Raw genomic sequence first — 72,089 nt, forward strand, 5'->3', positions numbered from 1 at the left:
TAACATTATGCAGGACAAATAAACACAACTAAATGATACCTTAGGGGCAAAAAAAAAGAAAATAAAATATCCTAACTAGCTCAGAGAAGCACCTTGGCAAACTGTTGATGCAGTTATGACTTTCCTTGGCAGCATGTGGTTAGTCTGGGCAGCCAGAGGTCCCTTCTCTGCCCATGTTGCCAGTGCCAGGCAGGGCATTGCTGCTGGTACCAGGACATAGTAAACGGGTGTGCGGGAAAGCCACCTGATGTTTGGGGAGTGTGGAGGTGATTCAGGTGTGAGTCAGTTCTTCCTTCTTTCTCAGACCTTTTGCATGAATAAAGCAAGTTTCTGTCTCAGCATCCTCACAAGTGGAAGGGCTGGGGAGGGGACAGGGTAAAGAAAAGGGAGCAGAAAAGCCAGGTTTGGGATGGGGCTGAGGAGAGGAGGGCAATCCTCCTTCCTGCTTAAGTCCTCTTCAGGAAGTTCCCCATAATGTCCAAAGGTCCCTGCCACAGCTGCTGTACTGTTTTCTGCTGACTTGGCAGTCTCTTCTGTACTTTTGTGAGGCCACATTTGGAGAGCAGGGATCTGCATCCTGATCCAGCAGGATGCTGCATTTTACGATCAGGGAGGTGAAACACTGGCATAGGTTGTCCAGAGAGGTGGTAGATGCCCCATCCCTGGAGACATTCAAGTATTCTTTCTTTAAGAAGCCCTGCAAAACAGAGAGGAAGAAGGAGCTGGAGTGCTGCCTGGCTGATGTGCTGTTGGGAGCTTGAGCTGCTGCTGGAGGGTCTTGAAGTAGCTCTAGGACACATCAGAGTCCTATCATGATGTGAGTTAATATCAGAGGGGAAAAACAATTGCTTGAGCAAAGATGACCAGACTTAAAAAGTAGAAAAAACTAAGGGTTTGATCCCAGGACCACAAGAAAGAAAACATGGATGTGGGGATCACAGGAGAAATCATTATCTGGAAATGGATAATATGGCATCAAATAGTCCCATGAAATCCCAGTCCCAACCTCCCCAGTCTTGAGGTTGGTTTAATAATTCATATGATTCTATGAATAATCATAGCTTAGCTGTAAGCTAGGAGGAGGGCTCTTTCTTTGCACAATGGGTTGTTCCAAAGGACTTTAGAAATCAGTTACAATATATTTTCAGGCTTATCTGGTCTATAAAGAGTTTAAAAATGTTTGAAAATTGTCACATAGGAAGGATTTGAGAAGAGCACTTGTCTTGCCTTAAGGATGAAGTTCAGTGTAGTTAAAACCGTGGAAGCTAAGAAGTTCATCCACTTTCAAACTTCTCCTTGCTAAAAATAGCATCCTTGTTATGCAAACTTGGGCCACAACAGGAGAAGTAGATCCCAAACTTGCAAGTGGTTTTAGGTTTTTTTCTCTCTTTTTTTTTTTTCTCTCTTTTTAGAGTTTTTTAGTTGTGCTGGTGAATTCTGACATACGGGTATAACTTTACTATGATGTGCTAAATACATTCAATATCACATGTAATAAACCAGTATGTAAAAGATACTGTCCTGATATTCTGTTTTTTTGGGGGGTGCTCTTTGATGTTCTGGTGGATTTGGGGTATATCTATGTCTCCTTTCAGCAACTTTACTTTGTTTTACCTTTCTTAATACATAGATAGGAGATTTCTGTTTCAGTTGAAACAAAGATCCTTTCACAGGACCAAGTTATTCTGCTGTTTGTGACAATGCAGACTAGAAAACTCTTTCTTATAATATTTTTCATAAAAACATGTGTTTGTTTCTTTTTTTAAAGAAGAATGCTTTACAATTCTGTAAAATCCCAAGGATGAGAGTTAAAGCAAACATACTTAAAAGCAAAGAGGAAAAATAAGCGAAGAGATCAAAGGAAGGCTGAAATGTGCATAAACACCATCTCCAGGAGTGGTGCTTTAGCTGGCATACCACGTACCGCAGAGCTTTCAATAAAAGCCTGAGATCTGGCTGTGTGGCTGCTAACAGATTAAGAAATGCAAAAACGTGTTTTCAAACATGGATAATTTGACCTTTAGTTGAAATTCAGCAAAAGAGGAAAACTGTGAACCTGGCCCTGCAGTTCATGGGCTGGAAATAGGATAATCGTCCTGCTTGACGAATTTCCCACTGCTAGGGGTCTATTTGCTTTTCTCCTCGTGACAGAGGGACACCTCCTCAGGTGTCCCAAACCCTCTGCATGTGGCTGTACAACTGCAGGGGGTTGTTACCTCCTTGCTGGAGTTCTACACGTCACAGGAAGGAAGCATTTAAACCTCTACCCACTGTAGGGGCAGCTTTTTGAATGGTTAACAGTATAGGTGCTGGGTTGCCAGTGTTACATGAGGGAGGGCTGGGACTCACAGGGAACTTCACAGGAGTTTCCCAGGAAGGCTGTGTGTGCTACCGACATGTTCTTGAGTTTTATTCATTAGCTGCATTTTTGATCAACCTGGGTTTAACCAGATTAACAGTGACTTCAAATCCAGCGAGAAACAAGTGGAGAAAGAACAGCAACAAAAAGGAAACAATGCCCTTTATTACATATTGATAACAGACAAAGCTTTGCCACTCACCTAAAAGTAAGTGAAGCTGATGTGTTGTTAGCAGTGGTGTTACAAACGGTGAAGTGCTTCAGGCCTGGGACAAAGCCTATTGCGGAAGCTGGCAACGTAATGAAGCACAGCAGTGTGACAGCCAACTTCCCTGCTCCCACAGTACCTTCTGGCAAGTAAAGGCCAGGGTGGGTTACGTGCCCTGGATGAGAGGGCTGGAGCTCAGAACAAGTGGCTTTTATTCCCGCTTCTCTGTTTAATGTGCTTTTTATTCCTGGACCATGTCAACAAACTTCTTTCTTCACTTTCCAATCAACAGGCTTTACTGCATGGAGTGTTGCGATACTTAAAGTAGCCTGACAAAGTGGCTGAAATATGTTACCTATGTGTAAAGTGCTAATTTTTTTCAAGCATAATAAAAGTGGCTGGGGAAACTGGGTACCTGAAGCATTGGGAAATGATGACAAAGTTAATGATGACCATATGGAGAGCCAAATAGAAGCAAACCCCTCTTTATTACCATTGGGAGTGCAGATATGATGATTCTGGGAGCAGGGCTATGGGTGTTTCCAGAGATTCTCATTAGAAGTAAATGCTTTTATGGTGAAGCAAAATTTCAGGCCAAAGCAAAGAAAAGCCCCCAAAGTAAATTTCCATGCCTCTGCTGAATACAAAGAAGGCTGAAGTGTGCCCATGTGCAGAAGAAGCAAAAACCTGAGTAATATTTAGGTCAGGCTTTATGTCCACTGAAGCCAGAGGTTATTCCCAGGGATTACAGAGCTAACAGCACAGATCCTGATGTAAAATTGAACTTTAGCTTTTACTCATTTTTTTGGCACCTGTTCTAGGTACTGGCCATTTCCTAACATCATAATTATACACAATAGTATTTTGCCTTGGAATAGAATAGAATAGAAATCTGGAGATCATTTCCACTAAATATCATTTTCCACTAAATATTTATCCTGAGAATTTTCAGTTATTAATGTGCATTTAATCCCCTTCCAATGTCATTGAACATGAAAATGTAAATGCCTAAATAACTAATTATATCCTTGGAATCTGGTTCTTGTTTCCCCCTTGTTTTCCCATTATTTTAGGGACATTTTCCCCAAAGCAGAATTCTGTTATTTTGGCATTCCCTGCCAGCCCTATCAACCCTTCCAGATGTATCTGCAAGCGAAGGAGTTCTGGCCCTTGGATGTGCACTGACCAACAGCCTATCTCCAAAACATATTTCTCCTGCGAATGAGTCACTGGATAGCGAGTTCAGCTGTGTTTATTTTCCTGCCCTGCATGATAAGGGATGACGCGTACTGCAGATCTTGAAGCTTCTAATGTAATTTAAACCTGCTTGTAACAAAGAACAGAGAATAATATCAAACTTCATTTCAGTGCACTAAAGGGAGAAGGTGCCATCTGTTCTTTATATTGCTGTTAATGAATATGCGGAGAAGACGGACCCACTCGCCACCCAAGCGGTGGGGCAGCTGGTGAAGCAGGAGCAGCAGGAAGAGACATCCCCAAAGGGACTTCCTTTCAGCGTGGCAACTACCAGTGCATCAGGTACAGACACACCCCCAGGAAGGGGACCCTGAGCTAGGATCTGCGAGCGCCTCAAGCTCAGGAACAGCTTTAAACTGGGAAGGTGTATGGGGATCCCATTTATGTAGCCAGAGTCTCCCATCAGGAACCAAAATGCCACAAGCATGGAGAGCATCTGGAGCAGCCTCAGCTCCTCCAAGCACTATGCACAAGCACTATGCACAAGCAATTGGTGCCAGAAAAATTGCTCCTTGCATTCTTAGTCATTTGTATTTAACTCAGATTAGCTGTGAAAATGCATGGCAGAAGCTTCGTCATGGTGTGTGTTATGTCAACAGGAAACAAAGGAGGTGTACCTATGACTTGTTGCATGTGGAGGCAAGGGAGGAAAGGCTGGCAAGTCATCTCAAGCTGCAGGAATACCTTTATGGTTTTAGGAGTAAAGTCTGTGGTAAGATCATGTTATAAGGAGGGTTTGGATCGAGGCCTTCTGGGAGAGATTAAAGGTAGGCACAGAATTAATGCATGGCAAAGAATGAAAGCTTGTCAAGAAAGAGAGGTAAATTATGGAAGGAGGAGGACAGTGTCTTGACAGAAGGAACAAAGTGAAAAATCAAGATACTGCAGGTGAAGGCTTTACCCAAGTGGTCATGCGAAGTTCAAAGTCAGACTCTAGCAAAAAATGGCCTGTAAAGAGGCATGACCTGTGACAGCCAGCATAAACTAACCCCCAGGAGGTAAGTGTGCAAAATACCATAACTGCATTGCTGTGCAGCAGAATTTGCAAGAATCAGTGAACTATGCATAGCCTGGACAGAGAGGAAGATGCTTCTACCTCAAGTAAATCCTGCAGAGAAACAAAGCCAGTGCAGGCTGTCAGGACTGAGCCAGCCACCTGAAGGAAGAGGAGCATCCGTGGATCCCCACGGGTAGTGGGTAAAAGATCCAATTTCTAGCAAGTGCAGATGGAAATGCTGTTTGAGTTACTGTCATGCCTCTGGTCCCACCAAAAGGATGCATCTGTGCTGAGCCAGAGCAATGAAGGAGGGGTCAGAGGGATGTCCTCCAGGAGACATAGATCTTCTGAATCCAAGGAAGAGGTCGAACAACTCATACAGTGGGGCTTTGCAGGGCCTCTTGGTACACAGTGCTGACCATCAGGGGTTCAGAACATGAAGCACAGTCCTTGGTTCTGGATGTTTTCTGAACCATAGAGTATAACCATTTTCCCTCTGCGTATCAAACCTTGGGCTCTGGCTTCAGGAAGATCATCCCACAGGATGACTGTGCAGTGTGTTCATTCTGTAATTGTACCTCCGAATGAAATGGAAGAGGGCCAATGGTCTCTGAGCAGACCACTGTTGTTCCTCATAGACCTGTACTTTCACAGGGTGTCTTCATGGCAGCAGCCTCTGCCTCCCAGGCAGCTACATTGTTCTCACTGGTCTGGTGCAAGCAGTTTCCAATGATCAGAACATAAGGACAGTTTTCTCCTCAATACCGGCTTTTTTCTTTTCCAGACTGTTTACTAAAAAGCTTGCTTTAAATATATGTGTCCCTCCTTAATTTATTGATCCATGGGAGAAAACTGCGTTGTGTCTGAAACAGTAAGGCAATCTAAGGTGGGGGATGATCAAATAAATTATAACGAGAGTGTCAGAGGCATTCCAGATCCCGCACCCTCTTCAGATGTCAGTACACCACAAGAACCAAGCAGAAGCAGGAAGTGAGTGTTGAAAGCCCATGTGATGCTCTTGAAGGAGGAATCAGAGGGATTTCCTCCAGGGAACAAAGATCATCTGAATCCAAGGAAGCACCTGCAGCAGCTCTTCCCTGTCCTGCTGGACACAGGTAGGACTTCTAATCACAACAGTGCTCCCAGCCTTCCTGGTGACTAACACCAGTGGACTCAGTGGCACATGTTGGGTATTTAATAGGCTTTTCCCAGCTACCCTTGGTCATCACTGCATGTTGGTTGACAATGAAAAGCTGATGGTCTCTGGACAGTGGAGGACCAATGCAGCAAGGAACCAGGTCATCATTGGTAAGGTAGGCCTGGATTTGAGTATGCAAACTGGGGGAGCACAGGTGAGAATTCAGGTGAGGGTCCCATACCTCTGTGCAGCACATGCTTCACCTTGAGGTATATCTGCATGCAAAAGGGAAGGGATTTCCACTGGTACTTTGGTACACATGGAAAACCGCAGCTTTCTTCCCAGCTCCCCTGTTGCCAAGGGCATGGTCTTCATGTGTTGTCAGGGCCACATCCCTCATTTTCTTGAAGCTTTGCCCATAGACTGCTCTGTAGCACATTACAGACCTCCAAGCTGCACTATTTGATGTTGAGCACTACAAATCTCAAAAACTAGCTCCAGAAAGAATGCATACATCCATAGCTGGGCATCCTTGTGTCCTGAGAGAGAGAAGCACACTGCTCAGAGCTTTGACTTTGTGCCCAGGGGAGTACAGGGGTTGCTCCCAGAGGGAAGACCCTCTGGCTAAGGTTCGATGGAGGCCCCTCACAAAGACCCTAGAGCTACTCTTGGGGGAGGAAAAGTGCTAACAGGAGGCTGGCAGGCTGGGGACAAGGCTTTGTTAAGGATTTCCCATAGAGCTGTTCACAGAGGCTGTGCTGGGACCCTGCTGGTACATTGCAGGTAGAGAAGAGGATCTTTCCACCCTGGCTTGCTCCAGTAGCGTGGCCCCATACATCCCAGCTCTGCATGTGCCCATGCAGGCCCAAGGGCTCCCAGGCACCAGCTGCCTCAACTTCCACAGAGGATCGGGATACCTTCCTGGTGTTCAGCCCTTCTGAGCCCTCTGGGTGGAAATGTCTGCAGTGAAGTCCCTCCATAAATCTCCATCTCTCTGCCTTTGCCTTGCATTGACAATCCAGCAGTTACTCAATATTTATAATCCACTGAGGCCTAGAAGTGTTACACAGTCTATCAAAATATGTGTATTATTTTATATCAAATCTAATGCTGAATCCACTCATATGCTGTAAGTAATGTCAGCTCTTTCACCTTCATCTTCCTGGCATTGTGTGCTGATGGTGAGGAAAAACGCTGGGGTTTAGTTTATATGGTTAAAACCTTTGTGGCATAGGGCTGATTTGCAGGATGCCTCACGGGATGCTTTTTAAAACAAGAATTAGTCCTTCTCAAGTTTTCCTGTTGTTGATCAGGATCGAAAACGTATGTGGGAACAGCATGTACAGAGCCCACAGCACTGGCGGTGACTGGAACCCATCTCAATCACTCACTTCTGACGATCCATACCTAAGGTACCATGTTTTTCCAAACACAGAGGAAGACGTGGTCTCTGCTTTCTGCTCCTCAGGCACCCCGAAGCATCACATTGTGATTAGGACACTCAGAATCACAGGATGGGAGCTAAATGCTAAGATTGTCTATGGAATTGCTAATGAGGACCTGAAGATGACATGGTGAATGATAGCAGATCAGTAATTGCTTTTCCCCTATAGTGGCTGAGCAATTAGAAATGGAAGAAGAAAATCAGGGTGAAATCTGAGACCTGTGCTGTTTAGAGTACCTGCTTCTGTTTATTTTTAACCCTTTCTTTTATCCTGCTAATCCCTTCTGTGATGTTTTCTCTCCCTCAGTCTGTGCAGTGCTGCATTATGTTTGCAATGCCCTGTCATTCACATCATGTCTGCAAGCTGCCTTCTTCAGACATGAGCCTATTTAGACAAGTTGTCAGGCTGAATGGGAAAAATCTTAAATCAATGTATTTCAGCATGCAATCATAGATAAGCTAATTTACCTGCTGCCCGGTTCAGCCTGACAGTTTAAATTGAGGTCTTTCAGGCATGGTGACTCTGAAAGCCTCCTGATTAACAGAGCCATTTTTATTAGTAGGGTGACAATGCGATTGTTTTATGGTAATTGTTATCATTTGGACCTGTGTATATGCAAATGAGGGAGATTAAAGTAAAGAAAATATAAAGATGATGAATATGCAGCACACAGGCAAGGTGGCAGAGGGATAGAAATGTCTGCCATATTGAAGTTCCCTGATGTGGCCAGGGAAGAGCTGGCTGCCTCTCCAGGAGCAGGAGATCCCCAGTCCATGGTGGCAGCCAGCAAGAAAACCACCTGCAGGTATGAAACTGCACCTGCTCTCGGTCCCATGTTCCTGCTTTCCTGTGCCCTGCCAGCGATCAAGGTGGCTGCCTCTCTGACAAAGGGCTTTGGGGATGGAAAGCACATAAACGGGCAAAAAGGCTGAAACAGTAGCACAGTCACATCAGCACAAGTGAGACTTCTAGAGATGGACCCACTAATCCTAAAGGTACAACCTTTTTGGGGTGGATTTAAATGTATTTCAGCTGTTCTTTTGCTGGCTTTCCTGCTCATTACTTCCTGTCACATTTATTTTTCTTGCTTTGGTGTTTGATTTGTTTTATAAAGTGAAGTTTGGATTGAATACATTGCCTATCCAGGCATGGAGCTTTCTAGTCCTCATTGACAGGAAACCACACAGCAAGAGTACCCCACTGGTAAATCTAAACCCTCACCTTTGAAGCACTACTTCTATAAATAAAAGATACTCCAGTCTCTATCCCTTCAGCTCTGCTGCCCCTGAAATCAAAAGCAGAACCCCAGTGGCAAGGTCTGGGCCCTCAGTGTCACGGCTTTCTCACTGAAACCACCAGGAGGTCAGGAGTGCACAGATGCTCACTGAGCCTGGATCTGCCCACTAGGAGCTGGACTGAGATCAGCAACTCACTTTAGATAAAGCACCAAGCATGAGATCATACCCCTTTCTTTCCTTTTTTACATTACATTACAGAGGCTTACAGGAAGGGGAGCAGGACAGCAAATTTTGTCTCTATTATAAACATGTCAGGCTTTTTCTGCTCTGTAATATATTTTAGTGTCCGCCTGGGAGAGCAGGTCTGGCAGCTCCCTGCAGCTACAGCTGCACAGCCCAAGCCACTGCAGCCTCTCTTTTGCACCACCTGCTATAAATGAGGAGGCCAGTGTAGCCCCTCCGTTCTTCTTAACGTGCCATGATCCTCAGCTATTTATGCGTGCCTTGCAAGCCTCAGCTACTCATTCTCACTGCATCCCTGAGCTGCCAGTAGCTGCTGTTTGCCTGCTCCATCTCTTTCAGAAGAGCTGCTGGAGTCCAGACTGACTGCCTTGCCCAAGACCCTGAAGAATGGTGATGGCAGCAAGAAATGGGGCATAGTAAGGGTCATGCCTGAAATTGTTATGCACCTGCAGATGGGATTGCATTGTTTTTGCAAGGAATCACAAGTGATATCACAAATTTGCTGGCATTTGTGCCTAAGCAGGTGGGCCATGCAGTGATGTATCAAAGATGCTATCCTCCACCAAGTATTGAACGTCTGCTCAGGAATCTGGTCCTGTCCTGGAGGTCAGGAGGGATCACAGGGAGCGTGCACTGTGCTGGTCTTGGCTGGGGTAGAGTTAATTCTCTTCACAGAAGCTGCTATGAGGCCATGTTTTGGATTTGTGCTGGAAACAGCATTGATAACACAGGGATGCTTTCATTATTGTTGAGCAGTGCTTACACAGAGCCAAATCCTTTTCTGCTCCTCACACCACCCCACCAGCGAGCAGGCTGAGGGTACACAAGGAGTTGGGAGGGGGCACAGCTGGGACAGCTGACCCCAACTGACCAAGAGATACCCCATACCATATGGCATCATGCTCAGCATATAAAGGGTGAGAAGAAAAAAGGAAGGGGGCGAGTTTAAAGTGATGACATCTGTCTTCGCAAGTAGCTGTTACACATGATAGAGCCCTGCTTCCCTGGAGATGGCTGAACACCTACCTGCCTGCCCATGGGAAGTAGTGAATGAATTCCTGTTTTTCTTGTGTGTGGCTTTTGCTTTACCTGTTCAAGTGGCTTTATCTCAACCCATGAGTTTTCTCACTTTTACTCTTCCAACTGTTTTCCCATCCCCACTCTGGGGGAGTGAATAAGCAGCTCCATGGGACTGAGTGGCCCACCGTTAAACCATGATGTGCACACATTCCTTAGAAGTTTAATTACTTCAGGTGCCAAAGATAGGAGACAGTACTTACATAGCAGAGGTTTGTCATGAGTGGGAAAAGCTGAACAGACTGAAGACACATTTCTCTCTCCTTTTCTGTCCTGTTTCTTTCTTCTTTTCCTCTGTTTCCAAAGTATATTTACATTTCTTTTTCCTTATGAGCCTCTGTTGTTCTGTGCTACTGCCATTTCATTCACCATAACAGAGCACTTGTTTGGTTTGGCATTTTGTTCAGCTACTGTGCGCATCATAGACTCAACTATGGATCCAATCAAGGTCTCTTACCACTCCCCTCCCTCACACTCCAGCTGGCAGTACAGAGATTGAAAAACTCAAAGGGTCTCCACCAAGCAGAAAGGATGATAAAAGTGGTTTGTCATTGGGGCTTACCTCTGGTTCTCTTACATTTACCATGATATAGAACCTTCCTTGCAGTCTCCTACCCCATGTCAGCTGAAATGTAGTGACTTGCTGCAGTCCCAGTGAAGCAGTGACTCCCTTGCTGCACCATGCACTGAAGGATTGCTTCACTGCCTCCTACCACCTCAGGCAATTTGCTCCTGTGTGCTAGGCAGTACCATCTGTGGGAAAAACCTATCCCAAACCTCTCACTGCTCACACAGTTGTTCCATTTGATGTCTCTCCTCTAAATTCATCTGCCAAATCGCATCTTCATTCTGCAGTTTCACCACTTCTACTGCTTTCAGCAGTGTTTCCCTGAGAACCTGACACGATAAAGCCACAGACATATTCCAAAGTGCTCTTCTCTTTGAGGAGCATTGGCCAAGCATCTTGCATAAGGTACTTTCATTCATGAAGTGTGTATACCTGAAGACATGTTTCCAAGGTGTCCCTTCCCCACATCAGTGGCAAGCATCAGTGATGGCAGTCCTGTTCAACTCCATCCCAGCAAGGGGCTGACAGCAGCTCACAGTCCAGAAAGACTGAGCTTTTAAAAGCTGAAAGGCACATTGCTGGAACGAAGTCCTACCATTTCAGCTGGAAAATCTGTTCAGCTGGAGCTGGGTTGCAGAAAAGGCTGGCTATTTCATTTTACATGAGACACCAGCAAGTAATCTGATGATTTTCTATGACTAATACAATAGGTCATATTTGACTGGTTGGTGGAGAGATGAAAGGTTTCATATTCTATTACCAAACCCCTGAGCCATCCGGTTCCTGATGACTTCTTTCAAAACAAAGGGAATAAAACTTCTCAATTGTGCAATGCATTCTGACATCCTCTCTTAGATAGAAGATGCCCATTGCTTCATATCAGCAAATGAGATCAATGCCTGCACCAATTACAACTTCCATGCACCCCTTTCAGGTATTTCTGATCATGCACTTAATGGCAAATATATCCTCCTTCTTGCTCAATCTGGTATTGCCCATCACCGAGAGCCAGAGGGTGGCAAAATAGAGGTCAGTGTCTATTGCCACATTGAGTGTTTGTTTCCAGCAGGACAGTGGGGCAGGATGGCATGAACAGCGCAGAGCAAACCTGGCTGGAGTGTGGAGCTTGGGAAGGTGCTGGGGTCTGTACCACCCATCTCAGCTGCGGTGACATCAGTAGGCTGTGCTGGAGTGAGCACTCACTGAGGGACATGTCCATGTCCTCCTCCCTGTCCCCTGGGTGGCAGCTGCTAGCCAGGCTCTGCTGAGGAGCCGGGCACTTCTGAGTGACCCATGTGAGCTGGAGACTTGGGTGAGGAATGAGAGCCTTTCCTATTTCACATCCTTTTTCTCTGCTTATGCTTTAACACCAGGAGCATGCGTGGTGTCTCCTTTGCTCACAGGCTGGGCCTGACACAGCTTGGCACATTTTGGGGAGAATTCCTCAGAACTGCTCGAATGCCCACAGATGCTCACCTGCTCAAGGAGGGGTGACATATTATAGCCTGAATCCTAATCTGGGTGAAATGCAAAGTGCAGACAGAAACCCCCAAGGAAACTAGGTGTTTTAAAGGGGAAGCTGCTGCCTTTGTTTCCCAAGCCAAAGCCCTTAGAACAGTCCTGAGATGCCACCACAACCTGGATATATCAGCCATGCTGCTGCCTTTTGTATCACTGAACCTGAGCACAGCTTCTACAGCCATAGAGGCTCTCAGCAGCCCAGGCAAAAGCCTGTGGTCACTGACGCTCATGCCACTCTCACCAAGCAGGTGAAATTATCTGAGCTGGTTTGCTTAAGTGACAGCTCAGTGTCAGTGATGTTTATTGGTTGTGGTTGCAGTGCAAACCTGCCCCAGGGACAGAATTTTATCCTTCAGCACTTCCACCACTGTGATGTGGGGTTTGCGTGTTGTCTAACAAAGGCCCTGAGCCCCCTCCACATGCTGCAGCCTCTGTTCCAGCTGGTCCTGGGCCACAGAAAGATGTGTGCAGAGGTGCCAATGTGTTTTGACTTTGGCCTGCTTGTCTTTATAATTTGAGTTCAAGTCATACACAGACCAAAGGACATAAAATGGACATGTTTATTATACCCTATTTACACTTAACCTAGTTTAACCAAGCATATCATAACATTGTGAGGTGCTATCTGGGTTTACTGGGATGCTACCTGGGATTATTATGTGCACAAATTCATGGGACCTGATAAAATCCACCCACAGGTCCTGAAGGAGCTGGCAAATGAAGTTGCTAAGCCACTGGCCATCATATTTGAAAAATGATGGAAGTCAGGTGAAGTTCACAATGACTAGAAAAAGGGAATATATATATATATATATATATATATATATATTCCTGAAATATATATTTTCCTGAAGGAGAAAATGGAAGACCCAGGGAACTACAGCCCAGTCAGTCTCACCTCTGTGCCTGGCAAAATCTTGGAGCAGATTCTCCTGGAAGGCATGCTAAGGCACATGAAAAACAACAAGGTGCTTGGTGACAGCCAGCATGGCTTCACTAAGGGGAAATCCTGCCTGACCAATTTGGTGGCCTTCTATGATGGGGCTATGGAACTGATGGACAGGGGTAGAGCAGTTGATGTCATCTACCTGGACTTGTGTAAAGCATTTGACACTGTCCCACACGACATCCTTGTCTCTAAATTGGAGAGACATCAATTCGATGGATGGACCACTCGGTGGGTAAAGAACTGGCTGGACGGCCGCACACAAAGAGTTGTGGTCAATGGCTCAATGTCCAGCTGGAGACCAGTAACAAGTGGTGTCCCTCAGGGATGGGTGCTGGGACTGGTCCTGTTCAACATCTTTGTCGGTGACATGGACAGTGGGATTGAGTGCGCCCTCAGCAAGTTTGCCAATGACACCGAGCTGTGTGGTTCGGTTGATACGCTGGAGGGAAGGAATGCCATCCAGAGGGACCTTGACACGCTTGTGAGGGGGGCTGATGCCAACCTCATGAAGTTTAACCATGCCAAGTGCAAGGTCCTACACCTGGGTCGGAGCAATCCCAGGCACAGCTACAGGTTGGGCAGAGAAGAGATTCAGAGCAGCCCTGTGGAGAAGGATGAGATGTTGGTCGATCCGAAGGATCATGCTGGTCGATGAGAAAATGAACATGAGCCAGCTTCAGTGTGCACTCACAGCCCAGAAAGCCAACCGTATCCTGGGCTGCATCAAAAGGACCGTGACCAGCAGGTCGAAGGAGGTGATCCTGCCCCTTTACTCTGCTCTCGTGAGACCTCACCTGGAGTATTGTGTGCAGTTCTGGTGTCCTCAACATAAAAAGGACATGGAACTGTTGGAACAAGTCCAGAGGAGGGCCATGAGGATGATCAGAGGACTGGAGCACCTCCCATATGAAGACAGGCTGAGAAAGTTGGGGCTGTTCAGCCTGGAGAAGAGAAGGCTGCGTGGAGACCTCATAGCAGCCTTCCAGTATCTGAAGGGGGCCTATAGGGATGCTGGAGATGGACTCTTCATTAGGGACTGTAGTGACAGGACAAGGGGTAACGGGTTTAAACTTAAACAGGGTAAGCTCAGGCTAGATATAAAGAAGAAGTTCTTTACTGTGAGGGTGTGAGGCACTGGAAGAAGTTGCCCAAGGACATTGTGAATGCTCCATCCCTGGCAGTGCTCAAGGCCAGGTTGAACAGAGCCTTGGGCAACATGGTCTAGTGTGAGGTGTCCCTGCCCATTGCATGGGGTTGGAACTAGATGATCTTAAGGTCCTTTCCAACCCTAACCATTCTATGATCCTATGATTACATATCCAATAAGTACAGTATATTATCAGCATATTATAGCACTAATATCTATAATTATATATGTTTATAGATACCCCATCACAGACCAGAAAGGCTCTTGGTTACGTTTGAGATACGCTCCTTGTTGCATCACATTCACAAATCATATGGTACTTCTAATTATGTACATTTATAGACGTGTGCTATATTTATTGCACACTATAGTATTTGCATCATCAGTCCAGGGTCATCCTGTTGATAGGCCAGCTGATGTTTATTTGCTTAATGTCTTTTGAGTCTTTAAACATCTGTCTATTAAGTGGTGGGTGCCGTACAATGGATTCATCCAGCAGTTAGACCTGACTTATATAAGTGATTAAGCCAGTGAAATCCTGGTTTCCCTACAAGCCACTGGCCAAGCATCCGGCTGTTTCAAAGGAGTCAGAGTCTCACCACCTATGGCTGGTGCTACAAATCTGCTCTATCCGGCTTATTTAGGAAGAGCTCTCTTTGGTGGATTGAGGGTCACTGCAGATGTGCTCTCATCTCTCAAGTGAAAGGCTGGACAAGAGGCAGTAGCACCACTTAAAATCTGGGCTGCCAGCTGCATTTCCTCTGTATTGCTTCCTCAAGTGTAAGGTTTCCTGGGTCTGCAAATAGCATTGGTCTGCTGTGCTCCTTTGGTCCTTTCCCTAATGTCTATTGAATCACTACTCTCTTTGTACTACATAATTTAGTTCTGGTTGAGTACAGAGTATTTTATTTATTTATGTAGTCAAATTTTTTAAATGTATCTCTAGGCATCTCAGCAGTACACCGGGTGCCAACCACATAAATTAAATATAACAGCATAAACTTAGACAAAGGACCATCCATAAATAACTCCTCCTCAACTCACACCCTTACAATAGCCTTAGCTTGGAACAGCGAAATAGATGGGCTTTACAGCCTATTGGGAAGGTTAATAAATCTGGGCACTGATGGACCAAAGGAGAAAATGAGTTTCTAAATTGAGGCACCTCCTCTCCATCCCCTTCATAGAGATGCCTTGCCTTGAACTCTTCACCTATCTGGATCCTCGGTAGGAGATCAGATCCTGCTGGCCGATTTAGGGCTAGAAACACAGACTATCAGGGACATCTCTGCTACTGTGCTGCAAGCTAGCTGAGCACAATCTGATCACATGGATATCTTATTTTTAAATAACTTTTGTCCACAGCTTCAAAAGTGATTTAATTTAGCACTATATTCAGTTACCCATTCTAAACCATATTAGAGATAGCTGGGTAGTCAGAAGATGTCTATTCACCCTTTTCTAAATATCAGGCACTTTTTATACATGTCAGACTGAGCACCAAAATCACTGGTTGGTTTTGAAAAGGTAAGTCTGTGTGTGTGAGTATACAGGGGAAAGCATCCTCTTTAGAAGTAATTTGCTGAAAACCAGTTTTACTATTTTGTTCCTGCCCATGGCAATTTATGAAACACAAATGAGATATTGTACCAGTAGCAATGCTGAAATAAATCACTTCAAAAACAGAACTGAAATTTTATTTCATTACTAAAGTAAATATAAAAATGCTTTAGCACAGTTTCAAATTAGATTAGGGTTTGGTCAAACTTGTTATAAATCCAATGATTGTAAAGCAAATGGCTGGAGATGAACTCTCAGTAGAGCTCTGTTGCAAACACAGCTAATGTGATGCTGTGCGGTGCACAGCAATAAACAGAGAGAAGCAAGAGGTGGATCTTGTGCCTGCAGTACAGGAATCAATGGCAGTGACACAGCATACTATGTCTGGCTCTGCTATACAGTTCCTAAAAGGGTGCTGAGAAAATAGGGAAGCGGATGGAGCAAACCTCCAAAACTGACTCACAGCCTGGAGAAAATGCATTCCTAGGGAGTGGATGTTGAGTTCAAACCAGGGTCCTACAACCCACCTACAAATGAGGATGGGAGACCATCAAAGAGGTCACACCACAGGAGAGAAATGCCCGCAGAAAGTGGAGTCCTCTGCACTGGCAAAGGAAGACCAGTGAGACACACTGTGGTTGCTCTGCCTCTGACTCTGTGCTTGGGGTATCTCCTCTGCTAGTCCTATACCTGCATCCACCCAGGGATCACCAGAATCTCATTGTACAGATGTGCTTGTGCAGAATGATATTCTGATACCATGGGCTCTTTCTCAGAGGCAAAAGCAGGTAACACCAACCAGCTGCTGGGAACAGATGCTCACATCAGAAACATGGTGTAACCCACAGCAAGAAATTCACAACTGGCTTGGGTAGAAGCCTGGTCATCTGGAGGGACTTTGGGAGAGGCCTGACAAAATGCTATTGCCTGTAATGTTCGACCTGAGTGCTTCTGCCCTGATGCAAAGTGATGGGATCAGTGAGCTGGGGTGCTCCCACCAGCCTACACACCCGTCTCTTCTTGCTCTCATCTTGCAGACCTGCTTCAGCAACAGGAGGAGTAACCATATCACTGCCAAAGCTAGCAGCAACTGGGATGGCTGGGTGCCCTGCAGCCTTCTTCCCTCAGGAGAAAGCTCCATGTGACCAGTTAGCAATCAGCTTCAGCTAGCTTCTGATTTCCCACAGGGTCTGGTTGCCTTCTCCTTCACCTCCACAGGGTTTTGGTGGGACTCCTGCTGGAAAAGCCCGTAGGATAATGCTTGCTTCGCCCTAAAGCCTTAGAACGCAAATGTCAAACTCCCATCTGATTTCTGAGAAGGCAGGACTTGATCTCCCCCGAGAGTCACAAACCTCCATTTAGCAACACACTTTCCCTCCTCAGCAGGAACATTTTCAAGCTGGTAGCGAGGAAGGTGTCTTGTTATTATTAACCCACTTGAGAGTTGATTCAGAAACATGAAAGTTATTGGAAAGATGCTCATTGATATGTAAAACCCTGCATCATAATGACCAATAAATAAGATCCATTGCTGAAGAGGAAAAATTGAAACTACAGTTGCAAATAATTTCATAGTAGGGGAGATGCCATAATCTGTGCAACATCCCAGAACTGACAACATGTTTTCTATATGCTGTGCTATACCCTCCCCTCACAGCACCTGCTCTAATGTAAATGAGCATTATGCATGTTCATCAGCTGAACAATAAGCTCCGTGGAATGAATGATTCATTACAAAATGGTTTCTTTTGGAAGAGAAAGAAGGTTTTGTCTAGTTTTTAGAAGTACCACAGGAAAACTCCATTTATTTATGACTGCTTTTGTTTGATAGTAGTTTCTTTGTTCCTCTCTGCTCTTGCTTTTCTAGTGCCAGTTAGCAGCAACATTTGGCAATGGCAGCCAGGGAAAGAAAGGAGAGGCAGAACCATTGTCAAGAAGGAAAAAGAAATGTGTGCCTAACAAAATAGAATTTAAGCAACATGTTTAAGCAAGCTAACCAAAGACACAGACATTTGAGGTTTGTCTTCAAATGTGTTTACATTTTCTAGTTATTCAAGCCTGTAGTTTCCACTGCAGATCTGATTTCTTTCTTCGGGTTGTCCTGAACAAATTACTTCTGGTCATGAGAAGTCCATCCTGAACACCTAGTTGGTGTTTTGCTTCACAGCTATGGTCTAGAGGGGGATGCTGTTTGATAGATACAAGCAGATACGTATCTGTGGAGGCTTTACTGAATGTACTGAGCGATCACCAATAGCCATTATACACTGATACCAGTCTACAAGCTGCTTTTAGCCCATCACCTGCTCTTAAATCAATGAGCTGTCCTGGGAGGTTATCCTGTGACAGCTGTCATAAGGACTGGTACCCAGCACCTCCTGTGACTGCTCTTGCTGAGTTGTGGGACCTAACATAGCGTAGGCCTTCCCTGCAGCTACAAACAAGTGGGGTGTTTTGTAAGCGATCAGAAAGCCAGGCTTGCTGGCTGAAGTTGTTTGGGAAACAGGGGATATCTCTGAGCCCCATGGTTCATTAGCAATTTCTGTACACCAGAAACGCCAGGTATTTGGAAAGTTTGTGCACAAAGTGAATTTCAGATGAGCTTCCATCCATTTCCAACATACAGTGCATGTTCTGCATATGGTCTCTGAGTAGAGCTCTAATAATGTGAGAGCTTCTTGCATTAAAATACTATCTACCTGCCTTTAGTAAGCTGTTTGTCCCGTAAGCCCTTATAGGCATTCAAACAGGCAAGTTCTTTCTTCCTCGGGATTAATTTCAGCATTTAAATGCACTGCTCAAGAAAGACACAGCCAGGCCTGAGGATTTTAAAATACAGATTAACATGTTTCCATGTTTGGAGGTATTTTTATTTTACAAGAAATTCATGGGCAGGAGGGGAGAATTATCTCAAGGGGGTACAGGAGGACATATCTGCCCACTGATAAAATAAAAGGAAGGTGCTAGGCATAAAAAGAAAGACTTGTGCTCCCTCTTCAAGGTTGCCCTTAATAAGTTTGCAAAACAGATTCACTAGTGAAATGAGCAATGGGAAGTTGTATGTACAAAGTAAGAACGAGAACAGACACACAGAGTGAATCAGGAGCATGCTAGAGTCTGAAAATTTGCTGTTCACCTTATAATTCAAGGCACAAGAGGCATAAACACAACGTGATGCAAAAAATCGATGTGGGTAAACAGTAAAGGATACTTTGGGGGAGATTGGAGAGGAAAGGTGTAATTGCTGCTGAGGAATGTTTTGAAATAACTGAGATAAGAGGCATTAGGACAATGGTATATGGGACTGGCTCACAGTGATTCAAATCAGAGGCCAACCCTAGCTCTTGCGACAGATTAAAGAATGGCTTAAGCAGGCTCCTGGCTGGGATGGCTGAGATAAACCCAGCCCTGCCTGATCTCCAGAGGACAGAGCTGAGGTACCAATTTACCCTTTCCTGGGTTTCTCTGCTTTCACAGCCCTGCCAGGACCCCTTGCAATTAACTGTGACATTTCCTGTGGTGTTGCAGAGAATGCAGTGGTGGGTCTGGTCCACCACACTCATTTTTATGCCTGACCAATCCCACTGGCTTCAGTGTGGCATTGAGCACACAACCAGGCATCCCTAGTGCAGGCTGTTGGGTGCTGCACTTGCCTTACACCAAAAAGACATTTAAATAATGTCCAAAATCATGGTCTGACCTTTCCTGGCTGTATGATATTAGGATTGGGTTAGGGATGGGGCCCATCTGAGAGGCCATCTTCACCACCACCAGTGGCAGCTTGGGGCTGGACTCAGCAGCATCCTCAAAGGTTGAATCTGTTCTCAGCCCAACCTGCTGGATAGGAAGAGCCACATTTTTCCCTCTGCTGGGGAGCAGGGATGAAGCTCAGCAGGTGTACAATGAGGGCTGGCGGGGGCCATGAGATGGCATGGCCAGCAGAGCTGCGAGCTAAGGCTGGGATCAGCCAGGTGCTTATGCTGCTTGTTGGGGGTGTTTGGAGCTATGGTTCCACTAGAGCCTGTGGTTCCACTAGATCCTAAAGTGGAAGTGGCTCCCAAACAGGGAGAAAGAGATATGTCTGCTCCTAGTGCAACTCTTCAGGAAAAAACAGGTATTGGTGAGCTTAAAAGATGCATGGTAAAGGAGAGAAAGGACATGAGGTGGGCTGGCAGGAAATGAAAAGCACTGACATGTAAATCCACACATTTTATAAGCCACACAGTAGTAAATACCATGAGAGTTAGAACAGGTCACCGTGGATGATTATGGAAGCACAGGAAATAATCAAGGATAAGAGGGAGACATATGTGGAGTGTAAAATGTCACTCTGGAAGATGGAGGGACATGTTACAGGGTAGAAGGGACCAAGAAGTAACCTACATACAGACACACTAGAAAACATAAGAAAGAAAAACAAAGAATGAAAGAAATATTGCACAGGAGGTTAAGGTAAACAAGAAACTCTTGAGATATGCAAGGGAAAAGCTCTCAGGAGAAGACAGCAAATTTACTTGCAAGACATAGTAAGGATAATTTATTGATGTGAATTGGCCACCTGTAAATGGAAAAAAAAAATGTAATTAACTGTTTTCCTTAATATTCCCAAAGGAAAGCAGCAGGAAAGAGGGCAGGGGATACCCTGCACTAATTTACATTGTAGGAGGACAAAAAACACTGGGAGAAAACAAGGGGAGCATGTCCTGACTGTCAGAGTGCTGAAGAAGTGATGAATCCTGGTAGGGAGCATGGTGCCAGTGAAGTGAAGGAAGCCAGGCCCCCCTGAAAGCAGGGCAATGGGAGGTGGGTGCACAGGGGTGGGATGGGATCAGTGTGGGGGTACCTCTGCTGTGGGCACCATGGGAACGGGACCATGAGAGCTTCTACGCCTACCTCATCCACTTCCCTTCCAGACCAGTCTGCTCAATGCCTTCTTGGAGCTTACAGAGGTGCCTGCTCATGAGAGGCCCAGCAAAAGTTAGGGATGTTTCCAAAGTGCAAATTTGCCTTCAGGAATGCAACATGAACCATTTTATGATAAAGCAGAGGGGATGGAGTTATACTGGAAAAGTTACAGTTGGACTGCAATCTGTGAAGCTTGCCAGTTCTTATGAGTAGGAATCTGCCTCTCAGATGTGCTTTGCTCCAGCAGCAGGGCTCAGGCACTCAGTGAAACTAGACATTAAATAACTCTCTGATTTGATACTGCAGTACAAGGCTTCAGCAGCATCTGCAGTGTTCCCAGGATGGGGTCCCATTCTAAGTACGATCTTCATTCACATTGCCACCCCAGATGTGCATGGAGGGCTTCATTCACGTTGCCACACCAGATGGGAGAGCAGCTGCAGCTCTGCCAAACAGTGGGAAAGCTTTGAGACATCCACCAGGACCAGGGGCAGGCCAGGATGGGAACAGGAAGGGTACTCCTCAAAAGGGTCCAGGCAGCTGCTGGAAGGATGCTGAGGACAAGGGAAGGCAGATGAAATGCTGGAATATAACCCTGTTGTACACAAGTTTCAGAATTAATGGGATCCAACATTACATAGCTTTTCTGACCAATTTAATGAGCCAGTTTATCAGGCTCACCTAACCTTCCCCTCAAACCTGTTCTATCAGCCTGTCAGTGTCTGGGCACTTTTTTTAGCCTCCCCTTTTATGTCTGTGTAAGCTCCAAGGGCAGATACTGTATCCGGTAAAAGGACTGTTCAGGAGACTGATAAATAACCTGTGCCAAAGAGAGACAGCAGCATTCCTCATTTGGTTTTGGAGGACAACTCCCAGCTGCATCTCTGTGTTGGTGCCCGAAGTGCAAAAAGAAAACTGTCACTCATCTCTGCTCTGGATTTGGATCCTCACTCCACAGGGAGTGCTGGGAACTGGCCAAGGGCCATGTCCTAAAGTTGCCTTTCCCTTCCCTAAGGATCCCTATTGGCAGCAACACCAGCTGCATGCAGCTCTGATGGGTACTGGCAGCAGCATGTCTATTACAAAAATAGTATACTAAGTTGCTGGGGTAGAAAACAGCTGTACTGAAATGAAAGACTGCAGCACCTATTGATGTTTATTCTCTAGGTCAGCTCCTAAGGTTTCCCTCTTGTTTCATGCAGCTAAATATATGGGTCCAGCTGCTTCCGTAAACTTCGGTGGTAAGAGGCAATCTGCAGCAAAAGCCCTACTCCTGTGTGCTGCTTCTACCTGCCAGGCTCCCTGCTTACAGACAAGCCCTGCTCTTACATGTGCATTTTCTCCCCAGAGGCCTATTTCCTCAGCAGTCTCCCAGGATTCATAAACTTTATACAGGCACCAGTTTTCATCTCATGCCTTAAAGATTGATGGTGTCAGAGTTGCGCTTTGGAAATGCTTGGTAGAGCCTTCTGCTTCTCAGACAGGAAGCTTTCAAATATACGGGAGCCTAAAGACCATCCTGGCACTTGAGGGGACCATCACCTCACATAGATAGAACTCACATTCCTCCTCACAAACAGAAGGCTCCCTCCAGGCCTTCATCACTTCACCTTGATCTTTGTGAGAAAGCTTTTCTGGATGCAGCCTAAGACATTAACACAGGGCAGCTATGCATAAGCCACCCAGTAACTGATACTTTCATTTTGAAACAAAAATACTTATTTTTTTGTGTGGTTGAACTAGGGAAGGAGGTGAACAGCATACAGAGAAGGCAGCTATACCGCTGTAGCAGTGTCCACATGGAAGTCATCTCTGTTCCTGTGCTAAGGTGCTAAAACTTCCCTGTGCATATAATGCTAGGGTATTTGGTTGTTCAGGGTGGAGCTTGAGTTCCACAGGGCACAGGGAAGGAAAAATATTGAGGCATCACCCTTGTCCCCACTGAAATAAATCTAATCAGCAGGACAGTGAGATGATGAGATTTCCCATGGGAGCCTTCCAATACCTGGGGTCACGTGTGCTTTGCTCACAGGTCCAGCTCACCAGGTCCAGCTAACCAGGGATCATCAAAAGGCAAATTCCAGCTTGGGTGGTACCAGATGGGAATTTTGGTCAGTGTCTGAGGCACATCTTTCTCCCACACTGCCCTGGGACACCCTGCATGTCTATGGCTGTCCCAAGTTTTCACATGGCAACCATGCTGGGCCCCCTCTTGCTCTTGCCACAAGGATGCTGTGGAGCACCTGGCTGCCCAGAGCCAGTGCATCCCTCTTCTGCTGCTGTCCTGGTCCATGCATCCTGAGGAGCTCAGTAAAGTTGGCTTGGTAGGAACAGCATAGGTATTCTGCTTTCTAGGCTCACCTCCTGCATGTCTGCACCGCACAGTTCATCCACTTGACCCAACAGGGGAACACTGGTGTCCCCATATATCTCAGCACCTTGTGCCCTTTCAGACACCTGAGGATATCTGAAGCAGGCAGATTCAGCAGAGGACCTGCTGAAAATTCCCACCCTCCCAGAATGGCAGCTGGGAATGAAGCAGGATACCCTAGAGAATCTCGAATGACACTGGACACCTATATTTAGGTACCCGAATCCCACCCAGTGAGTCAGCAAAGCCTTTCCCAGCCATCCACTCCTTAGTGATAGGGTGGGGCAAGAGGGATGAAGCAGGCCAGAATTTCCCTGCATTTCACTGCCAAGCATACCCTCAAGGTAGCAGTCATGGGAAATTCATGAGGAGTATAAGAGATAGGGAGACTGTTTCAACAAGTCTGTTTTAAAGCATCCTTTCAACAGAGCTGAATCGTTGCCTGGAAATACTACAGGCTTGTTTGGGGATGCTGCCATTCTCAAATGGGTTCTTCAAAAGAAAGAAAAATTACAGGCCCTTTTAAATCTTTGTTTGCTTCTTGTTAGTCTATGTTGGATGTCACTTCTAAGTATAGTTCATTTTTAATTGTGCATGGAGTTATGAAGGCTGCCTGGGGGTTTTGTCGAAAAAGGATGGTAAACAATGGGTCTGTCATCTCCAGTGTTATGATACACAGGCTATGTGAGTGAGGAGCACATGAATTCAGAATGAAAGCTGACTTTCCTTGGTGTAGGTTGTCTTTCTGGCTTCTGGATGCTTTGAGCACACTGCAGTGGGGTTTTCTGTTGTTGTTTTCTTGCTTTGTGAAGCAAGAGATAAGTGACTGAGCCCCAGGGCATCGTCAGGGAGCCAGTGGGCTGCTTTAACCACAGTTACCCAGAAGAGTGGGGCTTGCTGCAGCTTTCAGGTCTCCAGTACCTGAACACTGTGTCAGCAGTTTAACCTGTGTGCTCCCTGACTCCTGCAGGGTGGGAAAAACCTCTCATGGGGGTAGCCTAATCTAGGGTGTTTGGGTTTTGCACCTGAAATTCTCTGAAGCCTGTCCTTTCCTAGCTCCACAAAGAATGAGCACAACTTTTGTTTCACCCTTGAGCAAAAGAGAGAAGGCACCAGTGACTTGCGTTTTATTAAAGCCAGGCCAATTGCTTGGGGCCTTCTTGTGACAGGAATTATCAATCTTAAATATATATAGTGGAACAGGCTGGTTTTGCCTAAGGCCTGAAGGATGAGAGAGGCCTTGCACTGCTATGTGCCTTGTATAAACACTCATTCTTTGGTGCCTGTGTGTCTGGGGAAGGCCAAGCTTTCTGGCCTAACTGCTGCCCCTGCACCAGAGACATTTCTCCCGGCAGTGCTGAGGTGCAGTGCACATTGTGCACACACAAAAAGCGGCATATGACCTTAAATACATTGTTATGCTGATTAGAAGGAGGAGCTTGGGAGCTGTCACTGTTTGTTTCATCAGTTACCGGGGTATTTCTGTGCTCCTCTCACTCAGGCTGGCAGCCTTCAGAAGCTTGCACCTATTCTGTGAGCTCCCTGAGCATCCCTGGGATCCAAGGCATCTACCGGTGTCACATGGGATTCTCTGGTACCCAGCACAGGCTTCTCTATTACCCTCCAGTGATAAAGTCTGCAGGAGGTGGGCTGTGATTCAGCGATGCTCTTTTGACTCTGAGCCTTGGATCAAAGTTATGTGGTACCCAGAGCCTGGCAGTGGTGTGTCCTGCAAAGCCCTGATTCACTCTGCCAATCCAGCATCTCTGGGATCTGTTTGAAGGCTGTGGGCTGCCAGGTGTCCTGCCAGTTCAGGCATTTTCTGTCCTCCCACAGCCCTCAAAAAGGCAGCATAAAAGCAGAAATTTATATTTTGCTCTTGGCTACTTCATCAGAAATATCCACACCTGCTGCCAGGCAAATTGCTAGTGGAGGGGGATGCTGCAGTCACAGAGGGGAAGCCCCTCACTTGTCTGTGAATGCACTGGGTCTGTGTTCTTTTGTTCAGGCTCAGAGAAAAAAATGGTTTTTAATGTTTCCTCCCATGAGAACATAGGATCTAATTCTTCCCTCCCTAAATCAAAAGCAGGATGAGAAGGCGAGAATCCAGTTTTGTCTCATCTCAGATCTCTGTCTCAGGATACAGGGATTTAAGATCATTGAGCCTCAGTAGCTTCCAGCTAAGAGAATGACATCCGGAGCAAACACCAAAATTGGCTAAAAGGGATCACTTAGAGAATAAAAGCAGGTTGGGGATGACTTCTCATCCCAGATGAAATTAGTATAATTATATCAGCCCTTTCCTCTCAGGACCAAGTTGCCACGGGGCAGTTTGTTTTGCTCTTCCTAATACACACAATGTGTTTTTCAGACTCATTCTCCAGTCACCACGGTACCTGACTGCTGCCTTCCCTTGTGATGCATGGGCAGCTGCGAGCGTCTGCTTCCTCTGCTGTCTTCACAGCCAGGGGAGACAAAAGCAGCCCTAGCACTTCTTCTGTCCCTCCTTTTGATGGCTGCACAGCTTTTTCCTGTGTTAAAAGACAAGATCAGAGAGGGCAGGCTGCAGTCCTTTCCCCCGACCACCCCCTTCCTTGCGAGGGCAGTACCTTATTCTGCAGGACAGAGATCAGCATTGCACGCTGATCTTCAGATGGTATTTTGCAGCAACGCTTCCTTTCTGGCTGCTAGGCTTGGTGTCCCAGCTGTCTGTTAGCACAACTTCTACTTGTCCAGAGAGCCCTGGTAGAAATGGATGACAATAGCCCCGGAATTTCACAACTGCTAAACAAGTGCAGACTGTGTATAAGTGTGGGTTCAGTGGGATGCCAAACCATTAGCTTTTGTTCATTTTGCTGTTTAGGAGGCACCTTTAATTTTGATTCTTTTTTATTTTTCCTGTATTACAAAGTGATAAATACTTAGCATTTATTTAATTAGCTTGGCTACAATACAGACATTCCATGATTACAAACCGAAGTCAGTAAAAGCCTGATGTGAATGGTACTTTTTTGTACCATTGGAAATTAAAAATCAGTTGCACTGTGATTAAATTGATTCCGGGTGGTTTCTTTTGAGTAATTATGTTCAAAAACAGTCTGCCAGTCCAATTTGCTATCAAATCTCACTTTATCATTTGCATTTCACATGCAGGTGCATAGACAATATAAACCCAACGTCCTACAAAATTACCATCCTTTTGTAGGACTGAAATGCTGATTGTTTATTATCTGACTTAATTTCTGCTGGTTAAATCTGAGCAGTCAGATTTAGCAACATTTTCAATCAACCTTACAAATATTTTAATGCATTTATGTAACAATTAATGTGCAAAATAGTGCAGAACAAAGTCTACTGCTTAAATCAGGGGGCTCATCCCCTGGGGAATGGGATGTCCCCATGGCAGCCTAGCACAGGACCACACATGAAAAGAATCGTGGTGCCCACGATGTCTGTACAGAGGAAGGGAGCCTGGTCTGCTGGTCCATAGCTCCCAGCAGTGCTGTGCTTTGGAGAAGGGCACCATCAGCACATGGCAGCCCCTCGCAGACTCTCCTCTCTGTGGGACCACCAATAGGAAGGACTGGAACCTGGATGAGTTTGGGCCAATGACCCAGTCCCAGATTTGTTCTAGTGCACCTGAAAATAGTATTATGGCCGTTGGACTGTGCTGGCAGATGTGAGTGAAGCCTGAGGCTGACTGCAGGGCAGGAGGCTGGCTGCATGGGATGCACTGCTGCTGCCCTGAGCTTTCAGGGTGCCGCTCCCTTCTCAGGCATGCTGAAACAAGATTGTCAAAGGCAGCTCATTTATTCACTGTGCGGGTGAATTCAGCCGGGCACTAGAGCAGCTCTAACATAGCACTGTCTGCCTTTATTTATCAGAGATGCTGGATTAAGTCAATATTGCCCCAAAGCTTTCAGTCATCTCTTCTCCAAGCCATGAGGCACCATTCCTGTATGAAGACAGGTAGAGGCAGATCCTGTGGCAGCAGACGGGAGCTGGGATGGGCTGATGGACCTGGGATGGGGACCCCAGCCCTGCAGGGCTCTCCAACCTGGACATTTCTGAGCTTCAGAAAGAGCACTGAGTGCAGGCTGGGACGGCTCTGGTGTTATTGTTGTACAGGCAGTGTTGTCCTGGATGTCTTGCTTCCCCTCTGCACAGCATGCCGTAGCTGGTAGCGATGCTATTGACAAAGAGGTGACTCATTTCCACCATTGAATCTCTCCCACACAATGCATCTATATCCTGTTTAATTTCACACCTATCCTGTTTGCTTAGCTAGACAGCATTACTGTTCTGTTTGCTGAATTTTAGATTGTATTATAAGGAGTGAATTTTATATTATACTATATGTTAATTACTCATTTAATTTTAACTTGGTAATATGTTTATACTGCAAACAGATAGGAAAATTACTTATAAGAGTGTTTTAACTGGATGTGTAATTTGAAGATACAAATTTAATACGCTATACAAAGTCTTCTGGGGCAAACTTGCTGTGCCCTTACTGAGGTAAATGGGAGTTTAGTTGAGCAAAGAAGCAGTTGTAACGCAGGGAGTATTTTGGGATTACTGTTTAATTACAATAATTACTACTTGTAAGTCACACACTTGGATGTTGCGCATCACCAGATATGATCCTGGCTTTGCTGCAGATGGGCAGTGTGATGTTGAGTAAGGAGCGCACATCCCGAGCTCTGAATCTCTTACTCACCGCTGCAAGGAGTTACTCATGCTGCTCATTTTGCCATAGGAGTAATGAGAAGAGGAATGCCCTTGTTTTCACTAAATGCTCAGGAGCTCCTGAGGTGGAAGGATGCTACTGGGGCGGAAGCCACATTGCTTCACTACAATGCTTACTTTTTTGGCCTGGGCTAATGTGTTGCACCCAGCAGAGGCTGATACCAGAGCACTGGGAGTTTTGCGCAGCTCCCTGCCAATGCCCTACTCAACCAGCTGTTGAACCTTCCTCCATCAGCCAGAATCCTGTTACGTGCACTCTCCTTATCCTCCCAACCCTCTGCTTCTCCTGACCACACTGAAATAGCACCTTTAAATTACTCCTATACTTAATATAATTTAATGGAGGAGCTGAGGAAAGGGACAGCAATAGGGGAAAGACCAGAGGGAGCTGTTTAGGTGGTACTGCAGACCTTGTCAGCCTATGAGGGGCCCCACAGCAGGCTGGGTAGACAGTTTCCAGATTCCCTGCTGTGTCTGCCCTATGTAGACTAAAAAGTTGCCATCCTCTGTTTCTGTGGTGGATCTTAGTACTGCAAATACTGATCAGATGAATGACAATGAAGAGGCTGTTCAGAGCACCTGGAGGTTTGGTAGTAATAAAATTTTGCTTGCTGTGAACACTTGTATTTGAAATTTCCAATTTCAATGTGGAATTCAGTTTTGACCTCATCAGCATACCTGTCATAGCATTACTGGCAGGTTTGCTAACCCTTTATTTAATGTTCTGATCTACTGTTTGTTTCAACTTCAGCAAAACCCTTCCTTTTCTCCAATAAAGTGTGGTAGCCAAGCTAAACAAATATCAGAAAATCCTTTTAACTGTGTCCACTTCTTTTGTTTGAATGCCCAGAGCTTCCCACACCATCACGGCACTGCTCCTACACTGCAGCCTTGCAGCAAAGGCACATCATTTCTGCTTATCCTTGTGGTTAGGGGCACCAAGAGCCACAGTGTTCCAGGTCTGAAGGACTTTGACTTCCACATTTCCACTTACCCCCAAGTAAGTAGAAAAGGAGCACTCTAACAGGTGGAAAACATGCTTGGCTCTGGACTAATAGCTTCCCTGCTTTACCACCGGGAGCTATATAGGAAAGGGTCCTGTATACTGCTTGGGAACAACTATGCCTATGTGACAGAAGGGAATCCCTCTGGGTTACCTCTTTCCTTCACCCAAAACACTACCAAGAAGCAATGTCCATAAACTAAAACGCAAGACGTTCCGCCTCAACATGAGGAAGAACTTCTTTACATTGAGGGTGGCAGAACACTGGAACAGGCTGTCCAGGAGGGGTCGTGCAGTCTCCCTCTCTGAAGACATTTAAACTCCACCTGAACATGTTCCTGTGTAACCTGCTCTGGGTGGCCCTGCTTTGGCAGAGGGGTTTGGGCTAGATGACCTTCAGAGGTCCCTTCCAACCCTAATGACTCTGTGATTCTGTGATCTGCTGGAGCTCACCTCCATGTGCAGGCTGGAAAGCAGTCTGGGAAGGAAGGACGAGTTAAAGGATGCGGTAGGGGATGTATAGCACAGTGTCCAAACCAAGACAGGCCACAGTGAAAGGGGCCATCAGGAGACACAGACATCACTGGGATGCACTGCTCTGCATGTGGCATGATGTCCAGGTGGATCCAGGACATCCTGGTGGATGTCCAGGAACTGAGCTTTCTACAGCACTTTGAGGGTGGCAAAAATCTGCCCAAAGAGTTGTACTGAAACATCCATTTCTCTACTCATAAACTAGAGGAGGGCCTGGAAATGGTGATGTGCTTGCCCGCAGGTAGGGCAGCTCCCACCAGTCCCTCTGTGAGAAACCTCACATGCTGCCTGGCAGGCAAGACCAAGACCCATCGCTCCCACAGTCACCTCACCCAGCAGCACGGTTCTGCCTGCAAACAGATGTCGTGCCTTGCCCACATGGGTTTCAGGCAGCTGTCCCCCTTCCCTCTTCATTCCTGCTCTGCTGACCTGGTTTGTGGCTCCAGACCCTGGGGCTGCATCTGCAGGCATTCCTGCAGCACAGCATCATGCCCTCCTAAATCAAGTGCGAAGTCAGAGGCTAAGCAGAGATTAGAGATCAGGTATTTTAGTCAGTGAACATCCTAAGAACTTGATCCAAATGTCTTGGCTTAAAATAAATAACCCACTTTGAATCAGGTTTTGCTTGTGAAAGATAGACCTCCATGAGCATAGAAGAGAAGTAAGAGAGGAATTAGGCAAGCATCAGGAGCAAATCCTGCACAGTCATGCATGGCAGTAATACTGTACCAAGCAATATGGATTCACTAATACTCATGTTTCTCGGTTTAAGCAAAATGCCTTAGTTTTCCATCTGTGTAGCTTGCAAGTATTCTGCTCATAGCTTGGGTTCCTGTGGGACTGTTCCATACGGCCGGTCTAGGAGGAGAAAACTCAAGGGAGTAAATGGATTTTTTCCCAGTAGTATCTTTGGCTTTCATATGAAGCCTGGAATGTTGCTGATGCTAAAAATATATGCAATTTTGGCTGCACACAATTAGCCATGCCCTTTAGTAACTTGATCTGATCCCTCTGCAGAACCAGCAGTAAAACCGGTGTTGGGGTGATGCCATGTGATGACAAGCCATCCTGGTTACGCCTTAATGGTTCAAGAAGACAAACTTCTGCTGCTCCTGCCAAAGAAAAACAGGTCCCTTTTAACTCCAGCAACCAAATCCCACTCTTCTTTGTGCTAGTGCATCGTCCCACCCCATATTCTGGGCTGCTCCATGATTTCAGGAATTCCCATCAGCCCTTGGGCTTTGTGTAATGACCTGGGCAGTAAAACGTCTCTGGGCTATACCAAGAGTTTTTACATGGCTAAGGAGGGGGGTGCTGATCGTACCAGGGAATCCTGTTCCCTGGCTAAGGTGGGAAGCGAGAGTGGGGGTAATCAGTCATCCCCTGACAGGCTCAAGAACTCTTCCCTTGGTCATAGCCTAAGTGGAACGATACCATTTCTACTGGAGTTTTGGAAAATCTCTAGTAACTACTGACTCAGGTAGTGGCCAGGATGGAAATTTGCTAATGACCAAAGTCATTATCTTGAGACCCTATAAAGAGTGGTCCTATGGGAGGCCCTTTGAGCTCCACTGGACGGCAGTGGATGGCGACCAGCATCTCCCTCTGAATGGTACACCTCTCAGAGCTCACAAGCTCTTACATTTGCAATAGTCAGAGGACCAAGAGACAGGATCTAGTCTAAAGTCCCCCACTCATTGATGCCTGGCCCTTGCCCACTAAGGAATGACAAGACATTAGATGTGAGTATTTCACTGACTCGAGGGAAATTTTTAACAGGTATACGTTTATATGTCTTTGTGTAAACGTGTGTATTTAAGTGCATAGAGATTGTTACAGCAATTGTAGTAAGTTCTATTGACTCACTGTAGAAGATCCACCTTAAAACTGCAAACTGCTGCTAACACTTGTAACCCTTTAGATGTATACCATTAACCAAGTCTGAGACTAAGACTGGATTGAGCCTCACCTAGGCTCCTTTGGGAGTTTAGAAAGCCAGGGGTTCCAGTCTGAACCTCATGACTCAGCAGTACAGTCTCCCTATCTTTTTCAATTTCAATCTCTATACAAATCATTTTAGCTTAATTCTCCCTCAGTTTTTCTCTATGCATTCCATTAGACATGAACCATTGACCAAGTCTGAGACCAAGGCTGGTTCCAGCCACACCTAGGCTTTCACCCACAAAATTCTACCTTCCACACTGTGCCCTGTACTGAGTGTGCCTGCATCACCTGCACTTATAGCTATTAATTTTGTTTTTTCCCCCTGTTACCGTTCTGTCTCAAGAGCTCCAGCGATCTGAAATGGTCTGGAAAACATGCTGATGCTTCAGTCGCTGGCGGCAGGCTATTTCCAGTGCACTGAAGCCTCTGTTTTTGCCAGGCACATGGCAAAGTCTCCATTGTGTTATTGTGGCAAAAAGGATCCAAGGAAGAGCCTTTCCCACAGGCAGCCTGCGGTGCAGGCACACAGGGCTGGAGCTGCCAGGGCCCTGCTGCAGGCAGACCCCGGATGATGAAGACCACAGGCAGCCTTTCTTGGGTTCACAATATGGAAAAGTGTCTTTTGAAGGCATGCTTGTGATGTGTTTGCAGACACCTGTTGCAATCCTGCGTAAGCAAAGCCTCCTCACTCGTGCCATTTCTGCACCTTTCCCTTGGTCCTGCTGTCCTCCTGCTCTCCTGGTGCCAATACTGCTTCCTTCTCCATGCACTCTGACTGTGAGGTGAGAGCTTAGCCTCAGCGCACTCACCTTTGGCTAGTGTTTTTTAAAGTAATTCAGCTACCGAGCAACTTCTTGTTCAACCAGGTGATTGCTGAGGCAGTTATTCTTAGTAAGTAAACCCCTTTTTAACTCCACCCAAACCCCGGGATATTTTCACAGCAAGCCACTGTGACACAGCAGGGAAGTGTCATTTGGATGCTAGGGTGATGGGGCAGGGAAAAAAGACAAGGACATTGGTTTTGTGTTTTCTTTGCTGTGATTCCCAGCAGCATACCCTTGCTGGGTTAGAGCAGGGTCTCTGTTTTTGGGACACAGTGAGCCGAACAAATTAAAAGGTAAATCATCACACTGCCTTGCTCCTAACCAAATCCTGCTCTTCCACAGCATCTTTGTTGTCCTCAGGTAGTGGGAGACTTGCGCTTATTTTTCATCCTAATTCTCCTGCCCTGATGTGCCACCAGTTCCTCTCCCTTCTGGCACTAGTAGGGGGTGTCCCCAGGGCTTGCTGCCCCTGGGCACCATGCCTGGGCTGTTATGCCATGGTACTTTAGAGCAGCTTTAACCCTGTCAGCTCCACTAATCCCTCCAGGGTGGGAAAACACCATTTAATGGGAGTCACGCAAAAGTGTGCAAAAACCACAGCGGCAGGAGCAGCAGCAGGGTAGTAGGGACATGGCAGAGGTGCCCCAGACCCCTAACACATGGGTGTTACCACTGGTGATAGGTTTCAGGGGGCTCCTGAGGACAACCTTGGCTGAAGGCCACAGAGGTCTGAACCCAAGGTCCCCAGGGCTGCAGCCACAGCTTGGCCCCTGCACAGTGTCCACACATCATCACAACCACTGTGTACAAAGAGTCTCGAGCTGCTGTTTCCACGTAGAGGGTTTTTTTCTTCTTCACTGATTTATGGAAGAGAGTAGGGTCTCCTGGCATCCCCCAGGATTTCTAGGAAAGGTATTTAAAAGGAAAACCCTTGGATCTGTATGTTTCCATCAAAATAACAGCACCTATGATGACAAGCAAAGTATAAACGCTTAGGCAGACAAAGATAAGCACTGGTGGTGTGACAGCCGATTTAAATCAGATCCCAACAAACGCCCATCTGGGCAGAGGAGACCCAAAGCCTTTCTTGCTTGTGAGCCTAAGCAGAAGACCTTTATTTGAAGCTTTTTCCTGCTTTCATATGTCACAGCAGCAGTGTGCTCCAGCAGTGGAGGGCAGCTTTTCTCTAATTTTAGATCTTTCTCTCGAAAGATGGCAGCTGACAACCAGACAGGCCTCTGAAAAGCATGGATTTGAAGGCATGCCTTTCTACTAAAGACGGACAAGCTGTGCAGCACGGCGATTCTTGCGAGATCAAACCGAGTGGATTTCAGATTCAAATCCCAGCCTGCTTTGAGGTCAGACTCCAGGCTGTGTGTCCTGAGCCGCTCGCCAGTGGAAAGGCAGGAGATGTTTTATTAGCGAAACACCACAAACAGTGAGTGCTGAGGAGGGGGAGCAGGAGCAGGTTGTAGCGTGTGTAAATGATTTACACACAGCTAACCCGCCGAGGGAGTCAAACAGATGCTTTACAGTCTCCGAGGGCCCCTGGCTGTATATATCAGTTTCTAAACAAAGCTTGTCGTACCTTAGTGAGTCATTTCAGGCAATGACTTGTCCCGCAAGGTTCAAGGCAAAGCTTCTCTGTTCCCCTCCTGAGTAGCCCGTTCCACCTGAGAAAAGGCAGAGCCAACCCACCACATGGGTGGGGGTAGGAAGCAGCCCCACGAAGTCATTTACACTCCCATTTTTGGGTCCATGATGTGTCTGTTGGACTTTCAATAGCAAGCTTAGGAGGTACGTCAACAAGCTGCTTACAGCATTTGTTTCAGTTGTTCAGACACTTCAGTGAAAACCTTGATACAAAACCAGAGCATTATGACCGGGTAGCCTCATGGCATGTGGTATTTTGCTATTTAGGGCAAAGTTTACACGCATACAAAGTGGGCAAGCAGAAACTAGTAGCTGAGTTACTGTTATCACAGATGTGTCACCCATCGTGTCCTCCCTTGGGGCAAAGTGACACATTCTCTCCAGGGCCCTTTTTTGGTCATTAGAAGGCAATGTAAAGCATCCATCTATGTACCTGTGTAATCTCACTCTGGCCATTGCTGCGATGCCCAGATAACAGATATGAAAATTAGGGGTTGTCTAGTAAGGCACGGGTTTCCTTCCGAATGACTTCCGATAGGGAGTGGTCAATCTGTACGGCACAGAGAGCTGCCCTGACAGACAGGCAGCCGTCTGCATGCCGAGCTTCCAACTCCCATGTACATTTGCATTCACTTCTACGTAATTTTTAGAAGGAATTTTGCATTGGACTTTGTTCAGGCACACATTCATCGTAGATCAATGTGTTGCAGACTTTAAAGGGATGCTGTTAGGCTAAAAATAATCTTGGCCAGTTTCCCTTTTGCTAATCAGTTGCCGATGGCCACATGAGCTGAATGGGAAATGACTGTCTCTGGTTTGCACTCCTCTTGCACAGGAGATGGAGACTGCAGAGCCCAACACAGAGCTCCCTTAGGAAGGCCTGATTCAGGGGAGCATCCCGCAGCATGGTTCAGAACCGTAGACCTTAAGCATATTCTTTCTGGAATATTGAGCAATTCCTTCTCTAACTTAATGAACTTTAAGTATCTATTTTAGCTTTCAGCTGCATGTTATCAGCCTTTTTTCCCCACTTTTGGTTGTAAAACATAAAGAAAAAAAACAAAGAGAAAAAGCTCCTCTGTCGCCAGGACCCCAGTGACTTTTCCTTTGCAGTCTGATGCGCAAGGCACTACTGCAGATTTGCAAATGCTGCTGGAGACTGTTCATTTACATCAGAACATGCTGTTTGCAACTGATTTTTTTAAGCCCCCTCTCCTTCTCTATTAATCCTATGCTGTGAAATAAAATTGTGCAAAAATGATACATACAATGATTTTGACAGCAAACTAAATAAGTGGCACTGTAGGAGATGCCATCACTGATTTAGCCCGTTTTGTTTAGCCAAGGAGAGAGGAAACATTTGCTCTAAGAAAAATCGTTCTCCAAAGAACAATGGATGGGGAAGAGGAGGCTAGTAGGCAATCACTGACTGAGGGCACTTACGTACAGGTAGTTGCTTTCCCTTTGCGGGGTAGGGAGCTATGCGTGTTACTCTGCCATCCGAAGAGGAAGAGTCTTATCCTATGAAGGGGAACTTTTCCAGTGGCTCACTCTCTCCTGCCGGATAAAAGCAAGTATCTGTCTTCATCTTCTTCCTCTCCTTAGACCCTGAGTGCCTTGCAATGCCAGCCTGTCTTCAAAATAACTTGGGGAGCATGCCTGCAAACACAACTTGGCAAAAGAGAGACAAGGAAGAGTGCAGCACAACCAGACACAGCAGTGCTGTGCTGTGTCTACCCTTACCCCATGGTTCCCTGTGAGGGAGCTGTATCCTTCTCAGTGCCCCTGGGATGGCTCTGAACCTGCTGCCAGATGTTGCTTGTGATGTTTGTGTCTCCTTCAGTGCCAGTGCCACCAGCTGGGGATTGGCACTGCTCTGCAATCTCCGCAGCACCAAGCACGCTACCAGCTCTCACAAATCATCCTCATAATAATTAGCAGCAATTAGGGACTTAATGGAGAGTATTTGGGGATTCCTAAGTGTGCCACATGAGTGTGGGACACTTTTAGGATGGTGGAAGTTGAGAAAGCTCATAAGAATGCTGGTGACACCTGATTGTCCCTGTTTCTGCACCTGCCTGGATGAGTTTGTTTGCATGCCAGGGGAATGCCACCTGGCTGCATGTAGTGGCATTCCTGGCCAACCCCAGAGCAGCTATGGAGGACCTCCAGCTGTGGCCCCAGTCTCACCCCCCAGCCCTTCTCCTGCCCATGAAACCCATGCATGAGCCCAAGCATGGGCACAGGGGCAAACTCCATAAGGTGGAGGTGAGCTCAGCTGCTTGTCTTGGACATGTGGGAAAATGCAGAGGGAACCAGTTTAAAACTGCATTAATTTCCTTTGCCCTAGTTGATCCTCAGCTCTACCAAGGCTTCGTCTCCTGGGTGGCACTAGGAAGTGACACAGAGCTTGCTTGCTGAGGGCACATGGCACAAAGTCCTCCTCCAAAAAAAACCTTGCCTAATTAAATTTCTCATTTTGAAAACAAATAAGGGTTCTCAGAAGAGACAATGGAGCCTCCCTGAGGTTGTTACTGTTGGGCAGATTTTTGCAAGTCATTAGGAACCTCGGGAAAATGCTGATCAAATGGCTGAAAATGCACTTTCCAGTGTCCCAGTAAACCGAGCATAGTAAGCCTCTGTGGCATAAGCATCTTCATAATGATATTTCTGAGGTAACAGGAGGGGCCTGGGGTGTTCTGATTGCCTTAGTTTCTAAATAAAGGTAAAGTGATTTGCACACATCCTGGATGCAAATGACCCCTTGCAGAAAGGATGCCTGACTTTCCTTATGGATTTTTGCCTCTGAAACAAGGAAAAGTACCTCATTAACGCTGGGCTGTGAGTGTGGCACTGATGTTGAAAGGGGTTAAAAATCTAAAAATGAGCACTTATGGTGGTCTGTCCTGGAACCCTAGGAATGGGAATGGAAAGTCCTCGGGAGAAAAATACTGTAAGTGCTTATTTCATGGTCAACTATTGTTTTAGCAGGACCCGCGCCAGGATGTAGGGTTGAACAGTAACTTAGAGGTAACTGATAGGATAAAGGTATAACCTCTAGTTACCTTGGATGATTATAGTACTAAAAGCCACACCTGTAGGAGGGGATTTTATATGTAAATATAGGACCACCCTGGTGTAATGACTTGGGTAAGAATCAAGACATGCGTGCTTGAGATTTCATTATGTAAAGCGCTGGTAACCAATCACCTATTTTTATATGCTTACCCCCTTGGTAGCCTTTTGTATAAAAGGCTTTACCTGTTTCCTAGAAGGCATGCCAGCTGTGTTAGATGCCTGGCACCCTTTTCTGCAGAATCGTAATAAAAGCAAATATCTCAACTCAGTGTTGCCTGGCTTTTGCACACTGGGTAAAAGAACCCTGCTTGTGGGACAACAGTATTGACATGTGCCCAAGACTATAATTAACACAGACACTTACCACTTCCCATTTTAAGCAGCACCTTTATACGCTTGAACCTCTCCCAGCAGTTGGGTTACTCACCCACTAATGCAGATTGTTAAGCACTCTTTGGTGTAGCTGAAATTTTTCATGATTTTTGTGCTATTTCACTGGCAAATGACAAGTGACATGGAGACACGTCAATAGAAATAGGGAACTGCACAATTACAACAGCTAGAGAGAAAGATGGCTCTTAGGTCAGTATGTAAATTGCTGGGTTTAGAAATGACACATTTTTCCCTTTCATGTGGGATCTTGTCTTATCTTTCTGTAACTACAGGCATTCTGCTGTATAATATGGTCTTTTACTGTACGTCAAGTTATTTAGGAACATGTTAGCAGCAGTTTCAATTGCACAAATTGATCCAGGCACCGGAAATTTAAAATAGAATTTTTACCTTTATTGCCTGGTTTGGTTTGTGCCTGTTCTCTGCAGGTATACAGGGAGCATTAGTCTTGACTATGTCATTTCAGTCCAAATTCCAGATCACTGCTTGCTCGGGGTAATTTTAATTGAGCTGGTTGAAGGTGAAGCTCCCTGCAATGAATAATAATACCTGCTCTTTTAGAAGAATGACAGAGATAAAAATAGAATTAATTCAGAGATCTGGTCCTGTGGTCTAGCCACTGGGCACACATCCTCCAAATTAGATAGGACAGAATGGGAACTCCTTTGAAACTACCAGGCAGCCGATTTGAAATAAATGCAAAGGAATGCCTTCCCATACCATACGTCATCAAACTGGGGAACTCGCTGCCACCAGATAGTGTGGAGGCCCCCAGTGTGAACAAGTTTCAGGAGGACTTGGCCAGAGCTGGGAAGATAGGCTAACTGGTGCTGCAGGGCACATGCTGGAGCTTCAAGCTCCAGCCCAGACAGTCCTTCAAGATTCACATCCACCAGAAGCTGAGAAGGTGGCAGTGAGATAGATCATTTTCTGCTTGCCATGCTTCTCTTACTCCTTCCATCCCCATTCATCCCTGCCTGATTTTGGGAACTAGCTACCAGGCTGATACAGAAACTTTGGTCTTACCCTGTACACTGCACTTAGTGTTGCAGTATGGTGCTTATCAAGCCATATGGTCCTCAGGAACACCAGATTATATAAACAGTCAATCTAGAGATGCTGTTTGCACCGCTGCTCCAGAAACAGCACAGTTCCACAGATCTCTCCTTTTCTTAGTACCAAGCTTTGCAGGCAGAAAAACATATTTTACTGGAAGGGCTACAGGCAAGCCAGCAAATTCAACCCAGAGCTGGCTTTGCAGTGCCTTAGTGACCCTCCAGAGGAATTCAAGGCAGACTGCAGTTTTGTGTGTGTGTGTGTGCTTGTTATCCTATCTTAGAAATCCTTTGGGAGGCCATGATCTGCCTTCAACTGACATGAACACAGCCTGACTGCAAATCTTTGTTTGAGGAAGTGATTGCATGACTTTTTAGCCCCCATGTAGCAGGTAGATGCAAAGTGCCTGCCCAATTATGTCTTGCGTTCTACACATTGCTCCTCAGTGCATAACGCCTTCATTACCATCACTCCCAAAGATGCCATGTCAGAGCTCAGCCCTCCATCTTTGGAGGGCTCATTGAAGTCAATGCTCTCAGACCTGTCCTCCTTTCCCTAATCTACCTACCCCAGGGGTCAGGAAACAGCTATTTTCCAGGTCTTCCAGAGAAAGCTGGGGGTGTGGGTTTCCCTCAAGTCCTCCTTCCAGGGCACTATTTTTCCCCCATGCAATCGCTCCCCCTGTTCATTTTAAGGCAGTGAGCATGCTGCCAGGACTGGAAATGACCCTGTGGTTCACCAAGGTGCAAACCACAGGTGAACACTTGCAAAGGTGAAGATGATAAGACTATTACCAAAATACTAGTATCATGATACAGGAGGCTGACAGGGTCCCAAGCAGTGGCTGTCTGCACAGCAATATAACATTCAAACATTTTTCCCCATTCATGCAATTCCATAAATGATCATAAGTGTCAGTTCTACATAAATACTATGGACAGACTCTGCTAAGAGACCGAGGGGTCCTTGTTCTGTGTAGATGCCTATATCCCAAGGGTGTCAGTGGGAGTGTGCTAGTTTTGCCTGTTTGCAGTGGCAGCCAGGTGGCTGATTTTAACTTTCCACACTCTGGCTGTGTGAAGGAGGCATGAATTGCAGGCTACGTGTAGTGGTTCTCCACAGACTGTAGTGGTGGGTAATATTCACCCTCCCAGGCCTCTCTGCAGAAGTTATGGTCCAATTTAGACAGGAGGACAGCGGGAAGAGCAGATCTGTAAAGAGGGCTGTCATACTTCTGTGTCAGGAGTTTTTCCACGCTAGCTTTAGAGTCAAAGTGGAAAACAGTGGTCCAGGAGACAGATTAGAAGCACATACAGACCTGGGTAAAGAGAAAGAGCCCAGAGGAAGATAAAATTTGTGAGCTTTCATCATCTTTTTATCCATCTTGGTAGCAGGGCTTTCGGACAAGATTTTTTGGGAGATTTCAATGAAGCATCTTGATGCTGACTGACACAGTGCTCATCCCCATCCTGTCAGATGCTTCTGTGCCTGCAGAAGGTGGATAAAAATTTCCTGATGCCCAAATGGAGTCTGGATCACACCCTGCAGTGTGAGCTGATCAACTGCCCCATGGCTCAGCAGTGTTGTTGACCTGGGCTGGTGAAAATTCTCACCTCGCAAACAGGAAGAGCTTCCAACTTACAGTAAGGTGATTTGTTTAACTTAGAGTTTTCCTAATATAAAGGTGTCTCCCTTGTGACATAACTGTACCTATTCGTCTGTCTTCAGGCCTGTTAATAATTGAGAAATACTTAGTGGCACTTCTTGTGGAAGTATGAATGACTGATGTCAGCAGAACCATGTCCTACAATGGACTGGACTTTATCTACAGATGTTTTCCTTACAGAGGAGTAATTGTCTGATTAATGTTAAGCTAAGCGTGTGTGGTAAATATGATGGACTTGCCTCTCCCCTTCTCTTGTAGGAACTGTGATATTTGGAGAATCCATAATGCAGGAAGTTAGACTGCAAGTGAGCCCAATACATGACAGCCTGGTGTATGTACTCACAGTCTCTTTTTTTTGTAGCAAGGACTTCTTTCTAAGCCGAGCTTCATTTTCCTAAGTTACAGGCACTTTATGGTTCAGCTGTAAATGCAAAGTTCATAATGGAGCTCTGAGACAAAATTCAGGAATACTCTGGTTCAGAAGCCACCAAGATGCAATAGAGAGACTCACCAAGCTTTGGATAATGTCCAGCCAGCTGGCCAATGGGAAAGGCACTGCAATTCAATTTACTCTAAGTCTGTTGCCTATGGGGAAACTGGATGCCAATGGCACAGGTTCACATGGGACTCCAGTACTATCTGTGGTATCTACAAGCATGGTATCTGTAATGGCAGTGGTATATATCACGGCAGTGCGGCTCTGCCTAAGCATCACAGAAGTGGACCGAGGATGGTCCATTTCTGAACCTTCTTCTGGACCTGAACCTGCAGCATGACCTGAACCCCCTCAAAGAGCATCTGTATCTCCCTGACCACTGCTCATGTCCATCACTGGAGATGAAGCACTGAAAAAGAGACTTCAGAGGGGCAACAGGGATTCTTGCAGTTGGAGAGAAAAATCCTTCTCCATGGCTCTGCTCCCTTGGCTGCAGCACAATTACCCCAGCAGTGGGGTGTGCTTGGAGGAACATACAGCTGAATGCTAAATTCATTTATTTCTCTGGTTGGACTATGCCTGTATATTTGCCAAGCACAACTGTGTGTCTCTCTCACCTCACATGGACATTCACTTGTTTCCTTCTCCTATTGCCAAGAAACCATCAAGTGTTTTGCCACAGCTGGCTGAGAGCCGCCAGCTGCTCTCCCATCAGGGTAGATGGAAGACAGAGGATAAAGAGACTCTTCTAATAAAGGGTGGGAGCAGTGGATCACATTCTCTTGGGCAGAGTGGGAGTTTAGCCCTAATCTCCCACATCCTGCCTGGATGTCCCATTCACAGCCTACTCTACTCGTCAGCATGTGAAAGAAAAGAAAGTTCATAAAAATGTAAGCTGCATTTTCATGGTGTTATATACATTGTGATTGCACACACTGTGGATTTCTGCTTGAGTAGGGGGATCATAGGTTAATAATTTTTACAGTATTAGCACCTTTCATTCCCAAATGTTTCACTTTCTAAAAAGGGAGGGGAGGTGATTTTTTGTTTTACCCTGTAAACTACACTCAATGAAACAGGGTCTTCTTAAGAGCAAATTTATCACAATGGCTTAGGAAAAGAAGTAAAGGAATAGAGAAATGTCTACAAAGGGAATTTAAACAAGTAAAATGTGTAACTTGTGCTGGAGTCTGGACATGATGAAGGCCTGGTTACATTCTGGTACTCGGATGCAACTGAACTGTTGTTGGGACTATTTACACCACGATTTGTTTTATTACTGTCATAAAGTTCCCTACCTGAACAAGTGATTGATCAGGATTTAGAAGTGGGTCAAATTCATTGATCTATGATGAAGTTATTCAAACTTTCTGGGCTGCCAGCGCTGTTTGTTCAGTCAGCATATCTGCAGAAGGAGGCTATTTGCAGAATGGGTGGCTTTTTCAAACCTTCTTCCTCATTAACCTATTTTTCATCTGGAGGAGGCTGTAAAAATGCCGTGTGAGTTCAACCACCAGCCACACCCCATGAGTGGCAAATTAGCCACAACTGCTCCAAACAGGAGCCCTAGTAGTGTGCAAGGTCTGCCTACACTTAATTCTGTTCAAAGGAACCAATACCAGAACACAAAAAAACAGAAACCTCCCAACCTTGTGGCCAGAGATTGAGGCTGAATCCAGCTAACAACTTGTCCACCCTGTTTCTGCTCAGGGACTTGCCTGTCTTGGGTGTCAGACACAGTGCTTTACATCCAGCAGCATGGGGCTTCCACTGCCACAGAGTCAGCCCAACTCAGGGGTGGGTAAAACACCCTCTGTAGGTGCCGATTTGGCCTCATTCTTCTCCTGAACTTCATCCAAGAACAGCATGAGGCAGTGCAGCTGGAGGTGTTGTTTGGAAAACATCATTCATGATATGTAAATACTTGTGGGTGATTGCATAGTTAACATGGTCTCATGAAGGAACTGCTTGATATGTCAGTGTTAATACCGGCATCCCTTCGTTCCCCCAGTGTTTGTATGCACAGCGCATATTTTGCTTATAGAATACAAAGCAGGGTTGTAATAGAGATGTCTTCAAGCTACATTTATTTGATGTATTTGTTTTTACATTATTTTTATGCTGCTAGTGAATGGGCTGTTTGGGAATCAAAATGCCAAAGCTGAAGTATGAACAGGATCGCTCATCTCCATCCCCCATCATCCATGATAAAGAAATCAGAATGGTATTGATTGTGGCAGAGAGGGGAGTAGAGTATAGTACGCTAAGTATGCAAGACCATGGTAGGCGTTTTACACCTTGAAAATGGTGGTATTTTTCCTTAACTTTCTGCTCAACTTAGAACCGTGCTGTGTATTGTGGGACAGCATCATGTCTTTTGGGAAGACACAGAGGGAAATGCATTTCAGTACGCATAATTAACAAGCAGCTTCATCAAACAGCAGTGATTATGCATCACTCAACCTTGAAAAAAGGCAAGGAAAAATGTATTTCTTTAACCAGCACCCTGCGGGTGTTCAGACCTCTGAAAAGAGGGATCCTGGCAGAGCTAGTGCCAGGCTGCCAGCTCCTGAATTGTCAGTGTCTCATTGTGTCCCAGGGGCATTTCTCCCCTGTCCCAGTGACTCTGGGATTCTTTCTGGCTGTGGCTTCAGCAACAGAGCCCTGGGAGCTGGCTGCAGCAGCTCCTCTCTGCTCCCATGAGCGGCTGCCCCTAAGGCTGGGCTCTCCTGCATGCGGTTTAGCGCAACAGGGCTGCTGTGAGGCACAGGCTAGGGTTTATCTCTGGTTTGGAGATGCCCACACCAGGATGAGTGCTGATGCTTGGTTAGCTGCAACTGACCCAAAAAATGCTTCACTTCATCCATGATAAATGTGCATTCTCCCACTTGCATGCCTTTGGCCAAACTGCTGCCAGGCAGCGGCTTGTTGTCCTCCCCTAAGAGGCTGTGGCCAGGGCAGCCCTGTGTCTCTGAGACTCAGGTACCCAAAACACCTCTCACTCTCTCTGTCACTGCTGCTGCTTCCTGCAGGTTCTCATCTTTTTGTCTTTTGTTCTCCTGGATGAGGTCAGCCAGACTCTGCCTCCCCCCCCACCAGGGAGAAGCTGCTGAAGACCCATTACCTGTGTTGTGCAGAGCACTGGGGATTTGCATTTATCACTGCCCCATGTCTTAAACCCTCCTGAAAGCACTCTTTTTCTCTGTCGCCCATTGAGCAAGGGACATAATAACTTGCAAGCCCTTACTGATACCCAGGATACAAACACTGCTGTCTCCAAACAACTTGTGACACTGCATTCACCACCGTGGCCTCAGCCCTGTGGGAGCTCTGTTCAGACCAATCCAGCCAGGTACACATGGATTATGTATCTCTGCTTTGAAGCAGAACATTTTACTACTTTTCCAATGGTTACAAAATACTCCCTTAAGTCTGCATACGCTTTATCCTTCTTTCTTGCGGGGAAGTGGGAAAACAAGGCCTGAGAGTTTAAAAGCAAAGATATTTGTGTGTGGACATAGGTTTGAGGTCAATGTGTGAAAAACATACCTCTAACTCCTAAAATAAGCTGTGGGGGTCTTGCCAGTCTGTGACACGCCACTGCCTGAAGAACAAGCATATTTGCACAGGTAAGGATGCATGCTAATCGATTTGTACACATACAAAAGAGCATGCTTATGTGTGGACAGACCAGTTGTCACCAAACAGAAAATAAATAGAAAGCTGTGATATAAATGGACAATGGCACTTAAAATTCGGCTGTTTGTTTTTGCGGTGCACTTCCAAGAGGCTATTCGGAAGCTTGTACTCTGCATGAGCTAATGTAAAAGCAAGGTGAGATGTGCAAGGAGAGTAACAAGTTTTATCAGACCAGCTGATAACAGCCTGTAAAAGAGGTATCAGGCCACACAAGGTGGAGGTTTCTGTTCAGATCTGACAAAAAGTCAGCGTACCCATTGAACTTTTCTGGTTTTCATGACTTTCAATTCTTACAGTTGCTGTGGGATGCAGCTGTCAGGATCAGGAATACCCCACGTCACTGGGGATGCTGCCTGCATGCCGTATCCCCTGCTGCCCTCCTGTGACACTCACTCCTGCAGCCAGCAGCTCCCTGCCAAGTGTCCCTCTGGTGCCTAGTCTGGAACCAGGGCTGTCTGGAACAACTTTTGCATGGAAAATGTGGAACTCTGTGGTTAGACACACTCTGCAGGCATATAGCCAGGACATCGGTGGTCTCCAGCAGACTCCTTGATCCCCAGTTTCTTCCCAGTGTTCAGACCTACACTCTGGAGCTGTCAAATTTCCTCAGTTTGACCACTTTACCAGGCTGGAAATGGTCCAGAAGGGTTGGAAGCCCTCAGGTTCTCACCAAGTTGGTAACACTTCCCTTTCTTGGACCTGGGCCAGTCAGCTACAGAAGATGGATTTCAGGAATCCTTAATTGGAGGATGCTTACCTTGGAGCAGGTGCTTAATTTGAGGATGTTCAGCTCTTCGGGGTTTCCCACTTACCAACCGGTGCAGCCCCAGTGACCTCCACAATCTCAAAATAGGACTTCTGGAGGGGGAACTGTAATTTCTGGTTTGTACCACACTTTTTTTCCACACTGGAATGAGATTTTTTGAGGTTATTGCTGAATTTTGGGAATGTCCTGTAAACTCATCATTCCTCAACCAGTTCTTTGCAGAACCCTTCCATAGGAGCAGCTTCGCAGACTCCTCTAAGCACAGTTCCAAACAGGGGGGATGTTTTTGCAGGAGTGGAGAAGAGAGGTGCAGAGAGGCCGTTCAATTGTCTCCTATCTCTATATTTGTACCAAGAGAAGCTAAAAAAAGAAATGCTTCCATACCTGTGGTTGCACTAAAAATAACCATCTAGCTGGTTCTATATATATATTCCTAAGAGCATGACATGCAATACTTGCAAAGAGATTGAGACTGGAGAATAAATTACAATGCCAGAGGGCCAGAGCTGTCACTCACTTCATGCATGGTAAGCCACTGATTGATTTGGTCCTGCAGAACGGCTGACTTTTCTCTTTGTCTTCCTCTGACACAACAAACTTACAGTATTTTCTGGTTTACAAAAAAAAGTCCACTCTACAAATAATAATAGCTTATATCATCTGAAATCACAGGGAGTACTAAGCATGTAGTATAGAGGAGACTTTGGTTCATCTAGGGTTAAAACCTCCACCCAGCAGCACCAGCGTTATCAGTCACTAATAGTAACCTTGCATAGCCGCATGCATTAAGGTGGTATTGAATGATAAGGCTGAAGAGCAAAGCAATCTGTTGGGCTACAGCTGAAAAGAGTCACTGCGGCAGAGGGAAAAACTTCATCCCCTCCCTGGCTCTTTCTTCAGAAATGAGAATGCAGGGAGTCATGCTGAGGGAAGGAAAATCTGATTTCCCACTGCTAAGAGACAGGGTAGCACTTGTGAGAAGGATTTCAAGGTCACGGTAGTGATGCTATCAGTGGTGACAGGGGACAGGTGAAGGCTTTAAGGAGGCAGCAGTGTGCTGCTGAGAGAGATCATCCAATAGCTGTGGCAAGTCTGCTGGGGGGGGCACCTTCAGCCTTTTTTTCCTACATGTATGCCAGCAAACCTGGCCATCAAGGTGACAACCAAAAGAGGTGAGAGGTTAAAGAGCTGTGTCTAATGTGCCTGTAGAAAACTGGGGTGTTTGTGGTCCTGCTGTGCAAAAAGACCCCTCTGCTCTTTTCTTTAATTCCTCCCCCTTTGTCCCTGGGTACCCCACAATCTGTATTTGCATACTGACATAGAGGAATGACACAAGCTGGTGTAATCTAGATAACATACGGATCTGTAGAATGGGCCATCATCACACCCCAGGTGGTTGCATCCAGGGATGGGCACAGTCTCCACCTGGATGGCACAGGGGCTGAGCAGTGGCCCTGCAGCCATCCATCACCACATTCACCCAGTGGTCCTCATGCATCCTCTTCCTCCTGTACTGCACACTGTCCCAGCCAACCTCCTCCTGCTGCGGGCAGGTCCTAAGGCATCAGCAGGGCAGAGTCAGTCTGGGAACAAATTTGTTCTTCCTTTAACCATATGGATTCAAAAGAGAATAAAATTAAATGAAATGTCAGGGAATTGGGAGGCTCAGTGAAGGCCAAATGAACACTGATGATATCTTGAAGACCATGCAGTCTCAAAACTGCAGCTCTATCAGTAAAAGGCAGGAATTTGAAGGCAGGACCCCATTGATGCCTTATTCCCCCAATTGCACTCCAACAACAGGTCTAATCTTGGGCAAAGCACTTATTGGCTTGGCACCTCCATTTACTCTTCTTCATGTGACAGAAAAATCCTAAACCACTTCACAGGCTCGCATAAGAGTTTCATAACTAATATTTATAGGGTTCTTTTCCAAGCACCATATACCTGGATGGGAGGAACTACAAAAGGGACATCCACATCAAAGGTGCAAATATACACAGTGAGTACAATAACTGGCTTTTGCAATGAGGCTACTGAAGTGAGGGCAGCAGCGTGAGAAAAGGTTGCACAACCCATCCAGGATACGTTCCAAGGTGATACCCAGACCTTACTTGACTAAGGCCTTTCTAGACGGCAATGCAAATTTCACCTTGTTAAGAGCTGGTACAAAGCATTCAGGAGCTCATGAGTTTAATCTGGACCCCCCTTCCCTCCATGATCCGATTTCAGAGGGGAATGAAAAAGCACCACTTAGCATGCACCAAGTACTCTGACCCACTGCTTGTTTTTTCACCAGTCCTTTTTGTCCTCGTACACTCTTGCTCTCCAAATTCCAGAGCTGATCTGGACACTTGAAAGCCTGCAGTCAAGGGTTTCTCTGATTATGCCAACACTCAGCAATCCCACTCGCAGAAATACTTACAGGTCCTTGGTGATTTTTTTGCAATTAGGGAACAAGTATACTCTTGCAGTTTAATCACTGGTGAGTTATGTGGGAGATCTGGATTAAACACTAGCTTCAACAAAACCTTCTTGCAGAAACATCCATAATGCTGAATCTCTCTTGTGCTTCCTTTCTCATATTGCATACACTGCAGTCCTGAGATCACTAGGAAATTCTGTGCACGATTTTGGGACAGATTATAACAATAACATACCTCTCGTCATACCCATAAGACTAAGAAGCTATGGGGACCTAAGTAATCTTACAATGTGAGTGGGAAGGGAGCTAGGACCCATCTTACACAATATTTCATTTTGCTGGTTTCTTTTTCCTAGCATTTTTCTCTGTTTCTCAGTTTTCTATTGCCCCGTGCTGTGAAATTGAGGACTGCCAGGGGCTGACACTGAGATGTTTTCCTAGGTGCTAATTTATAGCTTTAAATAAAAAGGAAAGTGAAGCCAACTTATAAGACTATGAGGGGCCGGTGCTGCTCCAGCAGGGATCAGCGGGAATGTGAAGGTGCTGCTTACCACATGCTGGCCCTGAGCACTGGGGAGCCAAGCAAATAGCTGCCATCACTGAGTGACATGGCTGCACCCTACAGACATGAAACACCCTGTCTAGCAAGGTGGGTAATGAGTCCTCTGAGGGGAGAGTGAAACTGAGATGAAAATATGCAACCAAGCCAGAGACAGCTGCAAAATTCCTGCTGTCCTTCCTTCTTCTGCCTGTTTTCTGGGGTCAGGTCCTGAGGCCATGCCCAAGGAGGATGGGAGGACCCATTTAAGAATCAGTATGGGTGCAGCTGCCTATATGTTATGTTAACCAAGAGCCCCAGGTGTAGTGGACAAGGCTTTATAAATGTAAATACAGTAAAACAGTTGCCTGTTGAGCACTGAGGTAAGTGCATGCCTGGCAAAACAGAGTTATCATGGCTGCACTACTTTCACTGGTGCCTTCTCCAACCAAAACTTTCCTTACAGCATGGGCCAAAGTCTTTTGCCTTTGTAGGGCTTTCCAGACAATGTTATTATGGCATTAAACAGACAGTATCACATTTAAATGCTGAAATTAGGTCTTGCTAGCTTCCAAGCTTGGTCAGAGAGACACCACATCATTACTCTAATACAACAAAATGTTTCAAACAGAACTTTAAAACCTTTTCTGAATTCTCTGTTTGAAGAAGTACCGCATCATGACTTCCTATGCCTGCAAAACATGCAACAGTTTCCTTTTAAAGAAGTCTAGGAGTGAAGCACTTCCCAAGCAGACTCACTGCTCAGTGTCTAGTGGTCTGCTCTTGGCCATGCCAGGCTGTGAACTGAAGATCATGAATGACCTGTGGGGCCAGGAGACATGATCTCGGCTGCAGCCACATCAGGGTGCTTACCAAAAGCAGCTCTTTAAAGTGGCACATGTGGTAACCCCAGTGCAGGGAGCTGGCTTCTCCCTGGCTATGGTGACCTGATGTGACAGCACATGGCAGTGGACCACTTGCTATGGTCTGTTTGGCATGGTGAGCAGTGCACCACTGGTCTGCGGTGTTACGGTCACAAACCAGGATACGCTCCCCGTTCTTCTTGCTGCATGTATGCAGGAACTGTTCAGGAAGCACAGTTTTAGGGTCAAAGCCGGAAACTAGAAATCAGGGGAATTGATTCACTCTAGAGATCAGCCATAAAATCCCTGTGTGACAGACAAACCAGACATATCCCTGCTTCACAGTCACACAGAAGGGAAACATTCCCCTAGCATAGACCAGGGCTGTAGGAAGTACCTGAGCAAAACCAGATCCTTCACAGATATCCTGCTGTTCTCACTGCTGTGCTGCCTCTCTCTGTCCTCCAGAAGAGATGTATATAGTATATATTATAGTATAAAAACATGTCTGGCGTTTAATCCAGCCGCACACACAGAAGCAGCAAGAAAGCTTGTGGCTCCCACTGTTCTCCATACCCCAGCATTTCCACTTCTAAAGGTATCCAGATTTTGTGTTTATCTTTTTCAGAGCCTCTCAGTGCATGCTGAGATTTTAGTGCCTGGAAGATATTTTGAGGAATGAGTCTCTCAAATACAACTGCATTCCCTCAGGTATCTCTTGGGTCTGCTTGGGGTCAGGCTCTTTCCTACTTTTGCCACTGGCATAAGGCTGTGCCAGTGGGATGACTGATGCAAGGATTAAACAAGGGCCAGAATTTGCTCAAGATTTTGACTGCTGAGGCCAGGCACCAAGAAAAGTGGCATAAATCTAGAAAGGAGGCTGTGCCCAAGCAGCACAGTGGGTATCCTGAGCTGAGTGAGGGCTTGGAGGCATGCTGCACACCACCACCCAGCACCACACTGAGCAGCACATAGGCACCCAAAGCTGGAGCTGCAGGAGAACTGTGTGATCCCTGCTCTTCCCATGATCTACCTCTGCAAAACAAACCCACAGATTTCACTTTTTACTCCTTTTAGGAGGTTTGGAAGAAAGAGCGGAGAAGCAATGTTAGCACAACCCAGAGCCTCAGGCTGGTGCTATCAAATCCCAGAGGAGAGGAGCCAGGAAAGGGAAAAAGGCAAGTGGGAGGAGAAGCAGGGAGGTGTTCCTGGAATTGTTAGCTGCACATACAGGAAAAATAAAGTTTCCCTCCCTTTCTCAGTAGCAGAACAACCAGCAATGGAGACGCTTGGCTGTAAACACTGAAAACGTGTATGTCTTCAGTCATGCCTACCAATGTCCATTCTTGCAACAGTAGCCAAGGAAAGGCTGAATTCTCTTAATTCTGAATTATTTACCAAACTGTATATTAGACAGAGAGAGAACTGTTAATAACCACTTCCCTCCCCTATCCTCTCCTCTGCACTCAAATGTTAACTGTTGTGGAGCCTCATGGTCTCAGCAGTTTTCAGGCAGTTCCACTGCCTCTATGTCTCGTGCTGAGCCTGGGACTCCCAGGGCACTACACAGTGAACAGCCCATGAACAGCACCTACACCACCAACTGCTCATTGCAGGGGGGTTTGCACTAGATGACCTTTCCAAACCAAACTATCCTATGATTCTGTACTGCTGCCTGCTTCCCAACGCTGGGGATGTTTAGTAGTAAGAGGAGTGACTCTGCATGGTTTACTAATGAGCAGAGGTATGATAGGAATGATGCCTACCTTTTACTGAAAATAATTTCCAGGTAAGAAATTAAGGACAGGAAGGTTCTTTCTTCCCAAATCATATTTTTCAGGACAGAAAATGCAAATAAGCAAAACAACTGATTATTAACTTGTCGTGGTTTAAACCCTAACCAAACAGCTTGTTCACTCACTCCCAGTGAGTAGTGCCGGGCTGAGAGCAAACGATGAGCCCCCCCCCCCCCCCCCACCTGCCCCCCCCCCCGGGCTCTCCCCTTCCCCGCTCCCAGAGGAACGGGGAGGAGGATCAAAAGAGTGCAACTCCCACGGGTTGAGACAAGAACAGTCCAGCAACCAATGTACAACACAAATCACCACCGCTACCACCAACTACAACAATGATAAGGGAAAATAACAAGGGAAGAGAATACAATACCACCGGCCAAGAAATGAGTCCAACCCAGAAGCCCGTGTCCTTCCGGGTAACTCCCAGTTACCCCCCACCCCGGGCATGACGTGCTGTAGCATGGAATACCTCCTTGGCCAGCCTGGGCCAGGCACCTCATCTCTGCTTCCTCCCGGCTTCCCCTCCTCCCTGGCAGAGCATGAGCCTCACAAAGTCCTTGGTCAGGGTAAACATCACTTAGCAGCAACCGAAAACATTGGTATCACCAGCACTGTTCCCAGGCTGGAAGTCAAAACACAGCACTGCACCCAGGCTGGAAGTCAAAACACAGCACTGCACCAGCTACCACGAAGGAGAAACATGACTGCTACTGCTGGACCCAGGACACAACTGATTTTAAAGTTTCTCATTCCTGATTTGTTTGCAGTCTCTCTTCCTGTGCAAATCATAATGTTCCTGCACCATAAGGTTCAATTTTGCTCAGCTTCAAAGAGGAAATTAGTTTCTATCTTGCAACACTTTATGAGAATGCCAAAGACAATACTTGTGTGTATTTCATCAGTCTTAATCTTATCTTCTCCAGAATTTCCAGTAATGTCTGTGAAAACTTTGCAGAATTGCCCCCTTTTATCTGCTGAAGAACCGCAAGGCCAAGAGCAGCAGCAATTATTTCAGATCTCTCAAAGACATCCTGATTATCAAACATCCTGTTAGATAGGCTGGGTCAAATTTAGTCCTGCTATAAAGTAATGCAACAGAGTTTAGAGTAGTCTGGCTTGCATCCATTGAGTATCTGTTTGGCTTTGTTTGCTTAGGTAAATGATCTCAGGCAAAATAATATTAATTTGGGGGACTTTCTTTATAGCATCAGCCAGTTATATTTCATATGGGGTTCACTGGTTTAACTCCAGATCTATTGAACTTAACATAGGTTCTTTTGTTTCTGTGGGCTGTACAAGAGGGCGCTTATGGGCACTGTGACTGTCATTTGCTAGTTTTCATCTGCTTCTTTCCTGCAGATTTTTAATTTGGTCAAACCTAAATTTCCAAGATGAACTCATCTATTGCAACTATCCACTTGCTGAGGTAAGAGCCAAAACAATCAAACAATTTGATTATATGCAATGGTTTATGACCCAGTGAAATATGGGTTTAAATTTTGATCTGCCCCAGACTCCCAGTGTAACGCTGGTCAAGTCACTCAAGACTTGCACCTAATTCTTGTTATATCACTGGAAGCTCCTGTGATAAGACCACAGTCTAAATTACAAAGCTGTGTTGCCTCGAAGGCTAGTGAAGGGAGCTGGGAGTTTCAATAAATTACCCTCCTCTATTGCCCATGTTTCTCCATGGACTATGGAGAAACCTTAAACCTTCTGCCATGTGACTAAAAGGACTTATGAAAAGTCCTGTCTTTGATTATTACATGGGGTTGTTTCAAATGTGTAAAGAGATACTTAATGTTTAGTTCACACAGTAGCATTGTGAAGATAAATATTAAATACAGTGAATTCATGAGATCACTCCTTCTATTCCAGATAAAGAGGTGGATGGGTGCCTATGTCGACTTTAGAAGAAAATCTGAAGTTTGGCTTGAATGTTGGCCCAGAAGTTAGACTGGTCTTTTAAACCTGTGCAGGATCTCTTTATGTTTCAAAACATAAATGAGCCTCTGGAATAATGGCATAACAGTGTTTTGTAGCGAAGATGATTGAAGGTCAGAAGAGAGAATATTACCTCTTCCTACAAGCCTTGCCTTGCTTTGGAAAAACTCACCTTCAGATTGAAGCCTGAGATTAAATCCAAGAGTCCGTGGGATGATTTGTGGAATTCAGTGTAAACATTTGCAAAATGCTCATGTTTACCTTTCGCCTTGCCTCGTTATCTTCCATCATGAAACGCAGGTGTTAGAGCACAACTACAACCTTGCCACACTCTTCGTGCTGTTATGAGCTTTTGATCACTTTAATCACTGTATTTATGAGTAGCTTGATCTATTTTTTCAACTAATTTGACATTCTACAAGGTAAGAAGGTAATTAGTGATGTCTACTCTAGTGAAATAATGTTGTTTCACTTCTTCCCCTGTGAGCTTTACAGTTTGGCTATAGCCATTCTTAGATAGAAAACAATGCCTCCTTCCTAAAGAATGAGAAGTAAAAGACAATTTTAGGTAACCTAATTACACAGCTTACTCACATTTTGAATTAGCTCTGTCATTGATGCAGTGCAAACAATGAATTTTAGCTTTTCATTTGGTCTGGTAGGTCCACCTGCTAGAGTAGCCAGTGCTAGTTACCTACCTGGCCCTCTCTTGTGTAGTTTGCTGACCCTGTATTTGGCAACATGCTCAGGTACATGGCTAAAAACTAGGTTTTTCTTGTTTGGGGCATGGTTTTGCCCCCATAAGATGTTTTGAACAGGAGTTTCTGCTGTATTTGCTGCCTGATTTTACCTGAGTAACTTAGAAGGTACTTGCTATCTGAGTATTATCTAATTGTCCAATTTGTGTGAGTTTGTGCATGCCTCCATAAACAATAGGAATTGCATCAGAGGGGTAGTGCTTTCACCTTCCCAAAGGGACTCTTTACCTGTGTGACCTGACGGTGTTATGCTGCTCATTGCAGAACAGCACTGGTTCATTGCCCCTTGAGCAGCAAGTCTGACCTTTGTTTAGACAAACTATCTGTTTTCTCTGCCCTCTCTCTGTCTCTGATCTACAGCCATAAAGGAAAAGGAGGGGCCAGCAAAACTTAAAAACTTAGAAACACATAAGCCTGGATTTGCTGAAGTGCCTGGGGTCCCTGCTTCCCCTGGGGGGTGGTGACTAAATCAGAGCTGTCCAGGGCTTTGCCCAGGAGCAGATGCTTTTGCAAACCAGGCACAATGCAGTGCTAGGGGACGTCTGGATGGCCTGTCCTGCACAGTGGTGGAGGCTGCTTCAAAACCTCCTTTCCAGGTTTTGATGATATGGTGCTGGCAGCACTCTGAAGTCTGGTGCAGGAGTGCAGCTGGTAAAGCATTTGCAATCCCTCCCGCAAATGCCCTCTCACCCTTATCTTTTGCAAAGATCCGGGTAGTCCATCCTTCTACATCAGCTTTCAGCTGCACTGCTGTGAATGAGATGCTATTAGGTTAGTGCTATACTACAGAGCAGTCCCCTGTGTTGCTTCATGCTTCTAAGTATAATGGTGGGAAGAATTTCTGTGTGTTGGGATTTCCCTTTCCCTAGGTTGCCCTGCAGGGCATAAGCTGCTGTGTGTGGCACTGCCCATTATAAACTGGCAGCAGCCAGATTTCACCTGGTAGATTTGGCTGGGCTCAGAGCAGCAGAGTGGGAGGAGGGCATCCTTAGTTCATTAGGATAACCAGGCCACTGCTCTTCTGCTCTCCACACTTTCCCTCTCTCCAAGGAGGGCTGATACAGCTGAGAAAGCAAAGAGGCAAGAGGGATTCCAGTCCATCTTAAGACACTTCTGTCTGAAGAGAGAGCACATGTATGCCACTTCCCTAAACTTCCAAATTTTAGATTCTTTTTAGAAGTGAAAGGCTGCTTCTGCTTGTTTAAATCCTGCACCTTCCTTAGCAAGTGCAAAGAGCCTTGTGTGTAGCACACAGAGGTCTTTGGAGCATCTCAGGCCTTTATTAATTCATTGCACCTCTATTACAATTGTGTGCAGAGCTCCCAGACAGTTTCCCAGGCCTTGCTGTGCAGATGCCAGATTGCTGCCCAATCCAGCCCCATAGGGGTCAGTGAAGGCACCAAGGCTTCCAGGTTCTCTCCCAGGGAGTGATACCTCTGATGCTCCTGCAATCAGCTGATGCCAGTAGAGATTGAGCACATCGCCAGAGCTGCTCATACCACTATGACCTGCAGTGCCTGACTATTTGGCTTGTATATTGAGGAGCAGAACTAGGGTTACCTGTTACCCTGTTCTTACTGTACAGGGTCTAAGTCCTGGCCTCTAGCAGTCATGCAGTGAACTGCTGACTATACCACAAATTTTGTGGTAAATGAATGGCCAAAACCTGCCTGCTCCCCGAGTAATAGTATTTCTTCCAACAGCATATCTTGAGCAAAACTCTTAGCCTGTCCATTAGAATGTGTCTGAGGGTGGATGAACAATTGCAAGAAGAGGAGACTAGGATTCTTGTAATTCAAGAGCTCCTAAGATGTTTGGTCCTGTACTACAGAAACCACATGTTTCAAAGGCAGCTGGATCTAGGCCACAAATAAGTGAAAATGGGAAAAAACATATCCACCTTGTCTAATAAATGTGTGGCTGGAAGCATGTGTGTAAGACAGTGACGTATGTCTTTGTATGAAGAAAAATTAACAGTCTGGTAAGAATCTGCAGGTTTTCATTATAATGAAATCCTGTGTGTGCTTTACATTACCAGACAGTCCAGGCCATGAGCTGGTGCCTGTTGTGCCCTCACTGCCTTCATTGCAGCCATGTGCTGGGGTCTTTGCTGTGTCCACCTCACTGCCATCTCCTCTGCCTGCTTTTGCTCTTAGAAATAGAGAGCCAGGCTTCAGCAAGGACTACAGCCACAACAACCCGTGCCCAGCCCTGGAATATCTTAAATGTCACATAAAAAGCACCCTGGGTTTTTTACAGAGAGAAGGCTTTTCTTTTGTTGGCTTCTTGCTGCAATAAATTGGCAGATGATGCTCTAATGAGAACAATAATGCACCCACCCTACTGCCTTTGATCATTTATGTGCTCTTTTGCAGCTTGTGAAAGGCTCTAAAAGCTTTCACCAGACAGGGAGTGTCACTAGCATTCTTTACCACTCTACTAGCTCTAAACTTTACCACTCTAAAACAGCTGAAGCTCGTTTTTACAGTGTTTGGTTGCTGGGACAATTAATGTCATGCTAAGTGACCACTATCCAGTTTGACCCAAGGAGCACCTGATTCTAGCTATTTAGCAGCAATTTCAGCCGTGGAGGCTACCCCAAAGCAGTGCATACAAACTGAGTGCTTCAACAAATTGCTTAATGGGTGGCATGCTGGGGTGCAATCAATTGGCATTAAATGTGCTGTGCCATTTTGCACCAGCTGATAGTTAGCAATAGTGATTGTGCGTATACTGGTACTAGCTGTATTCTCATGACAAAGTGGTCTGTGTTCTCCAGCTTTTTCCTCTACTCAGAGATACGCACGCAAGGGACGAAGTTATGTTTCAGTTTGCACAATTGTTTCCACTTGTTAGTTCTCTATCTACAGTCTCATGACTGTCTTTACTGTTTGTTAAGAAAGTTACTTGGCAGCTCAGATGAACTCCCATGGGAGGTTATCACCAGGTTGTAATTAAAATTACCCACCAAACAGCTGTTTTCTTTGGAAGAAATGTATTGTTTCATTAATCTGTAAACCCACAGCAATTAAAATCGGGTTTTGAAACAACAACAAAAAAGCTGTATGCATCCTATCTCACCATTTTGCTTGCCATTTCCCATGTGTTCCGCTTGTCTCAGTCACCTTTTCCTGCAGCATTTCAGTCTGAGTGACTGAATTGACAAGTGATCTTTTACGACTTTCAGGATACCTTTGTCTACTTTAGGACCCAAATCTGGTCTCTACTTATTTATGCATCTTTATCTGAAGGGGAATCGACCCTATTTTAATTGCATATGAACGGGATGATAACAAAATGTTAATTGCTTTTTCAGCCCATGCACTGATCTATATCTAGCAGAATCTGCCCTTGATGGCCCTGTAACACTGGCACAATTGCAAACAAATAAACACAGACATGCCTCTCACATTAGAAGAATCCAAGCATCTCTCCCATTGTTCCCAGGCTGCTCAATGCTTTTTCATTTCAGCAGCTGCATGCAGCATCACTGATGTGGAACTGCTCAGCACATATGCTAATATCACAAATCGGCTATTCTGGCCATCCTTACATGGGAGGTAATGTGGGAATTCTTTTGGAAGAAGGTGGTGGCTTGTTTTGCAGGACTGAAACCTTCATTCTCCATTGATTAAACCACCTGGAAATGGCTCACTCATCTACCTCAGAGGAATCCTAGGTTCACAATACCCCGTTAAAATGTAGAGGTGCTCAAACATGTATCCGTCATCCATAGCTTTCTGTGTCCTGTAACATACCTACTGCTGTGATAACTGAGCACCTGTCAAGATACTATATTGCTAGCCATGGAAATGGAAGTCCTCTTGAATTTATCAACAGAGGAACTTACATTGCTGCCTGGCAAGCTTCTCAGCTTTTGTGACTCAACCTTGACCTCGAAGGATCTACTTCTCAGGCTGAGAAAGCAGCAAATTCTCTTTGCAGATTTAATCACCGTTTCCTCTGCTGCGGGCTCTGACTGACAAGATGGTGGAGATATCTTTAGCTCAGACAAAATCATCTAAAAGCAATTGCTGCTACAAGACACAGAACATACACTTGTTCCGTAAGTTGGCTTTGGCATACCTGGTTCCCACACAACACCCACAGTGAAGTGGAAAGCTGCCCACCACCTGAGGCCACCAGCTGATGGCAATGTCAGACACTGAGACTCTGAGCCATATTTGAACTGCTGGCCCAAGTGTAAGGCACTATATTCTCACTGCCCATTGAGCTTCAGAAGGATGCTTATAGCCTTGAAAAAAAAGCCATGTTACAGACATGTCAAATTAGACTGCAAGCAGAAACCACCAGAGGTGAATGCTGAAAGATTCCCATCTCTTAACATTAGGTTGTCCCATTATAACTTCCAGTAAATGTGATTTGTCCTGTGCATTGATGTCTTCCTCAAGTAGTGCTTTTCACGGAAGTTCAGGTTTAAGGTATCCCCTTTCTTTTTCCAGGCACTCTCCATTTCCCAGAATGTGTCCCAGACCTGGAACCAGTTCCACTGCTGAGGCACCACATTTCTCACCTGCTGATTGCAATTAGCCACTGCCAGCTGGGGCCTGGTGAGCTGCTGAAGAGCTAACAAGAAACAGCATGAGGCCTCGGCAGTGTGTATGCTCTGAATGACCAAGAAACGAGGTGCTGAGTTCCTGATGTGGCTCCACCACAAAACAAGGTGCCCACATCCTCATCTATGTGTCAAAATCTGCTTTTGGAGGCTCAGCTTGCTCCTCAAGCTCTTACACATTACCATCACTTGTTTGCCAGAGAGGAAATGTGGGGAAATAAAGGTTATTACAGGTAAAAACAACCCCCAAAGAGGTCTTGTTAATAGATTGTTCCTCTCACCCTTATCCTCAGGCAGCACCAATCATCACAATGGAGCAGTTACCTCTGATTATGGTTGTTGCCATACCAGGGTCACACCAGGTGAGCTCTGGAGGTGAGTAAAGCCATGCCCATCCCCTGCTGGATGCTGGGATCCTGCCAAGCCTGCTGTGTGCTCAGGAGCATCCACATGGGCTCTGAAGCATGGTTCCCAGTAGTCTTTGCCTTGTTCTTTACCTATTTGTAGAGCAGCCGGTAGTGATGCTCACTAGTTTGCTGAAGCCTGGTAGATTTCATCTCAGAGCTCCAGGAGAAATTCCCCAGAAGTCTGTAAAGATAAGTCAGTCTCCCTCCACATGCCCCAGGAAACCATCCTAGCATTCTCTCACATATTCAGTAGCTGCCCAATGCAGAGGACAATGCAAGGCAGGCATGCACCATGTCATTCCTGAAAACACCAGTGCATGCCTATTTCAGAGGAAATTTTGTTAACAGGAATTATGACCCATAGTCTGTACTCTTATAGCAATGGGAGGCAGTAGATGGATCTACTTGGGAATTCATAACAACTCCCAAGCCAAGGCATTAAGAATGTGTGCACTATTAAGATCTTTCCCAGGACATGTCTCCCTCTTTCCATTTAAAAAAAAAAAAAAACAAAGCTTAACAATTTTCTTTTTTTTAAAGGCAGTCAGAAGGTTTGTCTTTAAAACTAGGAAACAGAGCAAGGGTTAAACTCAGACCAAAAGAAACCTTGGGCCCTGCAGATACTTAACTGAACTTCGGATACATCAGGTGTCTCAGGACTGGTGCTGAATTGCCCTGCTTTGGGCTGAGAATGGACATGCCAGGCTTTTCCACTAGAGAGTCTCTGCAGGCTGTCTTTCAGGGCCCCCTTCTCCGCTGTAACTGGACACATGTGTGCAGAAATAGAATGCCATCCCTGTGAATCCTTGCAGTGACTTACCAACACCACCTCGGCCTCACCAGGCTCCCTGCTCATAATCCTGGGCAATAAAAACAGCCCTGGGAGAAAGATTTTGTTCTCATCCATTGTCTTGTGAGGCCCAGCAATGACTGAAGATATACTCCAACTTGGTGCCATGCTCAGTTATGAGCATGTTATGTTATTAGCACATACGCCATATATGCTCATTGGCCGGAGCTGCTAAACTGAAAGTCCTCCCTTAACCAGCATTATGTTCATCATTATTTTAGTAATGAGATACTGTTATCACAGAAAGCATACAGACAGAACCACAGACTTACTTTGCATCGAAGGGAGGTCATTGTTGGTACTTCTTATTTGGTTGTTTTTTTACTGAGGGGTGTAAGAAGAAGGATAATTCCACTTTCTGACACTGAATGCAGAGGATTCAGAATGGTTTTAACTTCTTTGTGATCATGTGCTCCACTTAAGAACATTCCCTGTTGGCATCCACGTCTCCATCCACAGAGAGTTGTCATCCAGTCTTCAGAATGACACAAGGGCAACCCAAAATTATTTCCTGGAAATGAAATTTTCATGGTTACAAGTTAGACAGTTTACAACCTCTGTTATGATCTAAAGGACATAGGAGTGGAAAGAAATGATCACAAAAACTTGACGACCAAGCACATGCTATGTATGGAAAAAGTCAGACTATAACTTCCTGTAGATCTGCAGAAGACTGCTAAAGCTTGCTAGCCTAAAGGAATTCCTTGAAGGATTAAGCTATGCTGCTGTCTACCATTAAGTTTATAGCTGGAGTCTACAGGTTTTCACAATATAGCCTGTGCCTGTTGGTGAAAGCATGATGAACTTGCACATTTTCAGTTCTGTGGCACAGCTCTTTTAGCCACATGCCTTAATCTGGGAAGTTGCTGTAGCACCCTCATTTTGGTGGATTTTCTCCAACTGAGAAAAACATAACAATTTATTCAGCAAGTCAATTTTTTTTACTGGCGGATTCCACACTTTTCTGAATCTGTTCCCAGGGGAATCACAAAGGGGTTTGACCTCTCTCCAGGCCATTCAGCACTTTGGAATGTGCTGTAAAATTATTTGCCCTGAGCAGCATTACAGGAGAAGCATTCATCAGTTCAGTTCCTTGTCAGCCTTTTCTTCTGAGGGATGCATTGCTGATGATGAGTCATAAAGACATTGATTTTAAAATTTGCTTTAAATTATAATTGCATTCATATGATTACATCGTGGCTCCCAGGAATCTAGTGAGTTCTTAAATATATAGTTGATGCCTATTCTTCCCAGGTAAGTACTATATAATGTATAAGATGACCTGGCAATTTTTTTGTTTTATACTCATTACTTTTTGAGAATTATGTCTTACATCTGGAAGATAGAGGGGTTTTAATGGTAGTCTCTGTTTTAAAAAATCCAGTGTAATGGTTCAGTTGGGTGAAACAGTGTATTTAACTGAAGGTTAATATCCATATTGAGTTAATATCGGAGGGGTTCCCATCCTGATTTGAGATCCCAGTGTCCTAAGTTGCTATAAATCATAGAATCATAGAATAGTTAGGGTTGGAAAAGACCTTACGATCATCAAGTTCCAATCCCCCTGCCATCTAGAACAGTGGCTAAAAGGATATAAACAAAAATGCATACTTAGGAGTGAAAATGAGGTGCAAAGGCTGGTCACCAGGACTGTGCAATGTCAAGCGTATCTTACAGTCCATATTGCTGTGGACTCATTTATTTACATAAATGCTTCCTGTCTATGCTAGAAGGCTGCTACTATTATTACTACTATTGTTACTATTATTACTAGTACTAGTACTATGATTATTACTGTTATTGTTATTGTTATTTTCATCTCACACTTCATCTTCCCAGAGTGAACGCTCCTTTAAATACAGTTCTCTTTCTCTGACTTCATTCCTCATTGCTGGTCTTTGCCTACAGAGTTCTTGGCTAGCAGGCAACACCCCATGAAGCTTCCTGAAGTCCTCTTAATCAATGAAGGGGTCTTGCAGTTTGGAGGCAGTGTTTTTGTCATGCACCAAGCATTGTACCACCATCATGATCTGTTATCCAGAGAGAGAAGGTGAGCTGTTCCTCTAATATAGGTCTGACGGAGAAGGAGACAAAAGCTTCAGGAACATGTCATTGTCCATATTTTCTGCTATTCGATGAGAATTTTTTGTTCTGGGTGGACGTTGACTGACCCTCTGGTAAACAGAATGCAGTCTTCACTTGTACAGTTTGTCTTTAGTGATCATGCAGCCAATCAGAAGCTTTCTGCTGTGGTGTTGTGGTCAAGGAAATAAAGCACTCACTTTACAGAACCAGCATTAAGAAATCTCCCTAGCTACCCTTACATTTATCCATTTTCCCATTAATTTGCTAAGTTGAAATGCTAAAATTAAAATCTCAAGGCATTAGTGAGGACAGCAAGAGACAGGGGAGGCGGTGACCCATGTCAGAACCTGATGAGGTCTGGTCTCTTCAGCTTGTTCACTTTCTGGTCCCTCCCTCTCCTTTCCATGTTTTTTTCTCAAGTACTTTGGGTAATAAGCTGGTGAAAGGTGGGAACCAAGATCTTCCTAAGGTTTAAAAGCAGACAACAAGGTTAGAAAATGTGATTGTCACATCCAAAAAATCCCAAACAAATGAAAATCCCATCTCTTCGCTCAGCAGCCTTTAGAAGTACTTTGAATATGATCAAAATTGAGGCTGTTCATTGCAACCTATATGAAACAGGCTAGGTTTTGTTCAGCTGGCCTGTGCTTCTCAGTAGCCTGCTGGCCTCTTGCTGACAATTTCTGACCCTGGCAGGCAAAAGCCCCATAGGGCTGCTCTCTGCTCAGGCAGACAAGGAAAGGGACATAATACAGGAGACAGTAAAGGTGTCTGAACTCACTGCTCTGTTTGGGCCATGAGGATTCTTGGTTTGTGGTTCTAGAGCTATTAAGTTTTCAAGTGCTACATAAATGCCAAGTATTGTATTCCTGGGGCTAAAAAGAAGGCAATCTTTCCTTCTACTACAACTGTAAGGTCAAGGTAAATGTGACTGTTTAGAAACACTGCAGTCTTGAAGCCCCTGGGGGATTTTAATGTGTTTTATAAACTTGTTTCCAAACCAAGCCATTAGGAAAACAAGATATTTCTCCATAAAAGCCTTTCTTTTTCTCTCTTTAGGGACAGTACTGACTGCCTTACAGTGCTTTAACTCGATAAGAATCATCATTTTTATAAACAGACCCTTTTTCATGACTTGCTTGATCAACTTGGGAAGGCAGCTTTTAAGAAGTTACAGTCATACGCAGGAATAAAAAACCCACATCTTACCCCATCTGTTGCAGCCAGAGATGTAATAGAAACCATGTCCTTTCTCTGAAGGTAATGCGTAAGAAAAAATAGAGACGTATGCACTTGCTTTCCGTTCACGCTCAGCTGCAGTTATGCAATATTACGGAGGTAAAGGAACAAGCTCTTTCACAATTTGATTGCAGAGCTAAAGCTTTTTGTTTCCTTACAGCAGTTTATGGTGGGAGATGCCAATATTTATCCAAAGCTTCACCTGTATCAGGAGGAGATTTCAAGCTAGTGGCTTTTCAATACCCAAGTTGGGACAAAGGGGGCCTCAAGGACAGACAGCCCAAATAACTGCAGTGAGCTGTGGCAGCACTTGGAGCCAGCGGGGTCTTGCTGTGAAATGAAGAGCAAGCAACTGGTTGTTCAACAGTGGATCAGCTCTGGGGAAGACTAAAAAATTTACTTACATTGGAGACCTTAGTTGCCTGCCTTTGTCTTTATATCCAGGGTCTACGGACATCAAGCAGCTTTGGTTTGCTTATTGTCTCAATACAGGAGTGTCAAAATGTTGACACTTGGGGCACACACATAAAGGACCTGTTCTAAATGAACAAGAGAGGACCCTATCTGCTGATTCTGTTAAGGGGCTGAGAGTCAGATAGAAACCTCAGGAAACTTCTGAGTGTCACAGGACTGCAAAGTGATTTCAAGCACTCTCACTGGCCTTAGCAAAGCCACACTTTTTCACACATGCCCCTCAGCCAGAAGTGAGAGCTCTTTTCCCTCCCCTCCTCACACAGGCACTTCAAACATGTACAATATTCAGTCAAATAAAGATTTAGTGCAGAATCTAGGAAAAAGAAAACAAGCAAAACCCAAAACAAAAACAACAACAAACACAAAACCTTATTCTGAGTCAAAATGGTTTTTAAGCAGTGCTGTCAAACCTGGAGTTTTGAGAGAGATCCAAAAAAGAGGGGGTTTGAGACTGCTGTTTTAGAGAAAATGTGTCACATGCACACAGAAAGAAATACATGTAAGAAAGAGGAAATATCTGCTTATCTGAGAATTACTACTCCTCAAACATGCCTTTTGTGGGCAGGAAAGGGAGGCAAGGTCTGCAGATTCAGCTGCTAACAGCATACCTCAGGCAGGCGTGTTACTCTTCATAGGAAAGGACTTTGCACCACTGGATCTAATTCCAGTCCAGCTCATGGGAATGGAGGGCTTTGGTTCCCTCTGAAACAGAAGTTACCAGCTTTCTACAGACCTTTTAAGTAGAAAACTCAGCTTCCTAATGGCAGTTGAAACTTTTACAAAGTTTGATTGAGAAAAAGGACACATACGTGTAGTTTCTTCCCCTTTTCTGTGCAGGTCAGACCGCTGGCGAGGGAAGTAGATTGTTCTGATCTCGAAAGCTATGACTAAAATGCTAAAATGCAAACATACTTTTAGAAAGTTACTGGTTATGGCTGAGCTCTCACTGTGGCAGCAGTCGGTTCTCTTCTGCAGGTGCTGGTGCAAGTAACATTTTTTATAAAGATTTTTTTTTCTCTGTGCAGTGCTATCATTGCTAACAAACAGCCACAATATTCATCACTTTGTGAGAAAAAGCATTGACTGCTGGGGGCGTGCAGCAAAAAGGAGGAATAACAAGTAAAGCATCTCTATTTCTACAAACTGTGAGACAAAATGAATGAAAAGGGGGAGGAGGCATTAGCAGAGGGGAAATAGGAAAGAAAGAGATTAAACTAGCTACATTGGGTATGGTTGGAAAAGACCATATATTGTTCTCAAAGCATAAGTCAGCTATATCTGGGCAGACCACATTACTCAAATTCCACAGAGATTTCTGGGGACTTCTCTGGGAAGTTACCAAAGATATGGTGAACAAAGGGGAAATACTATTGCATCCTTATTACAGACTGTGAGCAAGTAGTGTTCTGAGCAGTAGTGAATGCTGAGTCAGAAGATTACCATAGGATGTGTCTTTGATGTAATGGGGATGTAAATTAACATTAGGAAGACACTTGTGAGGCAGAGAAAGGGGTCTGTGTTGTCCCAGTATTACTTAGGATGCAACAGCCACCTTACTCAGGCTGGCACATTCTAACATCTCCTTACTCAGTTTCCCGCAGCAGAACTAAATGACCCACGTAAGGTTACTCAAGAAGCACAAGAATACCTAGTTCTGAATAACTGAAAGACTCCCTTTCTCTTAGCCAATTTCCTTAACTACAAAATTGTCCTTCCTGTGTGAAGCCTTGTTTTAAAGCAAATGCGGACCACAGTTCTCCTTTCCTCTACCATGCCACCAGCCCAGCCCTCTGTTACCCTATTGCCAATAAATACGTTATTACATTTATCACAGTAAGATATTTCTGCCTCCTTGGCCAAACTCTTCAAATTCCTCAGCTTGCAGCAAAGCCACTGAAGAACAACTTCTGCTGCCATTGCTGGTCCTGTTTCTTGCTTTCTGAGGTGCAGATGGAAATTTGTCCTTCACCTTGGAGTGATTTCCCATTCATCATCAAGATGAATGGCTGTCGATCCACCCTGTGCTGCTTGAAGAGGTGCCTCGCAAGTGACTCTGTGCATACCTCCCAGCGGTACCAACAGGACTGCTTCTCCGCGGTGTTTGCATTGGGTGAATAGTGCTCATAATCTGAGACTTAACGTCAAGTATTTTCTGCAAGGGAAATAAAAATGTCAACAGGAAGTGAAATGTGACCTGATTAACAGTTAGACCTCTGACTCTGCTTCAGTTTTGACTGATGTGGTGTTTTACAAGGATAATAATACCACTGATTCCTCTTAATTGATGGACCCTGATGGCGATATAAATTAAGCAATTAATACGATTCTCTGAGACTCGTAAAAACAAGCTGTGTGAAGAAATAGTCCTATTTATTTTTTTAACTACTTTAAAAACAAGTGTCATAAGAAATATTACAACAATTTTTTTTTCTAGGGAAAACCAGGGCAACTTTGACTCCTTAAGAGCCAAAATGTGCCCGAGGAGGCAAGGCAAATGATCTGCCACAGGCCGGAGTGGTTTATGGTAACCCAAGCTCCCTTTTGTCTGGGGAGTTCTGCGAGCCCTGATTTTCATTCCTTTTGTTTAAAACAAAACTAACCAAAAAATAATTACTGTTTCACATTTAGAGTCATGCCCGGAGGCCCCATTCAGGATCGGGAGTCTTTTGTGCTAGCTAAGAGCAAACACAGTGGGAGAAACAGGCTCTGCAGTAAATGGCTTGCGATCTGATTCCTGATGCTTTTAATGGTTTCTTCTGTGGGAGGTGGATTTAATAGTGAATAGAAGACCAGTGTGACCTTGAGTGGTGTCAGCTTGAAACCAACGGGAGTTTTCAGGAGAGAGCAGGAATTCTGGGAAAGCAAAAATTTAGAGGATTTGCAATACCCAAGTGATACGAAACAGTGTTTACAAACATTTACAAACAGAATGCTGTTGGATTCAATCATGTTTGCATCCCTCCATGCCTGCACTAATGGGCTTCCTGTGACTGATACATTCTCCGTGTTTCTCATTTGACTTCTGGTTTCTGAGCAGTCAGAGTTCATACTCGAAAGCTTTCCTCCACCACCATGAAAGCTCAGCAGTTGTGTTAATAGAGGCTGAGAGTCTCTTGTAATGTCTTCAGGTGTAAAGAAAACAGCTTGTTCACCCAGAGGCGCTCAGTGCTTGCTGTTCTTTAATTCTCTTTGAAAAGTTACTCCCTGACACCGGGAGCAGAAGCCACACCACAAATTACAGGGAGTGAATAAAGCAGGATTGTTGCGCACGCCATCTCCTCCCTGCCTTTGAAATCTGAGAGCTGAGTAATTAGGAAAAGGGACTTGACTTCTTTTAAAGTCAAAGAGAAACGGATGCCTGTTTTCTGACAGTGATTTGAAATGCCTGCAATAAATGTTCCTGCGAGACAGGCAACCGGCTGCTGGTGCCAGAGGGAGAGTTACCACCATCCCACCCCTCCAAAATTGGAAATGGGTGAGGGATGCCTACATGCACATCCAACCATGCTGTACCTGCACTTCTAGTCAAACGACAGGGTGCCAGAGAAGTCCTGCAGGAGAGCCCCTGGTAACAGCTGTGTGACTGGAACAAGGGACGCGTCCTGCCCCTTCTCTCCGTACAGGAGAAGGGAAGTGCCAGGGTGCGTGGTTTTGCACGCTTCAATGACAGCCCTGTGACCTTACCTCGCAGCCATGTGGGCTGAGGCAGAAGGCTCAATAGTATTGACTAATCAGACAGGTACAAGGCAGGAGGAGCTGGCAGCACACCCAGCACTGCCCTATGCATTACTGCAGAGGTACCCAGGCTGGGAGAAGCCAGGTCTTGCTGCAGGGGCTGTTCTCTCACAAGGAGAGGAGTTGCTTTAATGGACTCAGTGATTTCTTTGTCTCCCAGGAAAAGACTGGGAGCAAGACTGGAAGCTAACCGGCTAGGCTGGGGCTCATGCACCACGTACCTGCATTGTAAAAGCTGAGTCAGGAAAACAGCCTTGACAAATCAGTGACAGCGTCGCCCTCTTTATGCCACCCTGCACTGGGGCACTTGGGATCCTGGGCTGACTTCAGCAGCAGAGTTTAAACAGCCCTTGATTATTTGTCAAAGATAGCACAACACAAGCTGGTTTTATTATACGGTGCAACCTGCAACTGCCACCATTTTTACATGTTACATTGACATTTCCCATTATCTTTTTCTTCTCCATCTCTCCTTTTCTATATGGACAGAATAGAAAGCTTTGCAACATGTAAACTAAGCAAAGTAACTACCTCCCTCACCTCACCCTTATTCCTGACTAGCTGCTGTAACTAGTCAGTCTTTGCAAACATCCATTGGGGCAGAGGAAGAGTTGAATTGAGTAAGTGTGTAAGGGTGCAACTGCCAAGCTGCCCTGCACTGCAAGAGCTGCTGAAAGGCAATGATGTCCTCCATCTCCTTCCTGGGAATTATCCTGGTTAGGTGACACAGTTTGTGTTTCTGACACTTCAGAGGAAACGGAAAGCAATGCAGTTTATCAGAGGGAAACGACTAGGTATTAGGGGTGCTTGTGATTACGGTGCATTTCCTTCATGCCCCTGGGGCTTTCTGCAGGGCTGTGTATCATGAGTTAGCAATGGCTGAAAGTGTGGCTTTAGCACCACCACGGTGTCTGTATCCCTGAGCACACGCCCAGACACTGAGGCCCAGAAGGATTAGGGCTGTGATTACTTAGCAATCTGCAGGGCTTTTTACGATGGGTATAGCACCACATCTGTAGGGCTGTACTGATCACTCTTTCTATTTCCAGCCCTAGCTTGGGGCCCCTGCACCACTCCTACACCAAGGTAGGACTGCAGCCCACGTGCCTTCCTAACACACAAATGGCATTAGTTTCCCTTGACAAGGTTTGTTTAATTTCTTCAGAAGTTAGTTTCATTACAAGAACATTCCTTTGTCATCAGCCCAGCTTCCACGGTGTATTGCTAAACATACAGGTAAACATACCTATACTGTATAGGCTTTCACAATTCTTTTGCTTCTTGAATATTGCTCATTCACGTGCAAAGTTAACAGAGTGGTGAGAGATGCTGACATGCACAGTTTGTGCTTGGGGCTAGGACTGGGAGAAGCCAGAGAAACAAATGCTGTTATCACATACACAAGAAGCCCATTTTTCATTTTACATAAAGCAGAAATTAAAACAGGGAAGTCAAATACTTACAAATTAGGTATATAGTTATCATTGCACATGCATCCTTAATATGGCCTTTGTATGTGTGAGAAACGCACAAGTACAAAATTTAACACTTACAACTTTACCAAACAAGACATCTTTCATGAGCTTCAGTCTGCCTCTGCAATTTCCTGATATAACTGAAACCTACCCGAAAAGATACAACCCAAACAAGACTCCTTTGGCAAGGTTCCTGACAAGCCAAAATGGGAGATGCAGCATCAAGCCACCCTAGCGTGAGTTCTGGCTTTGCCCACACACATACATTGCCAAAGAGGTGGTTGGGTCTAACACATACGATGACAAAAATAAAACACAGAAGACAAAACCCATGCTTTTCAGGGGCGGATGTGAATGATGTTGAGGGAGTGACTAAATTCACTACATTTCTGCTCTGTGAAGTTCACCCCTCTCCATCTTGATGACAATTTATAATAATTCCAAAATCTCCAGATTAATTCCAGCTGCTAGCACAAGGATAAAAGATGTCAGTAAGAGCTGTGTTGCTGGACTGCCTGAGCACAACAGAGACTACTTTCTCAGCTTTGTGAGCGATGCCTTCACCTTGCAGCAGAGACAATGCTGGCAGTACTGCTGCCTTATTGTGGGCACACAGAGGGCTGCAGTTGGCACAACTTTCTTCCAAAAGGCATGGAGACCGTTGCTATCAGCTTATTACTGTGTATGGGGCAGGGCACCTTTGCTGGTTGCTGTGACCTGGAGAGAGATGAGATAGCACAAGAGGCTGGTTTTGCTATCTTTGTCCCCCAGCTCCCCACTGGCTCTGGAGCAGGAGGGGTGTTAAATGTCTTTGCAGAGCGCAGTCAGCCACCGTCCTTGGAATCCAACGGGAAATGCAGGTTTATGTTGCTACTCTCCAGGCTGCTCTGGGCTCTGTGTACATGTTGATTAGACAGAGTGGCACTGACCCAGATATCATGGAGGCTGGACGAGGTGACCTTTAAAAGTCCCTTCCAACCCAAACTGTTCTATGATTAAGCATCATAGCTATTACTGAGGGCGTATTGAATTGCTACTACTTGCAGGCTGGGAGATCATGTCTCCTGCTAGGCTGCGTTCTGTGGCAGCATTTTTCAGAGCAAAGCTATTCTGCTCACCACTACTGGTGCTGCAGTGTTAAAAATGCTGCTTATAAAGTAATGCAGATGTCCTAGCACTGACTCTCTTAACTGCTGGGCTGCAGCATGCAGCAGGGGATTGAACACTCCTCCTCTGCCTTCTTTTTATCTGGCAAATATGGAAGGAGATGTTAAAAAGCTTCTTTTGTGTTCAAACAGGGGGTCATGGCATGAAAAAGCTAGGAAACCCTAAGGTTGTCTTTTTGCAAGGTAATTAGCAGCTAATGGAAGTTGGTCCAGGGTATGGATGAACTGTCAGCCTGCAAAGCCCTACCTGTGCTGCTGATGTGCTTCAAGGAGGCCAAGGGAAACACCCTTGCTCCTCATAGACACTGTCCCCTCTCCGAATACTGCTAAATCAACTTTGCAGTGACAGCCCCAGGGGATTATCTATCTTTCCCCACAGTATGCCACTTGGGTGGAGCACATGAGGGAAATGCCTTCAAGATGAAACACAGGAGCCACAAAACTCAGGGCAGGAGAATCCTGTGCTCCGCCAGTGGTGGGGCATTCAGAGTTAATGCATTTGTCTTCCCAAATTCTTGTCACACGTGATGGAGCCATGCTCTCCTGGAGATGGTTGAACACCTGCCTGCCAAGAGGAAGCAGGGAATTAATTCCTTGTTTTGCTCTGCTCGTGTGCACAGCTTTGTTTTACCTATTAAACTGTCTTTATCTCAGCCATGAGTTTTCTCTTTTCCCCACTTTTGTGAGGGGCTGAGCTGCCCACCAGGGTTAAACCAAAACATCAGCATTTTTGTTTTAGGCGCTATCCGCACTTACTTGAAGTCTTCAGTCTGTTTATCTGGGTCCCCCCTGGATCAGACCCTTTCGTTGTCCTTAGTTGTCTACAAATTCAGCAGTGAGGACCCTCACCAGCAGCCTCTCCCATTAGCTGTGGAGAAGCCACAGAGATTTACAATAAAAGAAAGGAGCAGATTTCCCAGTTCCTGTATCCTTCTGTTTTGGGGTTCATGGTTGAAGGGAGAAATTTTGTGGAGACCCTTCTATTGAGACTTTAGACTAACCTTGTTACCATGAATTATGGGTCCTTTGGAAAGTGGGACTTAATGTTAGCTCTCCAGCACAGAAGAGGGGTTTTGTCTATGGAATTAATGCTTCCTAATTATTCCAGCATTGCCCAGAGGACAATCCCTTTTGCATAAATATGACTGACTTACATTCTCTAGCCATGCTAGGAAATATTTCTGACCTGGAAACATTTATTTCCTTCAGAAAGTCTGTGTTTGCTTGATCATGATTTTTCTTTCTGCATTTGGCTAGGGCAAAAGCCAGTGGAAAAGAAACACCACTAGGAAAAACACTGGGGTAGTTTTCTAAGGGGGCACATGAGAAGTCTAATTATGATCTATTGGTAGTGATGAATATGTACATAACTGTATTCTAGAGGGTTAACATAGACAGCATGCAGTGTGTCTTTCTTGAGCAGAAAGCAGCAAATCCCAGTGGCCTTACTTGCCTTCCTAAATAATAAATCATCTTAATGAATGATTTCAGGATAAGCTGCCCATCCTGCTGAAGTTATTTAGGTGCTGTTGTCAAGAACAAGCTTTGGTGTCAGGGGCTGAGGACATGATAGCTGGATGCTTGTGATATTTAGTCAGGCAGGTCACAAGCAAGTCAGGACTAATTCCTGAGGTTTTTCTTTATGATGACTTTTTTTATTATTATGTATTAGGAGTGGGGGGAACACAATAACAACTTTGGGGCATTTTTAAATTAAACAACAAGGGTGAAAAGCAAAACCAAACTGCATGTAAGTGATTGATGCTGCTTACTTGCTCGCATGCTGCCAGGGAGCTCCAAGGACAGCAGCGAACAACCAATAGCAGTCAGTGGGGGTGGAGGAGGCCTTTTTAATTACATTACATCATTTTTCAAGATAATATTATTTTATCTCCCACAGGATCTTAAATAAACTTCTCAGAAACATATCACATTATATCTTTGCCTGTGGATTGCCTGCTCAGCTATGGTTAACCACTGACTCTGTGCTTAGGTGTGTGTTTAGATGGACTGTGTTGTCACTCTTACTCTATTGGAAGGTCTAGAAGTGATAGAAAATTGGAGAAGACTAGCACAAATGAATTCAGCATCCAAAGGATCCTGCACTTAAAGCTGTCAGAAAAGCCCTCCATCTCAGCATGCATGCAGCAGGACAAGCAGAGCAATGGCCAGCACAAAGGCCTGCAGCATAGATAGGAAAAGTCAGTTCTGTCACTGCAGAGATGTCCCCTCCCTGGGGAATTGAAAGGGACACACTGCATGAGAGCAGGCCAGGCAGAGGTGGAGAGTGGCCAGGTGAGACGTGTGGATGATGCATGCTAGCTACACTGGTTGTACTGGGAGCTGTTTTTTCCCCATCTATTCCTGAGAAGATGGTGAAGGTGTTAAACACAAAAGGCAGAGAGATCCTCTTATTCATCAGTAAAACAATAGGGTGCCAAGTTAGCTTGGGTGTTTGACGTCCATCATGGTGCTCCAATGCAATTGCAGTGGTCTCAAGAACAGAGAAGGGAAATCCTTTATCCTGGACCTTCCTGCACTAGAACTTACCTGCTGTGTTACATGATGTATTCTCCAGATTGCGCACTATGATATGGTCCTCACTGTGACAGGCACTGTCACGGTCTCGTATACATTGTTCAGTCCAGTATACATTGAGCCCTCCTGCTGCTTAGGCAACTTTTCACATTAATATGTGCACCTGAGAAAAAGTTCCAGTATTTCTAGGGGATCTTCTCTCTCAGCCGCAGGAAGCATGTGTTCAGGTAGTAGCTGCCCTGGCAGGATGAGGACCTAACTTGGGATACCGCCTTATCAAGGCAGGCTATATGCAATGAACGGTTGTGGAAAACAAAGTAATAGATCTTAAAGAAGATACTGAGAGCTGAATTATGCAATTAAGATTCTGTTGTGGAGTGATGTGATCCATGGAGACATGCTAGCATATGCCTCAGAACATCCCAAGTTCCTGACTTTG

At 45.4% G+C, this 72,089-nt stretch overlaps 1 long non-coding RNA gene across 1 annotated transcript; it reads left to right on the forward strand.

Annotated features, from left to right (window-relative positions):
• The first annotated feature begins 5,022 nt into the window (after positions 1-5,022).
• Positions 5,023-57,920, forward strand: LOC133269289 (uncharacterized). The gene is made up of 3 exons (XR_009743400.1): positions 5,023-5,936; positions 51,763-51,829; positions 57,569-57,920. It is a non-coding gene; the product is annotated as an uncharacterized LOC133269289 (long non-coding RNA).
• Positions 57,921-72,089: the final 14,169 nt, after the last annotated feature.

The sequence above is a fragment of the Pezoporus flaviventris genome, unplaced genomic scaffold, assembly GCF_033815535.1.
Source record: "Pezoporus flaviventris isolate CSIRO_AGI_PZ_B2104156 unplaced genomic scaffold, CSIRO_AGI_Pfla_v1 ptg000015l, whole genome shotgun sequence".
Taxonomy (NCBI): domain Eukaryota; kingdom Metazoa; phylum Chordata; class Aves; order Psittaciformes; family Psittacidae; genus Pezoporus; species Pezoporus flaviventris.